Source organism: Eutrema salsugineum, unplaced genomic scaffold (genome assembly GCF_000478725.1).
Source record: "Eutrema salsugineum unplaced genomic scaffold, Eutsalg1_0 scaffold_11, whole genome shotgun sequence".
Lineage (NCBI taxonomy): Eukaryota > Viridiplantae > Streptophyta > Magnoliopsida > Brassicales > Brassicaceae > Eutrema > Eutrema salsugineum.
Window position 1 is genome coordinate 10,885,792 of NW_006256901.1, and position 72,089 is coordinate 10,957,880.

General features: G+C 41.8%; 5 non-coding genes across 5 annotated transcripts; 3 read left to right on the forward strand and 2 right to left on the reverse strand.

Moving 5' to 3' along the window:
- The first annotated feature begins 13,949 nt into the window (after positions 1 to 13,949).
- LOC112090190 lies at positions 13,950 to 14,056 on the forward strand. Its single transcript, XR_002901538.1, has one exon. It is a non-coding gene; the product is annotated as a small nucleolar RNA R71 (small nucleolar RNA).
- Positions 14,057 to 28,420: 14,364 nt separating this feature from the next.
- On the reverse strand, positions 28,421 to 28,526 carry LOC112090106. The gene has a single exon (XR_002901462.1). It is a non-coding gene; the product is annotated as a small nucleolar RNA R71 (small nucleolar RNA).
- A 1,652-nt stretch (positions 28,527 to 30,178) lies between these two features.
- LOC112090061 lies at positions 30,179 to 30,285 on the forward strand. Its single transcript, XR_002901420.1, has one exon. It is a non-coding gene; the product is annotated as a small nucleolar RNA R71 (small nucleolar RNA).
- A 14,450-nt stretch (positions 30,286 to 44,735) lies between these two features.
- LOC112090012 lies at positions 44,736 to 44,842 on the forward strand. Its single transcript, XR_002901371.1, has one exon. It is a non-coding gene; the product is annotated as a small nucleolar RNA R71 (small nucleolar RNA).
- A 6,405-nt stretch (positions 44,843 to 51,247) lies between these two features.
- Positions 51,248 to 51,354, reverse strand: LOC112090039. The gene has a single exon (XR_002901398.1). It is a non-coding gene; the product is annotated as a small nucleolar RNA R71 (small nucleolar RNA).
- Between the last annotated feature and the right edge of the window lie 20,735 nt (positions 51,355 to 72,089).

A 72,089-nucleotide genomic window follows, 5' to 3' on the forward strand; every position in this document is an offset into this window, starting at 1 on the left:
CAAGAAACGGGCCAAATGACTTAGCGGGATAAAAAGAAGGAAAATTGTCGAGCTAAACCAGCTGGAAGAGATGAAGTAGCTGAGCTACTAGCTGAGCTAGCTGGACAAGCTGACCGGCAGCTCAACCTAGCTTGGTAAGCTGATCGAGTACTGATCCAGCTGGATAGACTAACACCTAGTTGCTGAGCTAGGTGGGACTGTGGCAGCTTTAGGCCATGGGCAGCAGAGGATACGACCAAAAGGTGCGACCAAATAACCGCCTATGAATCTTAGGGGTACGATCTAGACCGTTGGACAGCTTAGATCAGGTGCGAAGGATGGACAGTTATGGACACTCATCCATATACTATATAAGGATTATATTTTCGTGGCTATAGAGATATCCACACACAAACACAAAGATCGAAAAAGGATCCATGGCAAGGGAGATTTTTCAACGAAAACGAAAACTCGCCGAAGGCATGAACCATCAGAATAGGGAAACGAAGACAGGCCGGCCATAATCTAGGGAAGGATTAGAGTGAACATTGTTTACAAGGCAGTTAATAAACGGCCAAGAAAGTAATCCACGACCAAGGGCTTGATGTGAAAAGTGAAGATCCGGCCTAGAGCGGCCATGATCGATCAAGAAGATTCAGATCAGGGGAAGAGATTCCGGTCTGGGAGGAGATTCAACGGATAAAGATAGATCCGAAGATACAGTCACGAAAATGGTGCATAAGCCGGGACTGGATCTGCACACATTAACGGACCAGGATAAACGATTCTCTATTGGGTACTTAGTCATGTGGGGATGGTTGGTTGAATAACTAAGTACCAAAGGGATTTGTTTTATCTACAGGATACGGTTCAAGGATGGAATGGGACTCGGCAAGTAACGCAATCAAGATAGACGCGGGCATTGATCAGATCAATCTAAGACACAGATCAAAGGGGTGCCGAATCATGAACGTGGCTACGGTAAGTACACTACACTAGGAACAAATAGTTAGTGACTAACATATTACTAGACGGTTAGGTCTAGGGAATGGAATGCATAGGATGTATGACTTGAACTGAGTCTAAGATTATTCTATAAACCGAACAGAAGTCAAAGAGGGCTGTCTGAAGGTAGAAGATGATCTGGCCAGCAAGTGATAGATTGGAATTAGATCAAGGGAAAAAAGGGTTTAAGTAGAAAGGAAATTTCGCTGCGTATTATTAGAAAAGTTAAACGGATCTAAGTTAAATTGCTAAGTAAAGTTATAGGGAAGATCCGAAGGAAATCGCTTGTAAGAGGTGATTAAATAAAGGGTAGAAAATGCTGAGGTTCAGCCAGGAGAAGGCTTGAACATGGAATGCATCATCCGCAGCCTTAGAACGGGCGAGACAGGGTGTTTGAGTAAGCAGGCACGTTTTTACTTCGAGTCAATAGGATGCCATTGATATATTCATATCTTTGCATGTTTAAGATGCATTTTTATTCCAAGAATTGAGTCCCATTCATACATTTTAGATAGATTCTTCATGTTTTATCTTTGTTTAAGAATTTTATGACTTTTCATTAGGTCCAAGTGAGTCTTGCATGTTTGGAGTGTCAATCAGGTACTCTGGATCTTGTTTGGAGTGAAAAAGGTGGAACCAGTGGAAGAAATGGTGAAAGAAGATGAAGAAATGGTGAAATTGGCAAAAAGGAGGTTGTCGGCCATTTTGTGTCGCAGGCAGTTTTTTTCAGCCACAAATTGTACCGTGGGTTACATATCTTGGCCAAAAACCATGCAGCGGGTTACATATCTTGGCCAAAAACTCTAAACCCTAAACCTTAAACCTTATTATGGTACGTGTCTCTCGGCCAAAAATCCCTGCTTGCCGATACAATTCCGAAATTTCCTGAGACGAAGCCTTTTCCGGCCGATTCAGTCTCTTTTGTCTTCATAAAGATTTGAAAACATTGAGTCTAGTTTCCAGAACACTTAGAATAACCTCATTTGGAGCAGTGATCTGAAAGTTATCGCAAGTGAGAGTAGAACACGTCTCGGACACTTTTATGGATTATTCTGGTGCGCCTTAAATATCAGCCGTCCGGGAAACCTTGCTCTCCCAGGATGCAATCGAGGTCTGGTACCGAGTCGTTTGGAGCACTGGTTCTAGAGTTACACTGGTTCAAATATTCAGTTGTTTTTCCCAGATCCTGAGTAGTCTTGAAGCTGTCAGTGTTCAAGTGAAATTATGCGTCGAAAACAATGCTTCGACTCAATGCAACTCGAGGCATGTCTTCTCAAATCTCTTTAGGCACGCCTTGACATGAAGGCTTCAAGCTGACCAACTTGAGGCAGCCTCGTTCAGCAACTTCATCTCCAAAACGGCTAAGTGTCAAGCTCTATACTTCATCATGAGTTTGGATCTGGAAACGACCTAAGTATCAGACTGAGCCTCAACTTCTATGCCTCGAATTACCTGATCCAAGGCACCTCTACATAACAAGCCTCGACATGAAGACCTCGGCTCATCAGGGAACCCGAGGCAAGCATCGAATGAAAAAATGCTAGACCTCGGGTTCACCCCTCGAAACGATTTTAACCCGAGGCCAAAGCCAAACAAAATGGTGCAAAACCTCAACCTCTGGCCTCGATATATTCTACCCTGAGGCCTCTTCTCTTCACCCGTCTTGAGCAAGAACAACAACGCCTCGACATATAAGCCTCAAGAAGAATAAACCCAAGGCATGCACGTGTTCTTGAGGCTTAACCCAGATTTTACTGCCTCGGCTTGGAGGCATCGGCTTGGAGATCTGGACATTGACCCGAGGCACACTTACCTTAACCCAAGAAAACCAGGTCAGTACCCAGTTTTTCCTGGGCTGATCCGGTCTGAACCTTAAGCTTAAATGATGCTAAGGGTGAAGCTGCAGCTATTATTGGTGGTGGTGGTGTCTGATGATGAGAGAACAGAAAGTGATGCTGAGGGTGAAGCTGCAGCCATTGTTGAAACGGTTCAAAGGGAAAAGCCAGCAGCCCAAAATGCCAAGAAAGTTGAGAAACCTGAGATGCCTGAACTGACCACTGATGATTTCTTGAAGCATTTTTCCAAGGCAAAGGTGGTGCAAACCAGATTTCATGATCACGAGTTGTTGGAGAAGATGGGAATACTCGATGATGTGAAGCTTCTTTCAACAACATGGGTCTTGGGGCTTTCTTTGAGATGAAAGATGTTTCTTATGATGGGGTAACTCAGCAGTTTCTTGCCTCTTTGGATGTGTACATCTATGGGAAGAGGAATCCAAGGAGAATCCAAAAAAATGGTATTGGACACATCTCTTTTGATATCAATGACAAAGAATACTAAGTGTCTTTTAGAGAGCTTGAAGAAATCTTTGGATTTGCAAGAGCAAGTGCTGATGAGGATACTGAGAAATCAGTGGTTAGTGGTCTGTGGGAAACCATAGCCTTTGGAGCTTACCCAGAGCATGAGATTAGTGGTATGTGGGAAACCATAGCCTTTGGAGCTTACAGAGGTGAAAAAAGCAAAAGCTCTTGGATCAAAAACCCAGCGATCAGATATGCACATAGAGCCTTGACATAAATGTTTTTCACCAGAGTTCTTCATTTGCCAGAGATATATCTCTTGGGAGCTGGTTTGAAACCGCTGATCAGCCATCTCAAGAACAAGAAAGAGTTTAGAGGTCCTCAGCGAACACCTTCTCTTGGTGCTTTCTTTGCAATTTGAATGCTGATCTACAAGAACAATGCTTGGTTGGATAGCAGAAAGGCCGGTCTTAGGATTCTGCATAATGGTTGGTTGGTTACCAGGATCTTAAGGGCAAGAGGGTTTGAGTTTGAGATAGAGGTGTGAAACCAGACTTGATTGATGAAGTCCATTTGTGCAAAATCGGTTTCTTTGAAGGTGTTATTGTAAAAGGGTTAGCTTACTACTTCAAACTCATCCAAGATGAAGTGGTGCAAGTGGTCTTGCCAAACCCATCTCTCAGTTCTCTTTAGGAAAAGAACAACATCTCTTTCATTGTGCTTAAGGATCAGCTTTACAATTCAGCAAGGGATCCACCAGTCCTCAAGCTCAAGAAACAAAGAGAAGAAAGAAGAGATGGTAACACCAATGAGGTTCCTGAAGCTGCTAATCATGATGATGAACTTCAGGTTCCTCTCAGCAATATGGTGGGAAGAGATACCACTTTGACCCATAAATTAGGGGGTCACCTGACTGCCAAACTCGCAGGGGTCATCATTGCCTCAACAACCTTTAGAGGTGGTGCAAGTACCAAGACAAACCATTCACAAGTTGGCAAAGTGTGTAAGGAATCTGAAGAAGAAGATCAAATCGATGGTGACACCATCTAAGGATGCCGAGCCTTCACCAGATAAAGAAGAGGTCACCATACCAGCACCAACACACCATGAAGAAGTAGGCGAGTGCTCCAACACCTGTACTGATTTGGTGCCACATGGCAAGGAGCATTGGGTGGATTCAGCCACTGTCTTCCATGAGAAGTCACTGTCTTCTGATAAGTAAGATTTTTAGGTCTTAGATGGGTTATCAATCCCTTATGTCACTTTCAGTACAAAGGGTATTGATGTCGTGTCAACTGCGTGAGGGAACAAGTTTTACCCTTCGAAAGAAAGCCGCAAGTGCACAGCTAATCAGTTGTAGTATTTAGGGATCGAATCCATAGAGATTTGTGTGCCTGGTATTCTTCTACGGTTTTTAACTTTATGTCTAGACTAGATTGGTTTTAAAGGTTGGTTGTTTGTCACGAATTAAACTAAAACAAAAGAAAGCAAATAAATATATCCTAGAAAGCAAGTAGAAAAATCGAATGGAAAGCAAGTAAAGCAAGTAAATATCGAACTAAGGCAATTGAATGCAGATCTAAATAAGCAAATAAAAATCGATTGGTTTGTAAACTATGGCTTTAAACGCTGAGCTTTTGGGAACTCTAAGGGATCATAATCGGTTTTGACACGAGGGTGGATAGATTGGGATTGACTGATATCGATATATAGGTGGTTCTAGAGCTAGAGTACGGCGGTATGACTACGTCACTGTCGTGATCATGACCAACTGTTTCTCGCAACCCTGACCAGTAGGTTTCCACTCTGGCCCTGGAAGGGAGTGAACGCAAGAGCTGCACAAGACTCGTCAATACTCACGATCTCGCCGCAGGTAGGTTTCCACTCCTATGGAAAAATCGCCTGTTTCATTCTAGGGCTGATACTTAATGAAAACTTTCGCAACACTAACTATCTAGATCAGATACTAGGTGATCAATCAAACATACATGCAATAAGAACGAGAATAAACAGAGCACAAAGTTAAAATCCCAGATCTATAAACCTAGATGTCTTAATCGATTATGAGAGCCCCTTTCGGGAACCCTAAGCCCAACTGGGGATCTACTCAGACATGGCTGAGGTCGACATCATCATTGGTTTTAATAAAAGTAATGAAAAACAGTAAAGAAAAAAGATGAAGAAAGCTTCTCTATTGAAGAACTCGGACTTGAACAATCTTCTACAAAAATCGCATAAAAAACGGCTAAAGGAAAAGGGTTTTTGTAAAGTATGAAGGGTGGTGTCTAAAAACGACCTAAATGACAAGTATTTATAGTCTTCAATACTCCATGGTCTCTAGGGTTCCGGAATTGAGGGTGAGAATGACTTTGGGCTTCAGAAATATGGGCTTTAATTCGGAGCTTGAATGCTGCGGTCGAGAGTGCTGTGACCGCGGCAATTGGCTTGTTTCCCGTGTTCGGGAAGCTTCTGACCGCGGCAAATAGCTTGTTGGCCGCGGTCGCGTGAGCTGTTGGCCGACTCTGCATGGCTTCGGGGCTAATGGAATATCTTGAGATCCAACCGTTGGAATGTCTCCAAACCAAGTGCATTTGAAAGCTGGTTGATTCTTCTATAATTTGTCCAATTTTGAGGGTGATCAGACGGTGAGAAGGTCTTCGTCTCTCCATGAGAGTTCTGACAGTCTGCATTTATCCAAAAGAGTCGTTTTGTTCCATTTTATGCCTCTTTATCCCAAATTACCTGAAAAGTCTTTTAAAATCCGAAAACATAGAAATCCTTTGAAAACCTTTGGAAATGGAGTAAAAAAACCTGTAAAAGGTATTAAAGTGATCCATAAAAATGGTCGAAATCCGGTGTTATCAACTCCCCCAGACTTAGTCTTTTGTTTGTCCTCAAACAAAACAAAGGCTAAATCTTGGCGAGAGGTTTGAAAACGCAGGAACTAAACAAAATCTCAGAGACCAAACTTCTAGACCAATATCAATCAGTATGCATCAATCGGGAATAGCATAGAAAATTCTCACTAGCAATACAAGCATAACTAGTCCGTTAATCCGTCATGCGGAAATCTATGCACTAAGATCTAACTTCCAGTCAACTTGCTCTTAACAATTCATTAAAATTCTTGATGGTTCTCGTCAAAGAAAGTCTAGGCAAGGCAATCTAGGCTAGGTGTCAAAAGGGTTATTCTAGGGGTAAGGCTTAAAGTGTTTACGGGTTACCTGAAGATCTGGAGGATGCAGGATATTATGCGAAACCACAAGAGAGAGTGAAGCTGTTGGTATCCACAGTTTTCAGTCACTTTCTTCTTGCCATAGATTCCTGGTCTTCTTCCTCAGGTTCTCTCCTAACTCCCCCAGACTTATATTTTTGTAAATCTTTCAAAACCATAGCTCCTTAAACGAATAGTGGTTGCTTATTGCTCCACAAATTTCGACAATCTAGGACTCATTAGGCTTTTTGTTTTCCTCTCTCTTTTCATTCGTTTTTTTTATTATTTTTTTTTGAAGAAAGGAGGGAACACCTTTAGATATAGAGTCTTAGAGAGCATGAAATTACCAGTTAATATCTGTCTTGTAAAGATTTATGAGGTTTCTGATACTCTTCCTTCCCAATTCCATTCAGTCTCTTTTGTGAGTGACTGAAAACTACGTCACTCCTCTTCTCTCCGACGTTTTTGCACATATCTGCTGATATAAACTAAAGAGAGAATGCGTGAGGATTGAAAACAAGGGTTTTGGGTTTATGGTATGGTACCAGATAAAGATAAACTGGTCATCTAGGACGACAAAGAGTGGTAAAAGTGAGGGTATAAGACGTCCTAGATGTGTATGTCGATGCCTGCCTAAAATCAATGATGAGAAAATTAGATGTCAATATTAAGGTCAAATAAAATGAGCTAGTATATCCTGTCAGAAAGAATCTCCATGAATAGAAGTCCTCTGGTGGGAGTTCGTAGTGCAAGTAACCTAGCTACCGCCTAGTCTAGTGCTAACCACAAATAAGCTATCATGCATAGTGTAGAAGTGTGCAGGTCTAAATCATCATAGTTTTGCGTCAAACATTCCTGAAAAATACTTAATGTCAAATAGGTTACATATTAAAATTTAAAAAGTACTTGAAATTTAAAAGCAAAAGCAAGAAAATGATTAGTACGGATAGACATCCTCCCCCAGACTTAAATCACACTGTCCCCAGTGTGAAAAAGTGGGTGAGAAGATGGTGAATAAAAGCGAAATAAAATAAGATAAAAGAAAAGAAAATGATGATAGAATCGTGATGGTAGTGAAGTGCTGATCAATCACTCATCCTCCGATGTGTCTGCTGCGAACTGGTGCTGCTCTTGTAGGAAGGTGAAAACACGCTCAAAGCGTCGTCTCTGTCTCTCAACTCTGCGCTCCAGATCAGAATGGGTGTGCGATGATGTAGATGATGGGGTGCAAGAATGAAAGAGATATGAGTGTTTAAAGCTCAAGAAATGGTGAGAAAGGACGCAAACTCGTGAGGAAGAAGAAGACTCGGTGGGACACAGCTGTATTGGCGCGTTCTTTGACCGGTCAACGTCCGTACGGTCAACATTTTTTCAAAATTTGGTCACGCCATTGTTGACCGTGGCACATGACCATGTCAAAGAACGTGTGTGTGCTCTCTTTTTGCCGCGGCCTGGGTCGTCCCGTGTTGTCCGACCGTGTCAATGTCCGAATGTCGGCTTCTTTTCCAATCTGTGCCACGGTCACTCCTCCTTCCCGTGTCATCTACTCGTGGCAATCACCGAACATCGGCCCATTTCTTCTTGCTTTGCCACGGTCACATCTTCAAACGTGTCATCTAAACCGTATCAAAACCCGAGCCTTTGTCTGTCCGTGTTTGTATTGCCACGGCCAGGTCGCGGTCCCATGTCCATTGGCCGTGTCAAATCCCGAACCCAGGTTTTTGTTATCTTTGTGTTGCCACGGTCACCTTCATATCCGTGTCTCGTGGCCGTGGCAGGAACCGAATGAATGCTCAGTCTTCTTTTCTTTGCCGTGCCTTTTACCCGTTGCAAACACCAAACAATTGAAAATTTTGCCACGGCCAGCTTCCGTTCCATGTCTCCTGGGCGTGTCAAGTCCCAAACTCAGGTCCATTCCTCATTTCTTTTTGCCACGGTCACCAGTGTCCCGTGTTTTCTCACCGTGGCAATCACCGAACTCTTGCTTCTTTTGCCACGGCCAGGTCTTGAGACCGTGATTCATTCCCCGTGGCTTAGCTAAGAAGCTTGCCACGGCCTGGTTTCTGACCGTGAACGGTGACCATGCTCAAGGCCGAGCATAAGTTTGTGCCCACTCATTCATTCCTTTTCATCTTTTGTTCACTTTCCAAGGGTCCACACTCAAACCTGTAACCTGTAGACACTAAACAAACCCATCAAAACATCCTAAAACATAAAAAGGAAAGAAATTAAAAGATCAAAAGCATATTTACAAAAGATAAGCTTGGGGTGTCTCCCAAGAGCACTTTGTTTAAAGTCTATAAGTTTGACTTTGGAAACCTGTTTAACAGGCTGGTGGTGGATCAAGAAGGGGAACTGATGTAGCTTCCTCCTTCCTTTGTGAAACCAGATAGTGCTTGATCCTTTGGCCATTTACCACAAACTCTTGACCATTCTTTTTTTCTAAGACAACAGCTCCATATGGCCTGACTTCAAGAACTTTAAAGGGACCAGACCATCTAGACTTAAGTTTTCCAGGAAACAACTTAAGCCTAGAGTTGAACAGCAACACCAGATCACCATCCTTGAACTCCCTTTTCAGAATCTTTTGATCATGCAGAGCCTAGGTCTTCTCCTTATAGATCTTTGAGCTTTCAAAAGCCCCAAGCCTGATCTCTTTAAGTTCATGGAGTTGCATGACCCTTTTCTCTTGAGCAGTCTTGATATCAAAGTTCAGCAACTTTACAGCCCACAAAGCCTTGTACTCCAGCTCAACGGGAAGGTGGCAGCTCTTCCCATATAGCAGATTGAAAGGTGATGTCCCAATTGGAGTTTTAAAGGCAGTTCTATAAGCCCACAATGCATCATCTAGCCTCTTGCTCCAATCTTTTCTGCTTGAGCTAACAGTCCTCTCAAGGATGGTTTTGATCTGTCTATTAGATACTTCAACCTGGCCACTAGTTTGAGGATGATAAGGAGTAGCTACGTTGTGTTTCACTCCATGCTTTCTCAGCAAACCCTCCAAAGTCTTGTTCACAAAATGAGATCCTCCATCAGAGATAACAACCCTTGGAACTCCAAATCTTGGGAAGATAATGCTCTTGAACAGCTTCACCACAACCTTGAAATCATTCGTAGGGGAAGCAATGGCCTCAACCCATTTGGACACATAGTTCACAGCAACAAGTATATACTGATTCCCATAGGATGAAATGAAGGGCCCCATAAAGTCAATCCCCCAGCAATCAAAGATCTCAACTTCTAGAATTGGGTTTAGGGGCATCTCACTCCTCTTTGATATGTTCCCATGCCTCTGACAGGCATCACATGCTGAAACAACTAGCTGAGAATCTTTGAACATTGTGGGCCACCAAAACCCACTCTGAAGAACCTTGGCCACAGTTTTGAATGCTCCCATGTGACCCCCAAAAGCTGAACCATGACACTCTTGCAACACAGGTTGCATCTCTTCCTCAGCAAGACACCTTCTATACAGCTGATCTTTGTTCAGGACATAGAGGTAGGGCTCATCCCAATGGTATCTTTGAACTTCTCTGAAGAACCTCTTCTTGTGGTAAGCATCTAATTCTGGTGGTTCCACCCCACAGGCAAGATAGTTCACTATGTCAGCAAACTGAACCATGACACTCTTGCAACACAGGTTGCATCTCTTCCTCAGCAAGACACCTTCTATACAGCTGATCTTTGTTCAGGACATAGAGGTAGGGCTCATCCCAATGGTATCTTTGAACTTCTCTGAAGAACCTCTTCTTGTGGTAAGCATCTAATTCTGGTGGTTCCACCCCACAGGCAAGATAGTTCACTATGTCAGCAAACCAAGGCATCCTCCTCTCTTGGATGCTATCCACTTCTTCAAACTCCAAGTAAGAATGGGGCACCATCAGTGATTCCTCAGGAAGACTGTCATTAAGAGGGACTTCAGAGTCTATTCTCAACCTAGAGAGATGGTCTGCCTCTATACCCTTTTTGTCCTGTACTTCCATATCAAACTCCTGAAGTAGAAGAACCCATCTCAATAGTCTTAGCTTGTGGGCTGCATGATCAGTATATACAATGACTTTTGATCTCCGCACGTAGCTTCTGAATTTATCAAAGGAAAAGACTATTGCCAGCCTTTTCTTCTCAGTATTAGCATACTTCTCTTGTGCAGAGTCAAGTGTTCTACTGGCATAGTAGATGACATGTAGCTTCTTGTCCTTCCTTTTCCCAAGAACTGCTCCAACAGCAAAATCAGATGCATCTGTCATGACCTCAAAAGGAAGGGACCAGTCTGGTGCCTGGACTATTGGTGCACTGACTAATGCATCCTTGATCAACTTGAAAGGCCTCTTCACATTCAGCATCAAAGATGAAATCAACTTCTTTACACAACAGCCTTGTCAAAGGTCTGGCTATTCTTGAGAAGTCTTTGATAAATCTTCTGTAAGATCCTGCATGCCCAAGGAAACTCCTTATCCCTTTGACTGAAGTGGGAGTTTGCAGATTCACCATTACTTCCACTTTTGCTCTGTCAACCTCTATGCCCTTCTCAGATATCTTGTGCCCAATAACTATTCCTTCCTGCACCATGAAGTGGTATTTCTCCCAGTTCAACACCAAGTTATGCTGCTCACATCTCTCCAAGACCTATGACAAATTAGAGAGACAATCCGAGAAGGAGAAGCCATAGACACTAAAGTCATCCATGAACACCTCCACCTTCTCTTCAATTATCTCAGAGAATATATGCATCATGCAACGTTGAAATGTGGCAGGGGCATTACAGAGACCGAAAGGCATTCGCCTGTATGCAAAGGTGCCATAAGGGCATGTGAATGTTGTTTTCTCTTGATCTCGGGGATCTATGGGAATTTGGAAGAACCCTGAGTACCCATCGAGAAAACAAAAGAAGGGATGGTTTGCAAGCCTCTCTAACATCTGATCAATGAAAGTCAAAGGAAAATGATCCTTTCTAGAGGCTGCATTGAGCTTTCTATAGTCTATACACATTCTGTGTCCTGTGACTGTCCTAGTAGCTATCAGCTCATCCTTCTCGTTTTTAACCACTGTGATACCACCCTTCTTGGGCACAACATGAACAGGAGACACCCATGTTGAGTCAGAGATTGGGTAAATTATCCCTGCCTCAAGAAGTTTTAGTATATCCTTCTTAACCACTTCCTTAAGGTTGGGGTTAAGACGTCGTTGATGCTCAATAGAGGACATAGATAGGTCCTCTAGGTGAATCCTGTGGGTGCAAATGTCAGGAGAGATCCCTCCAATATCAGCCAAAGAATATCTTATGGCTCTCCTGAACTTTCTTATCTCACTAAGCAATGCACTCTCTTGATGCTCTAATAAGCTATCATTGATGATTACTGGATATGTGGAGTTTAAGCCCAAGAAAGCATACCTGAGCCCTGTAGGTAGAGGCTTGAGCTCAACAGGGGGTGCATCAGCCTCATTCCAATCCTGGTCTAATCTGCTTTGGCTGGTGTCTGATCCTTTGACAGCAAAAACCTTAGAGCCACTTTGTTCCAGTTCCAAAAACCTTGTCTCAAGACCTAGCTCTCTAGCATTGTCCAAATACAACTTGTACCCTTCACTTGCTTCTGCTAAAGAGCCCAATGTCTCCTTGTTCTTGAGTTAGAGCAGCTTGAAGAGGATCCTCAGTGTTCAGCTCCTCAAGCAACTCATCAGCCAACTGATCCATTGTCTCCGCATAGAAACATTGACCTTCAATGGTGGGTTTCTTCATCATCTCATTCACATCAAACTTGAGCTTTTCAGACCCAAGTTGAAGCTCTATTATCCCACCTCTCACATCAATTATGGCTCCTGCAGTTGCCAAGAATGGCCTGCCCAAGATAAGAGGATCTACTGGTTCCTCATCCATTTCCAGCACAAAAAAATCTGTTGGAACCTCAAAACCACCTATCTTGACAGGTAGATCTTCCAACATACCAACAGGCAATCTAACAGATCAATCTGCAAGGATAAGAGAAATCCTTGCAGGTTTGAAGACTCTAAAGCCCAGCTTCTTTGCTATGGAGAATGGCATCAAGCTGACTGATGCTCCTAGATCACAAAGACATCCAGCGAATAGAAGAGGTCCAATGGCACAAGGGAGTGTGAAACTTCCTGGATCAATCAAATTTCTTGGAATGGACTTCTTCTGAATGATAGCGCTGCATTCATGACTTAGTACCACCATGCCTTGAACCTCTTTTGTCTTGTTCAGAATGGCATCCTTCAAAAACTTGCCCATCTTTGGCATCATTAGAAATGCATCAATCAGAGGCATTGTGAGTGGTGTCTCCTTGAGTGCCTTCTCAAATACAGCTCTTGCCTTGTCTACAAGCTGCTTCTTAAACCTCCCTGGGAATGGGAGCTTGGGTTGGCATGGAGGTGGTGGCACATATACCTTTTCTGGTTCAGGTTCCTTTGCTACCTCTTTACCCTTTTCTGTCCTTGATTTCTCGGCAACTAGATCATCTTTTAAGGCTGCCTCCCCATCAGTTTGATCATTGTCCTCAATGATCACATTGTTCTTCTCAATACCAGGTAACTCTTTTCCACTCCTCAGTGTAATGGCCTTAGCATATTCCTTGGGGTTGGGTTCAGGTTTTCCAGGTAGGTGACCTTGGTTCCTTGAGCTTGAGGCCAGGTTCTGCTTCAGTTACTTGATTTCCTGCTGCATGGCTGCATTCTGGCTTGCAAAGATCTGTTGAACCTGAAGTAGTTGTTGCAGGATACCAACCTTATCTGAACCCATCTGTGGCTGCTGTTGAACCGTTGGTGGCTGAAACTGTTGTTGAACCGGCGCCTGCTGTTGGAACTATGGAGGACAAAACCCTGGTGGTGCCTTTTGCTGCTGTGAACTGAAACTAGGACCTTGAAATGGTTGATGTTGCTGACCAAAACCCTGATTCTGAGCAAATTGATTTTTGGGTTGAAAAGACCCTTAAAAATTGTTCTTGGGAACAAGGTTCTGTGGAGCTTGAGAATTGGGATAGACTTGATCTTGTGAGTTAGCTACATTGGTGTTCCTGTAGGAAAGGTTTGGATTGGCATTACCATACTGATATCTCTGGAACCTCTGATTCCCAATGTAGTTAAGCTCCTCCTGGGTAAGGCCTTCTTCACTTATGTTCTCAAAGATTTGAGAAGGTTCCTCATATTCTCCAACAAAATGCATTGGCTTCTGAGTGGTGAATTTCAACTTGTCCAATTCACTTCTCAACTCCTTAACTTCTCTGCTGAGCCTCTGTTCTGAGCTTGAACCTTCAGATCTATTTGATCTGTCATAGTCTTCACCATAAGTGTCATTGCTCATTGCCAAATTCTCCACTAGCTCTAAAGCAGCATGAATTTCTTTACCCAGAAAGTTCCCATTGGAAGCAGTATCCAGCTGGTTTCTAATCTTGGGAAGAGCTCCTCTATAAAGTGTGCTGAGAAGAGAAGCCTCACTAAACCCATGGTGTGGGCATTGGTTTGTGTAGCTCCTGAATCTCTCATATGCTTCACCAAAACTCTCATTGCTGTGCTGAGTGAAGCTAGAGATTTGATTCCTTAGTTTAGCAGTTCTAGAGGTGGAGAAGAACTTAGGCAGAAAGGCTTGCTTGCATTGCTCCCAGGTTTGAATGGAGCCTCTTGGAAGATTCTGTTCCTGATGAACATTACCCTGATTTAACCCTTGACCAACTCCATTACCAGCTCCATTACCCTGAGCCTGTTGCTCCTGAACCGGTTGTTCTATATCCACCACGTGCTCTCTTTGTTCTTCCATATCAGCCTGATCAATCTGTCTTCCACGTCTGTCCCTTCTCCTCCTTGGTGCCAAAAGATTGATGTTGTCGTTGAGAGGGAAAGGTGGACCACAGTTTCTTGATCTAGACCTGGTGTTCATGCACCTGAAATCACAAACAAAACTTGAAAGTAATCAGTAAAAACAAGAAAATAAGCACTTGATCTCAAGAACAGATCAGAGCTTAATGCTAAACAAACCACAATTTGGCAACGGTGCCAATTGATAACTAAGAGTTTTCAAGGCTCTTTGTAGAGGTTATCAATCCCCTGTCTTGTAGTACAAGGGGTTTATCAATCCATATGTGGTGTTAGACACTAAACTATGTGATCAGGTTCTTAATTCAAGCAAACAAGAGTGGTTTTGATTAACTAATGACAACTACAAACTTAAAAACAGGATTAAAGACTAAAGAAGGACTAAACAATGACAAGTGATATGATTATGATATGATGGAGGCATGAGATTCTAGACATGATAGTTGGTTAGGGTGATTTGGTGCTAAACTAGAAATGCTAATGACAATGATCAGACATGATTCAAATGATTAAGAACTCGAATCTAGGTTAATCCTCTCATGAAAGTATTAACCCCTATACTAATCCATTTTCAAACCAAATCATCATTTGTGAAATATGAATCAATATGCATTAATAAACAGTTCTAATGATCATTCAAGCAAATAGCTATACATCATCATGCAGCAAATGCTTAAACCTCTAATACAGCTCTTTCAGGAATTTCATCAAACACTTTTGGTGCATGAAATTCCCAGAATCTAGATCTCAAGTGATATGCAAGGATCCAGCATAGAGAACAGCTGTTTAGAGAGATGAATCAATGAATCTAGCCCTTAGCACTCCTAATCTAACACTTTCGCACCCTAACCTACACATCTAGAACCTCATTAAGGTGACTACTCCCTAATCATACTAATCTCTCTTAAACCTTTGCAAGTTGAGAAGATTGGCATGATTAATGATGATAAATAGAGATGGAGATGATAGATTAAGGGGAAAACACTCTTCAAATCGATATTAAACTCAAAAGCAAGGTATTAACAAGTGGTTTTTCACCAAAAAGAAAAAGAGACTAAAAATGGGATAAAAGTTCTCTCCAAATTCGGTCTAAAATGTATTTATAGATGCCTTAGACGAACCGGGTCAACCCAGAACAAACCGGGTACTGACCCGGCCTTGGTGGGTAAAAGATGAGTTTGCCACGGTCCAGCATGTTCTTGGTCAGGCCATGGCAAGTGACCGGGTCAAAGTCTTGTTCGCGTGTTCTTGGATGAATCTTGGTGCCACGGTCTAGCAAGTCTTGGTTCAATACCCGTGGCAAGTGGTCGTGTCAAATGCCGAAAGTTTGTGCAAGGTTGCCACGGCCAAGTCCTAGACCGTGACATTCAGACCGTGTCAATCGCCGAGAGTGTGTAAAGAGTTGCCACGGTCAAGTCCTAGACCGTGGCATTCAGACCGTGTCAATCGCCGAAAGTGTGTAAAAAGTTGCCACGGTCAATTCCTAGACTGTGGCATTGAGACCGTGTCAAGTGCCGAATGCTTGTAAAATCTTTCCCGGTCAAATGTTACTTTGCCACGGTCAAGTGTAGACCGTGGCATGAAGATTGTGTCAAACGCCGAAGGATTGCAATTAAGTGCCAAGGCCAGGTGTGGACCGTGACACTCCATCGTGGCATCTTTCACTTAGCTCGCATCGTTCAGGGCTGCTTATACCACTTTGCATTCCGGAAGGCTTAACTTCCAGGATATTGGTCCGAATTGTGTGATTCTAGTTGCAGAGGACAGAAGACTCATATAACTCCAACTTTGGTGAAGTAATCTTCGGTGCTTGGGAAGTGGAAGGCTTCCTGGAGGGCTCATCTTCAAAGTGCATTTACACGATCAGAGAGAGGCGTCTAGGCATGTGTCCATTCCGGAAACGTTATCTTCCTGCTCATAGCTCTGAATTGAATGATCTCGGACGTTCTGGAAAGAAGACTCAAATATCTATGATTCTCATGAAGGCCTCGGAAACTGAATCGGCCTGGAAGTACACCGTAGGTACGTGTTTTGGCCAATAAAATCCACCCGCGGTACGTGTTTTGGCCGATAAAATCAACCCGCAGTACGCGAGAATGACCGAGAACCTCCAAAAACTCAGTTTTGCCATTTTTCAACCCTTGATCACCATTTCTCTTCCTGGATCCATCTCTTCAATTCCAAATAGCTCCAGTTGCACCTGATAAACACTCAAAACATGCAAAGACTCATTGGGACCTAATGCATCTCCTAAGTCCTAAAACAAACTCTAAGGACCTAAAATGCAAGGAATAAGATATGCTTTGGAATGAAATATACAACCTAAATGATGCAAATTATGAACATATCAATGACCATCTCGCACATATACATTCTGTAGTGTGCGACCTGGGCTTGCGAGTGGGGAAGGAGCTGAACTGAGCCGCACAAGAACATGCAAGATGAAGTGCTAGATGGATGTGCGGCTGAGAAAGGAGTTGACCATCTAGGAGTCTTGAGGCCCTTTTGGTGCGAGATGGGTGTGCGGGTCAGTCATGGACGTGACCATCTCGCACACCAGCCACCAGACCCAACTGAGCCAAGTCAGTATCCATTTTGTCCTGGACTGACCCGGTCCAAGACCCTTAGTATAAATAGTTTTTTGGTAGAAAAACCCTAGACCGGATCTTCTATCTTGTTTTCTCTTTGTTTCTCTTTCCTTTTTAGTGTAAAACAAGTTTGATCAAGAGATATCTGAGGGATTTAATCATCTTAAAGTTGTTTCTGATCATCTCATCTTCTTATCCTTGCTTCTAATCATGTTTAACACCATCTCTTGCAAAAGATTAGGTGTGTTAAGCATGATTAGTGAGTAGTCTTCTTTTAAACTTCTAGGTGTGTAGATTAGGGTTCTTGGATGTAGATTAATGATTGTTTAAGCTTAGATTCTCTTCTCCTTTCCTTAGTTATCTGATCCTAATGCTAGATCCTTGCACATCAATTGGGGCTAGAATCTGGGTCTTTCATGCACCTAAAGTGTTTGATGAAATGCCTGAATGAAAGCTAACTAAGGGTTTATACATTAATGCCATGATGAAGTTTGTTAATTGCATAAATGGGAATTTGGTTCATATTTCACAAATGGTAATTTGGTTTGAAAGTGGATTAGTGTAGAGATTAATGCCTTCATGAGAGGATTAGTTTAGTTTAGAGTTCTAAGTTAATTGGAATTGAGATCATGTGATTGCTTGCTATATCTTTATGTGTAAGATTCAGTCTATCTTAGCTCATTTTTTGATGCACAAAGAGGTTGTCTGGTCATTTTAGACTTGGAACCTTATGCTTGTTTATTCCTTATTCACTAATGGGAATTAGTCTTGATTAAGTAATTTGCAAAGAATTAATCTGCTTTAGAAATCTGTCATGGGAATGAATTAATCTGCTTTAGAAGTCTAGACTAAATAATTGCAAGTGTTGCATTGTTTTCTTAGCATCATGAATCAACATTTAAAGCACCCAGATCAATGATCACACCTAGAGGTTTAGCTTTCTCTTTATTTTGAATTTGAGTATTTTCTTGTTTGTCTTGTTTGCTTTTTTAGTTCTCAATGATTACTTGCTTCTTGTTAGTTTTATGTTTTAGATCATTTTGTTACCAAAACCTGTTTAATTAGACTTGGATTTAGAATTGATCATCATAGTCTTAGTGTCTAGAATCTCTCCATTTGGATTGACCCTCAACTGCTACAACACAAGAGGTTAATTGACCTTAGTAGGCTATAAAACCTACTATCAATTTCCATCTCGGTTAAGCTACGACTCACATAGAAAACAGGTTTCTGCTCTCCCGCTCTTCTATGACCAGTACTCCACTTACTGCAGTTTCTGACATGGCGATTTACAGGAACAGTGGTTCTCCTTCCACTGGCTTCGTAAGGACCGGAGGATTCGCTAAGTATAATTTCAGATCTTGGAATGCCTTATCGCACCGGTCATCCCATTCAAATTTCTTATGGCCCCTAAGGGTATCATAGAAAGGTAGACATTTGTCGGTCGACCTGGAAACAAACCGGTTGAGAGCTGCTACGCGTTCCGTCAATCTTTGGACTTCTTGTTTCGTTCTCGGTGATAACTAAGAGTTTTCAGGCTCTTAGAAGGGTTATCAATCCCCTTGTCAAAGTAGTATAAGGGGTGTCAAACCAAGCTTGTAAACGAGACACTAGCCTATGTCATTTGTTCACTTAAGTCAAGACAAGATGATAAAAGTTTGGTGACCATGATTAACAGGTACATGAGCAATAAAGTTAAATAAAAGCAGAGATTTAAACTAATCAAGATGCAAATAACAAACAGGTGATTCAGATGATGGTAATGAATGATAAAGGCAGAAGCTTTAGACAGGATATTTGACTCGGGTGCTTCCAAGTTAGACTAAGGGGCTAATGAATCATTTTATCAAGCGATTTCATTTGACTTTGAACTCAAGGCACGTTAATCTTCTCATGAAAGTATTAAACGTCTAAACTGATCCTCTTTCATACCAAAATCCCTTTTGAGAAGCACGAATTAGTCAGCAATAAGAATCGGTTCAAAAACGTCATTTAAGAGAACAAACTATCACTCTCGCGATGAAAGACTCTTAAACCCTTAACGGAGTGGTTCAGACATTTCTACAAACACTTCTGATGCGAGATATGTCTCAGATCTGAACCTCAAGTGATGTGCTTGGATCCAGCTTAGAGATCTCGTCGGTTAAGGAATGAAACATGGAAGACTAGACACCTAAACCCATTAATCCACCTTGAAAGCACCCTAATCTACCTATCTAAAGCCGCTTAAACGACTACTCACTGATCATAACGAGCTCACTAAGTCCTTTGCAAGACGTGTAGCTAGTCATGATAAGGAGTTTGATGTTGGATGATAAAAGAAATAAAGAAAGAACAAGATTCTGATGCAAAAACGAGATATCGGATTAGATTAATCAAGTTTCACAAAAGAGGCAAGTTCTTAGAGCTAAAAACAGATAAGATATCTCATAACTAGGTTTTTAGTCTCAAAATGTATTTATAGCAAAGGGAAAGTGTCGCGGGTCAGCCCGGAACAAACCAGGTACTGAACCGCCTTCTTGGGTTGATGGGTGAGTGCCATGGTGTGTCGGAAAGTGAAGCCGAGGTCTTCATGCCAAGGCGTGCACGTGAGTCAGGATCCAGATAAAGATCTCATGAAGAACACGTCAAGAACATGCATGAACCCTAGTCTTTGATCTATCCTCACGTGTATGTTCTTGAGCCATTCTGTTCTTGATTCTGGGTTCGTGACAAGGGACCTCAGGATAAAATGTCGAGGGGTCATGATGTCGAGGTGTTTGGGAGAACACAGTCCGGCATGCACGCCGAGGTCATTACACCGAGGTGTACTTTCAACACTTAGTCGTTTCCAGCTTCAATTCTTACGTATGCATGCCTCGATCTAACCATGCCAAGGCTTTGGCACGAGGTCTAGTCCAGAATACATCCAAGATATGAGCCTCGACTTGAGTGACGCCAAGGTAAAGATACCGAGGCTTGTGAAAATACTTAGCGCGTATCGCAACTCTTTTAGGCTTGTATCGACCATGTCACCTTCCGGAAGCAATAACTTTCAGCACACGACTCCAATTGCTCTGGGACCAGTTCCACAGTCAAGATGACTCAATAAGCTCGAACTTTGGTGAAGAAACCATCGGAGATTGGGGAGTGGAAGGCTTCCTGGATTTAACATCTTTGCGCCGCATTGAAATCACCGGAAAATAGACTTTTAGACCGATGTGAACTCCAGAGACCCTATCTTCCAAACCTTTGCTCCGAATTGAGCGATTCCAAATGCTCTGAGAAGATCTTCCATGGATCTCGAACTTTGGTGAAGACCGGGTAAGCTGGTTCGGTCTGGAGGGGCTCCGTCCGCCATGATCTTTGAAGTTCGTGCAATGCTGGTGAATGCTCCGGAAGCCATATCTTTCTCTCCACTGGTCCGAATTGGATGATTCCAAATGTTCTGGAATCTTTGCTTGATTATCTCCAACTTTGGTGAAGACCTCGCCAACTGATTCGGACCGGAAGGTTCCCCGGATTGCTGATCTCTGAATTGCGCGGGCAAGGACAACTTTTGGTCGTAAAAACCTTCCCGCGGTAAGAAAAATGGCCGAGGGCTGTGTACCGCGGTAAGCTTTTTGGTCGTAAAATCTTGCCTCGGTCAAAAACTTGTCCCGTGGTATTTTTGCACTCGATACTCGATTCTGGCCGATCGGTAAGGTTTTTGGCCGGTAATGAGCGTCCGGTAAACATTTTGGCCGAGGTTTCCGACCAGCCGATACGAGATTTGGCCGAGAAATTCCTCCAAGCGGTTTTCACCATTTTTGACCCTTTTTTTCACCGTTTTCTTTTCTGTTCCTCTTCTTAGGATCCAATTGGTCTCCAAAGCTCCTGATAAAGACTTCAAAACATGCAAAACTCTTTGGGACCTAATGCAAGCCCTAAGTCCTATTTTAACGCCTAAAGACTCAATTTACATGAAAAAACACATGATGAGGACTCTATAATGCAATCTAAATGATGTAAACTATAGACATATCACTCGGAGACGCCATTTCTATCAACGTGTTGAGTTGCTTTGGATTTGCTTCGATTCCTCGATGGGTTACGAGGTACCCAAGGAATTCTCGAGACATCACCGCGAAGTAACACTTCGCTGGGTTCAGCTTCATGTTATGCAGGTTCAACTGCTCGAAACAGTCTTGCGGATGCTTCACGTGATCCTTCTCCTCGAGCGACTTAACCAGCATGTCATCTATATAAACTTCCATCGTCTTGCCGAGCTGTTTTGCAACCATTTTGTTGACGAGCCTCTGGTAACTTGCGTCCGCGTTCTTGAGTCGAAAAGGCATCACCTTGTAGCAGTAAATTCTCCGATCTGTTATGAACGCCATTTTTTCCCTATCATCGGGGTTTATGCATATCTGGTTGTACCCCGAAAAAGCGTCCATGAATGTGAGCAGTTTATTCCCCGATGTAGCTTCGACTAGTCGATCAATATGAGGTAGCGGAAAACTGTCCTTCAGGCACGCCTTATTGAGGTTGGTAAAATCTACGCACACACGCCATTTACCATTTTTTTTCTTCACCACTAGGGGATTGGCTAGCCAATCTGGGTTTTAGCCTCGGCAATTGAACCCACCTTTAAGAGTCGTTCTACTTCGTCATTCACTGTCTTGGCTCGGTCGGGACCTAGCTATCTTCTCTTTTGCTTCACCGGTTGGAATGTCGAGTCTACGTTGAGCTAATGGCACGCCACGTCGATGCTAATTCCTGGCATGTCTTCCGGAGTCCATGCGAATGTTCCAACGTTCTGATTTAAGAAAGCAATGATCTCCGCCTTAATTGCCTCGTCAAGTGTCGCTCCGATCTCTACGCACCGCTCCGGATGTAATTTGTTTATGCATACCGAGATCACCGGATCACAGCTCAGCGCGCTTTTCTCCTCACGCGCCTCGCTGATTTGTAATTGCTATAAGAGCTTGGCGAGCTTGTTCGCGGGTTCTCTGTTCGGCTTTAGTTTTTTCCTGTTATCGTCTGCGACCGAGTCTACCATGGGCTTCCTCATCTTATGCTCGGCAAAAAAACACATACGCGACTCTTTTTGGTTTCCACATATCGTCTTGATTCCGCCAGGAGTCGGGAACTTGACGCATAAATGATATGTTGATGGAACGGCTCGCATCGAGTTCAACCACGGCGTTCACATGATTAAGTTGTAAATTGCCAGATGATCAGCTACGGAAAACTCCACAACTTTCGTTACTCCTCCTGCTTGCACGGGAAGCCTGATCATCCCGATTGTCATTGTTGTTTCCCTTGAGAATCCCGTTAATGGCTTCAGGACAGCAGTTACTTCGGACCAATCGATTTAATCCTCCTAAGGGTTTCGCGGAAGATAACGTCTACCGAGCTTACTGTATCAATTAATATTCTGGCGACATCGTGATCCCTAATAGTAAGCTCGATCACGAGGGGATCACTATGTGGTGTGTCGATTCCCACTGTTTCGTCTTCCGAAAAGAAGATTGTTGTAGCGGGATGGTTTGGAGGCTCCGCCCTGTTAATACTTGCATCGAGTCTCCGCTGGAAACCTTTAATCGACGATATGGTGTCAAGCATATTTAATCCAAATTCTCAAAGTGATGTACTCTCAAGGAAAAAACCTATCATTACTCCCTGCAAGATGCAACCTATATGATGCAACTAGACTCAATCTAAAAATGTGAAATGCAATTAGAATGAACATTTTTTTGTGAAAATTTTTCTGATTTTTTGATTTTTTTTTTGGTTTTTATATGCACTTAGATGCAGACTCAAGATGCAAATCAAAATAAGAACAAGAGAAAACATGATTAGTAAACACAAAACCCCTCCTCCACACTTAAATAACACAGTCCCTTGTGTTATAAAAGCATGAGAAAGAAGAAAAATCAAATTCAAAATGCAAATGACAAATGAAAAATGCTGAATGCTTATTTACAAGTGTTTAGAGTGATACATGGTGAGGTTTTTATGCAAAGGTGGAGTGAGTAGCTGCACCAAGTGAGGCTAGAGATCACCGGAGATGGGTTTGGCTTGGCCTGTACTCCCGTGTGCATCATGGACTTCCCTTGGACCGACTCGCACTGCTAAGTCGCACATAGACCTTGCTGAACTCTTGAGCGAGATGGGACCTTATCTTTCTGTATCGCACACCCAAGTCGCACAAGAGATGATCCTTAAAGCCCTGGCGTCCTCCTTTATGTACTACATAGACTCTTCTTTGATCTCACTCGCATGACCAACTCGGTTCTTTTGGCGAATATTTGTGCGACTTAGGATTCTTCTTGTCCACCCCGCATGCCTATCTTGCACAGACCATTCCCTTAAGAGCATTGTCTTCTTCCTGGTCTGCGACATGGTACGGTCCTTGAATTGACTCGCACACCTAAGTCGGTGCAAACAGCTAATGTTTGTGCGGCCTGGATTCTTTTCACGCTGAACCACACGCCTGACTCGCACACATCAACACTTGAACACCTCGGCCTCTCCTTTGTGGTGTGCGACCTGGGAGGATATTGAGCCAACCCACATAACCAACTCAGTGTAAACAACGAGTATGTGTGCGGCTCGGTCTCCTCTTTGTCTAACTCGCAAGCCCATCTTGCTGTGACGAACTCCTGAAATCTTTGCCTTCTACTTCTGGTGTGCGGCCTCGGCTGTGAGGAGCCAGCTCGCAGGACCAAGTAGATCTGTTCAGCGAACGTTTGTGCGGCTTGGTCTCACATGGATCCAACTCGCAGAACCAAATCGCAGATCAGCAATACTTAGAGATTTTTCTTGCGCAAACCTTTTTCTGCTAGGTGAATGACTCGCACAACCAAGTTGGTGTCTTCTGCGAGTTCATGTGCGAGTTGGTGCCTAGCTTGACTGAGCCATACACCCAAGTAGCACACAGGCGTCCATCAAGTTTCCATGCCTTAACCTCTTTCTCACCCTTCTCACAAGCTCCATTTCATTTTGTTCTTGAGCCACAGCCTCCAAAAGTTACCTGGGACCTGAGAACACCTCACAAAACCCATCAAAAGATCCTAAAACATAAAAAGAAAGAAAAGAAAAGATTAAAAGAACTATGTACAAGGATAAGCTTGGGGTATCTCCCAGGAGCACTTTGTTTGAAGTCAATGAGTTTGACTTTGCAAAACCATTTCTTAGTTGGGGTGAGGAGGATCACTGATGCTCTTTGGCATCTCAATGGTCTTCAGCATGAAAGCTGAGGTTGGCTGTCTTTGATAACCATTAGATCCCTGTCCTTGATGTCCCATCTTGAGGCCTTTGTGCACCATCTCCTGAATACCAATTGATATACAAGGGTTTTTAGGCTCTTGAGGGCTATCAATCCCTTTAATCAATGTAGTATAAAGGGTGTCAAACCAAGCATGTGGAAGCTAGACACTAGACTATATGAACTGTTTCTTAATTCAAGTAAACAAGTGAGGTTTTGATTAACCGAATGGATACTAAAGACTTAAACAAGATTAATGACTAAGTAAATGATCAAAAAAAGTAGCAAATGAAAAATGATATGGATATGGAATGATGGAAGCAAGAGATGCTAGACATGATAGCTGGTTAGGGTGCTTTGGTGCTAAACTAGAAATGCTAATGACAATAATGAAAAATGATTCAAATGATTTAGAACTCTAATCAAGCCTTAATCTTTCCCAAGCATCAAGACACAAATCAAGTTATTTCACATACCCAATCATCATTGGAGATCAAACAACAAGACAGCATTAAGAATCAGTTCTAAGTGATCATTTATGCAAATAACAAAACATCATCATGTGGTTAATGCATAAACCTCTAATATAGCTCTTTCAGGAATTTCATCAAACACTTGTGGTGCATAAAAAACTCAGATTCTAGATCACAAGTGATATGCAGGGATCTAGCTTAGAGATCAGCTATTTGGAGAGATGAAAGCATGGATCTAGCCCTAAGCACTCCTAATCTGGCACTTTAGCACCCTAAACTACACATCTAGAACCTCATTAGGTGACTACTCACTAATCATACTTAACACAATCAATCTTTTGCAAGATGTGTTGTTAAGCATGATTAATGATGGGGAATGAAGATAGAGATGATAGATAAGAAAGATTGCAGCTTTAAACACACAAAGATCTCTGATTTCTCTTGATTAAAACTCTCAAAAAGGGATATTTCTCTTCAAAGGAGTCTTTTTCACAAAAGAGGCAAAGAAATTAGAGAGAATAAAGCTTGTCCATGGGAAAAAAACCCAAAAAACTTATATAGTGTCTCTTGCGGACCGGGTCAGCCCAGGACCAACTGGGTACTAACCCGGCTTCAAATGGGTCATGTCTCGAGTGTGCGACATGGTCAGGTACTTCCCATCCTGCAGCCCTGAGTCGCACAGCCACAGAAACAGCCTTGTGCGCCTTAAATCCTTCAGCCTCAGCCGCATGCCTATCTAGGTGTAAACCGCGAGTATTTGTGCTGTTCAGCCTTGTGCGAGTTGGTCATCTATAGTCCTAAGTCCCAGGCCCAAGTCGGTGTAAACCGCAAGTCTTTCTGCGGTTCAGTTCTTTGCTCGGCCAACTCGCATGCCTAAGTCGCACAGCTTGTGGACTTAGCATTTTGCTCGGAGGTCTTTGGTCTCAATAAGGGTTGCCTTACCCGCACATCTCCACACGCAGCTCATTTCCAGAATTTAATCTTTAGGCACTGCAAGTTAACCAAGACGCAGAACCATCTCGCACAATCCAAGTCTCCTCAGACCACTTCGCATTCGGGGGAGCGTTACTTCCAGGATATTGATCCAAATGCCATGATTCAAACTTCAGTGGAAAGAGAACTCAAATATATCAAACTTTGGTGAAGAAAACTTCAGCGCTTGGGGATTGGAAGGTTCCCCGGACGGCTCATCTCTGAAGTGCATTGAAACGATCGAAAAGGGGCTCTTGGACCAGTGTCTACTCCGGAGACGCTATCGTTCAGCACATAGCTCCAAACTAGATGATCATAGATGTTATGGAAATAGCACTCAAATACCTTGAATCTTGATGAAGGCCCCGGCAACTCAATCGGACTGGAAAAGACATCGTCCCACGCAATCTTTGTGAGTCATTGGATCGGTCTTGAAACTGTAGCGAGACAGGTGTGTCTTCCGGTGAGCTTAACTATCAGATAACGACTCCAAATTCAATGATTCCACCTGATAACTATCAGATAATGATTTTCACTCAGTTTTAAAGGTTTTTAAGTGTTTTCCATGGTTTGGAGTTTTAAAAGGCTTTTCAGGAAACTTGGGACTTTGGAGTGCATTTTGGAACAAAAGTACATTTTTGAATAAAATCAAGCCGTCAGAAGTTTGGCTACCAATGAAGACTTTCTCACCGTGTGATCACTCCCAAATTTGGAGACATTTTCAGAGGAGACAACCAGATTTCCAACACACATGGAATCAAAGCAATACAACGGTTAGATCTCCAGATATCATCAATGCACTGAAGACCGATCAACAAAAGCCCAGTCAAGCACAAGTGCTTTCACCCGCGGCCAGCCTTCTTCCCACCGCGGCTCTGGAGGTTTCACCCCCGGTGGACCTATGTCCAAACCTCAAGAGCCCAACTAAGGCCCAAGTCACATCCTGCACTCATTTTACAAGCCCTAGACGCCCAAGACTTAAAGAAACACTATAAATACTCATTTTTAGGTCTTTTGTAAGAGAGCCTCTTTCTTCTCTTTGAGAGAGAACTCATTTGTAGTTTTAGGTTTTATTTTTATGCATTTGTAGAAGCTCTCCATCGCCACTCTGTCTTCAATAAGATAAGTTTTTCTGCACTTTGTTTCTTTTACTTTTCTTCTTCTTAGTTCTAAATCGATGATGATGTCTACCTCAGCCATGTCCGAGTAGTCACCTAGTTGGGTGAAAGGGTAATCCAAAGGGACCCCATGTTCGAATGACATCTAGGTTTTTAGGAAAAAAGATTTTGATTTTTATCATGATTCACCCATTCATACAAATCTCAAAGCGGTAATTCTGGATTGATCACCCAGAATCCGTTCCTAGGTTAAATCCGAGCCACGAGAGTGTTGTATCTGGGTTGCCTGAACTGGATCTTATGGACGTCACCGTCCTACGAGACGAAAGCTACCTAGGGAGGATACGTAAGCAGAGATGGATTCCGATCTACATAGCATGATCTTGTTCTGGCATGAGAGCGAGAATTAATTGCCATGAACAAGTGATTAGATTATTAGGGTGACGAGAGTTGGCTAATCTTACATGTGTCTATCCTATTTTCAGTAATAGAAAATCCTTGCCTAAATTCCTTGTGTTTTAGCATATGAATCCTAAAGATGAACCTTGAACCCAACTCCGTTTTTCATATAGTTTTCAACCGATTTTATTTCCAGCTATTTAATTCTCTGCATAATTAGATTTAGTGACAAACCAAAACCCCTTTTATTAGATTAGGTTTACGATTGTTTTTAGCATCAGTTAGGAGTCCTCAACACACAGATCTCTGTGGATTCGATCCCTAAGTACTACTGCGTTTTCTGTGCACTTGCAGCTTGTCTAGGGTAAAACTTGTGTTGCCCACTGCACTCACATCAAGTTTTTGGCGCCGTTGCCGGGGATCTGTCGCTGTTGAATTGACTTCTTAATTTAATTTCAATCATAAACCTCAAGATTTTCGAGTTCTGCTAGAGATTTTCTAACTCCTTTTTTATCTTTGCTTTCTTTATTCACAGGTGCATGAAAACTAGGAGAAATCCTGACGACATCGTATTGCCCTTAGAAGAGATTGACAAACACGAAAGAGTACTTAGAAAACTCAGACGAAGAACGCTCAAGATGGCCAATCCTAATGCCCATCGGGAAGATCTTTTAAACCGTGATCAGCAGGATCACATTGGAGATAATGACCGTGATTCAGTTCATGGTGATGACCTAGATGCTTCCCATGAAGAAGATGGACAGCCACAACTCGATGAAGAGGGGAAGCGAGTCCCTCTAAAGCTGCTGATAATCAAAGGAGACAAGACTATGCCGATGCTGAAGGAAGAAGGAATGATGAAAACATTGTTCCACCAGTTGTTAGAGAAGCCAGTCGACCTATACAACTTGCCAATCCTGCAAGAAGACAGCCTCAAAATAGACTCATTGCCGATTTCAATGCACCTCACCAACACTTTCAAAATCGATCAGCTATTCAAATTCCTGTACCAAGAGAAAATCATGAGATAAAACCTCAGATTGTGTATAATGGAATCTCTACTGAATTCCATGGAATCAATTCCATGGAATCTCTACTGAACATCCAATGGACCACATTGATCTTTTTGAAGAAATTTCTGGAATGGTGAGAACAACTCCAGAAATTGTGGACTATGTGAAGTGTAAGCTTTTTCCTTTCTCTGTAAGTGATAAAGCTTTTAGATGGTTAAATCTATGCCATCTGGTTCTATTGCTTCATGGGAAGAATGCAAGTCCGCTTTCCTGAACCACTTCTACACCAATTCAAGATCGAACCAGCTGAGGAACAAGATACAAAGTTTCCAACAAGGCCCAATAGAATCCTTCTATGAAGCCTGGGAGCGATTCAAGCAGTATGAGAGAGACTGCCCACATCATGGTTTCTCTGGAGAAAACCTGCCTTAGCACCTTCTACAGAGGACTACAGCAGAAGTATCAAATTTCTCTTGACACTGCCAGCGATGGAGATTTTCAGTTCGAAAACCATACCACAAGGGAGAGCACTCATCGAAAACCTAGCTGTAGCCAACAGCAACAACAACCCTGAGTATGACAGATCAAAGATGACTATTACTAGTCATGAATCAAGGGAGATTGCTGAGCTAAAAAGCATGGTAAGTCAACTTCTTAAGTCTCAAAATAATAATATACATGCTTTTGATACTGCTGTAGGAAGTGAAGAAGATGGAAGATATGAAGAAGATGGCATGTACCAAGAGGAAGAAATCAATTTTATGGGAGCTCAGGCATACCATAACCAATTTAGTCCAGCTTTCAACAACAACTTCAGGAACTCTGGTGCCAACTTCAACAATCTCTCATACAGAAATCAAGGAGCCGAGAATCAACCTTATCTGCAGCAGCAAAGGAGTTTTCAAAACAAGTTCCAGAATGGGAACTATGGAGGAGGAAACTTCCAACAAAGACCAGCTTTCAATCCACAAAAAGCACAGACCAGCTTATTAGAAGCAACCCTTTCCCAGCTAAGCACCCATGTAAAATCGCTTGAACAAACTATGATGCAGACTACTCAAGGCAATGAAAAGTCAAATCAGTAAGGGAAATGGGGGTGAAGATCGATTGTATTTGCAATGACTTCAATGGGAAGTTCAAATCTCTTGCGACCCATGTCAAGAAATTGGAACATCAGATAGGTCAGACTGCAGATTCAATGAAGAGACAGCCAAGAGTCTTACCAGGCAGAGTGGAAGATAACCCAAAGAAGTTTTGCAATGCTATGACATCAGTTTTGGAAGAAGAACTTTTCGCAGACTCTAAAGAAAAATTGACACCTGAACCTCTCATGATGGACTCTGAAACCGAGCATGAGAGAAGCCAAGTCATTCTGGTTAAGGTACCCAAATGCTTGCCTGACCAAAGACTCAAAAAGTCTAAGGATACAGGGCGTTTTCCTTCAAATGTTAAATTTTCAGATTGTTTATGTGATTCTGATGCTAACGTGAATGTCATGTCAAAATCTGTTGCTGAAAAACTTGGTATAGGTACATTTGTCCCATCTCCAGTGAGGATAATATTTGGTGACTCATCTCAAAAGAGAATAGAAGGAATGATCCAGGATTTGCCACTGATCATTGGAAACAAAATAATCCCAGCCTATTTTCATGTTTTGGAGATGGACAAAGACAAAGATAGGCCTTTGATATTTGGTCGCCTATTCTTAGCTACAGTAGGTGTTGTTATTGACAATGCGAATCGCTGTTTAGTTTTCTTAAATGTGGACAGGAAAAAGTTCTATAAGACGACGCCAGACCCAACTCCAAATCGAAATGACAAGAACAAGGAGAAGGTGTTGGATGACAAAAAGGAACTAAAAGCACTTGCATCCAGGCATTTTGAGAAGATCAAGATAGTGGTGCCACCAGATATCAGCAAGGAGAAGGAGAAAAATCTTGAAGGAATTGTTGAGAAGACAAAACATGTCCTCAAGGATGCAAAAATCTTTAAGAAAGGAAAAGAGATTGTGATTCAAGATGAAGGAAATCCCAAGTTCAGGCTAAGAAGAGAAGCTTCACTAAACCCATGATGTGGGCATTGGTTGGTGTAGCTCCTGAATCTCTCATATGCTTCACCAAAACTCTCATTGCTGTGCTGAGTGAAGCTAGAGATTTGGTTTCTCAGTTTTGCAGTTCTGGAGGTGGAGAAGAACTTAGATAGAAAGGCCTGCTTGCATTGCTCCCAGGTTTGAATGGAGCCTCTTGGAAGATTCTTCTCCCATTGGTGAGCTTTGTCACCAAGACTGAAGGGGAATAATCTTAGCTTGAAACTGTCTTCAGAAACTCCATTTATCTTTGTCAGGTCAAACACTTTATCAAATTGATCCAAGTGTTCCAAGGGATCTTCCATTTCTAATCCATGGAACTTTGAGTTCTGGACCATATTCAACAAGGATGCCTTCACTTCAAAGTTGTTGTTTTTCACAGGTGGTGCCTGAATTCCAGCTCCATACTGATGAGCATTTGCCCTGTCATTCTCTCCAACATAGACTTGTGGCTGCTCATATCTCCTTTGCTGGTGTTGGAAGGGCTGATGCTGGTGGTGCACCTGTTGTCTTTGCTGTACATTGGCCTGATGCCTCTGTTGATGAGCTGGAGCTTGTCCCTGGTGGACATAGGCTTGCTGTTGATGCACTTGTTCCTGATGAACATTACCCTGATGTAACCCTTGACCAATTCCATTACTAGCTCCATTACCCTGAGCCTGTTGCTCCTGAACCGGTTGTTCTATGTCCACCACATGCTCTCTTTGGTCTTCAATATCAGCCTGATCAATCTGTCTGCCACGCCTGTCTCTTCTCCTCCTTGGTACCAAAAGATTAATGTTGACGTTTAAGGGGAAAGGTGGACCACAGCTTCTTGATCTGGACCTGGTGTTCATGCACCTGAAATTCACAACCAGAACTTGAAAGAAATTAGAAAACACAAAAGAAAATGCTTGATCTCAAGAAATGACACAATCTCAATGCTATCACACTTTGGCAACGGCGCCAATTGATAATTTAGAGTTTTCAAAGCTCTAAATGAGGGGTTATCTATCCCTTTTGTAACTTTGCAGTACAAAGGGTATCCATCCATCATGTGTAGACACTTAGATACAGTATCAGTTCTTAATTCAAGCCAAATGAGTGAAGTTTTGATGATTAATGACAACTAAGAATGGAAAAAACAAGGATTAAAGCTAATGATCAACTTAAACAAGCAAGTAAATGAGCTAAATGAGATGAGAATGTATATATGATGATGAGAAAGGTCTTAGACATGATATGCCTTCAGTGATAAACTAGTGAGCTAATGAACCATATGATCAAGTAAACCATTCAACCTAAACATCATTAATTAAGTTAATCCTCTCATGAATGTATCAACTCCTATGCAAAGCAGTTTCTAACCTAATCATCATTAGTGAAACATGAATCAACAAGCATTAAGAATCAGTTTAATCTGTCATTTAAGCATATAGACAATCATTTCCATGATGAATAACACTTAAACCTCTAATAACCTTGGTTCAGACATTTCATCAAACAGTTTTGGTGCATGAAATATCCAGAATCTAGACCACATATGATTTGTATGGATCTAGCATTAAGAACAGGTTGTAGAGAATGGAATATGCATGATCTAACCCCTAAGCTCACTAATCTACCACTTAAGCACCCTAATCTACATATCTAAGACCTTAATATGGAGATTACTCACTAATCATGATCAACACACTAGATCCTTTACAAGATGTGTTGTTAATCATGATTAGAAGTGTGATTTGATGATGAGAAATGATAGAACAAGATGGAAAACACTCTTCAAATCGATATTAAACTCAAAACAAGGTATTATCAAGTGGTTCTTTCACCAAAAAGGAAAAGGAGACTAAAGATAAGCTAAAAGTTCTCTCCAAATTAGGTCTAAAAAGTATTTATAGTAGCCTTGGACGAACCGGGTCAGCCCGGAACAAACCGGGTACTGACCCGGCTTTGGTGGATAAAGAAGAAGTTTGCCACGATCTAGCAGGTTTTGGTCAAGCCGTGGCAAGTGACCGTGTCAAGTCCTGTGTCTCTTGTTCTTGGATGAATCATAGTGCCACGGGCTCTCTCTGGCCATGAGGCATGACCGTGTCAAATGATGAAGGATTGCATAAAGTTTCCACGGTCAGGTTCAAGGTCGTGATGCGTGGCCGTGTCAAACGCCAAAGGAATGCATAAAGTTGCCACGGCCAAGTCTCAAGCCATGGCGTGTGGCCGTGTCCAATCCCGAACGTTTGAAGGATCACAAGTGTTGTCTTGCCACGGTCAAGTGTAGACCGTGGCATTACCTCGTGGCAATTCCCGAATGCAAGTAAGATCATGCCGCGGCTAAGTCTATCTTGACACGGACAAGTGTAGACCGTGATGTGGAGACCGTGTCAAACCCCGAAGAAATGCAATCAAATGCCACGGTCAGATGTGGACCGTGGCCTTCCACCGTGCAATATTTCCCTTAGCTTAATTTCAAGGCCTTAATGAGGGTTATCAATCTCGCAACATTCAGGGCTCCTCGGACCACTTCTTATTCATGAGAGGGTAGCTTCCAGGGTACTGGTCCGAATGGTGTGATTCCAGTTTCAGTGGATAGAAGACTCAGATATCTTCAACTTTGGTGAAGGAATCTTTGGTGCTTGGGAAGTGGAAGGTTTCCTGGAGGGCTCATCTTCGCAGTGCATTGACACGATAAGAAAGAGGCTTCTAGACATGTGTCCATTCCGGAAACGTTATCGTCTTGCTCATAGCTCCGAATTGAATGATCTCTGACGTTCTGGAAAGAGTACTCAAATATCTTGGATTCTGATGAAGGCCCTGTAAACTGAATCGGTCTGGAAGTGCACCGTCCTTCGCATTCCTCTTCCTGGATCCACCTTTTTAACTCCAAATAGCTCCAAATGCACCTGACAAACACTCCAAACATGCAAAGACTCATTGGGACCTAATGCAACTCCTAAGTCCTAAAACAACCCCTAAAGACCTAAAATGCATGAAATAAGATATGATTTGGAATGAAATATACAACCTAAATGATGCAAATTATGAACATATCATCTTCTTGGATCTCTGGAAACTGATGGGTTATCGAGTTTATGACAAAGGAAGGTCCAAGGCATCATTACTCTCTCATCCTACTGTCCGCTATGTGCATAAGCTACTAGAAAACACTGTGTTTTCGCGAGCCAACCAAGCAAATGTCCTTAAGCCAGAGTTGGTGACACTACAGTTACCATTCGCAGATCACCCCAGGTTTCCTTGCTTTGCTTGTATCATTGCAAGGAACCTAGTGAAGGTTAAGCATGAGATACTTACATCTGATTGTCAGGACTACTCACCAGCTTTTTGGAGCATCATTACTTCGTTTATGATAGCAGCATGAGTTGATTTTTCAGCTGAGACACCTCTTAGAGAGGATTGGTTTGATCTTTCTCAGTTCTCTAGAGAAAGGACTATCATTAGGGCCAAGTTCTCCACCAGTTCCACCGAGTACAAGGTCCTTCTACCATCGGATTCAATGCCCCGTCTCCGAGATGGTTCAGACCCAGGATGGAAACTAGAGACTTGCGATTTCCTACCATCTTTGCAACTCTTACCTCTAACCATGAAGCAATTTCTGGCTGCAAAAGCCAAGAGAGGGGTAGCTACAAACAGTGAGAGACTTCAACTTGCACCATCTTCATCCAGAGCCAGTTCTTCTCAGATTAGAGCATCCACTAGGAGTGATGCAGACTTTGCAGCTTTGAATAAGAAGCTTGACCAGCAAGAGAAGATCAACAGGCGCATGAAGAGGCTACTATAGAACCGCCGGTCTGATGATGACTCCTTTACCACAGAGACAGGTGACAACCATGAGACATAGGCGCCTATCCATCACCACATCATACCCACGGTTCTATCACCATTTCTCACCAACTTTTTCACACTGGGGACAGTGTGATTTAAGTTTGGGGGAGGATGTTTATCCGTACTAATCTATTTTTCTTTGCTTCTTATCTTTTTCTGTAATTTTTAAATTTTCCTATGCTTATTAAAAGACCATGAGTATTTTTCAGGAATGTTTGACACAAAACTATGATGAGTAAGATCCATGTGCTTCTAGACTTTACATGCTAGTTTCTTTTGTGGTAAGTACTAGACTAGGCGGTAGCTAGAGTACTTGCATGATAACACCGTATTTTGACCACTTTTATGGATCGTTTTGAAATACTTTCTCTATGTTTTTAATTGCTTTTAAGTACTTTTATTACGTTTTTCTAGTATTTGTAGTTCCAAGACTCTTTTCAGGTAACTTTGGGAAAAGCTTAACAAAATGGATAGAAAACCAGATTTCAGCTCAGAGTCAAACCGTCAGAAATTCACCTCCGATTGAAGGCCTTCTCACCGTCTGATCCAGCTCAAATTTGGAGATCTTAAAGATGGAAGTATCAGCTTTCCAGCACGCTTTACAGCTTGGCAATCCAACGGTTCAATCAAAAGATACGCGAAGAGCAAGATGTCCCGTAAACCAGCCGGCAAGCGTTTCCACCCGCGGCCAACAGACCAATCCCCGTGGTCACGCACGTCCCGACCGTGGCCAGCCAACCATTTCCCGCAGTCACGCACATCTCGACCGCGGCGAGCTAATTCCGACTCCGAAGGCCCATTTCTGAAGCCCATATCATTTTCCCAGCCTTGATTCCGGAACCCTAGACCCTAGAGATGTCTTGAGCACTATAAATACATGTTTTAGGAACCCTTATTCGTATAAACTCATATGTTCTTATTGTTTTATAATACTTTTTAAGTTTTAGGTTTTAGGGAGAGAGAGATTTGTCTCTTGAACCCTTGTTCTTTCTTTCTCAATTTCGGTTTCTATTCTACTTTTTGATATTATGTTTTTGATTTCGTTCATCATGTCTGAGTAGTTTTATTGTTGGGACTAAGGGATTTTCGATGGGGATTTATATGTTCGGTGAGGATTCCATGAGCTTTTGAGCCGAATCTTAGAACTTTTTCTTCTGAAATCGTTTTTATTGCATGAGAGTAGCGTCATGAACTACAATCTGATCCAGATGCTTGGTGACACGAAAGTGTTCATCCGGTGTTACATCTAGTTTGGGAGAGCAAAACAAACATAGGAGTGGAAACTTATCTATGGGTGATTTGTGAATGCTGACGAGTCTTAAACATAATGCATCTCTTCTTTTCCAGGGCCAGAGTGGAAACCTAATGGTTAGGGTTGAGAGAGATAGTTGTCTATGATCACGACAGTGGCGTATTCATACGTCCGTGAATCCAGTTTGAAAAGTTTAAGCTAAGATCTTATCAAATTTACTCTCTAGCAATGTTTTGAATCGTTCATACCCCTGAGAAAACTTCCCTGAACCCCAGCGCCTCTTTTCTTATACATTTACACCGATTTTCATTCAAGCTTTAGTCTAGTATCTTTACTCTTTCAATCGATTTTCATTTAAGCAATTAGGTTAGCCGTTTTTCTCATTTTTACCCGTTTTCGTTAAGTTTAGTTATTAGGTCATTTTAATTCCCGTATTTTATCTTTAAGATTCGTTTTTACGTTTTAAACACACCACCAAAACCCTCACAAAACTCGCCTAGTTCTAGACTTCCTTACTTTATATTTCTTTCGAAGGCTTTTGCAGGAAAGATCCTCCTTCCCTGTGGATTTGATCCCTAAGTACTACAATCGATCAGCTGTGCACTTGCGGCTATTGATTTCATTTAGGGTAAAACTTGACACCCTCACACACGACCACATCAAGTTTTTGGCTCCGTTGCCGGGGAAGGCACGCGTTTTCTTTCCCGCAAAACCCTAAGAAAGGTTGGTAAATCGACTCTAGAACCCTTTTTTCTGCATATTTCCATTTTTCGGTTATTTTGTTTCCATTTCAGAAGATATGGATCCTTTAAATTGAAATCCACACTATGAGGAAGGTTTCTATAACACTCCTCAAGCCACCAGACGCAGAGAGAAGCAGTACTTACGCGATCCCTACGAAGAAATTCGAACCAAAGACTACAGAACGTTCCAGAACGAGCCATACATACCTCCAATGGAAAACCCTAGATATCCTATGTATCGCCTACCTCACCAGGTTCTTCACCGAGATGAGAACGTCCAGCTCAGCAACCGATTGAGTCAGCTCGAAGGCGTGATCAAGCAATTCATAGAAGATCGAGCAACCGCTACAGCCACTCTAACCGAAAGGATTGACGGGATATCGAAACTTTTCAATGAGAAGATCGATAACCTAGCCTCACAAGTCAATTCAATAGAAGAACGAGCAACCAAGGACGCAGCTATGATCGCTAACCGGTTCGACAGCATGGAGGAAGAGCAAGCGAAGCACACCTATGAGCTTCGCAACACCAAAAACAAAGTCATGGACCTGGATTTCAAACTGGATAATGGGGAAAAAGCCCTAAACGAAGCTAAGAACGAGTCTTATGACTTCAGAGTCGAAGTTTCTGAGAAGGTTTACAGAGTCATTGACAAAACCGAAGAGCTTGACTCAACCATGGACAAAGTAGTCTATGGTCTAGATGAAGTTGAACAAAAGGTTGAGGAGATCATACAAGGACTTGGAGAGCAGATTCCAGCAACCAAAACTAAAGACTCAGGTCCATAAAGGAAATACATCAAGCCAGAAGACCCACGAGATCATCCAGGAAGCAAAGGAGCAAGCAACAGCAGCAAATCAACTCGGAGACACTTCCCCGCGGTCGCGTCGCTTCTGACCGCGGCCGAGAAGCCTTCTCCCGCGGTCGTGTTAGGTCTACCCGCGGCCCATGGACGTTTTCCCGCGGTCGTGTCACCTGCAGTCAAGGCCAACCGGAAAAATGTTCCAAAACAGTCCTGTTCAGCTCATACAAGCATCTGTGCGACTGATACACATCTTGGGATGACTAAACCACTCCATCAACAACTGTTTTGCTCCATCAGAACCCAAAGATCTGAAGACGAAGACAATTCATGGCCCTGCAACATGGCTTTATCTTGTGAAGATGAGTATGGAGAACAATACTCTGAAGATGAAGATTATGGGTTGTTTGTAGAAGATCCAAACGCAGGATATTCCTCAGAGGAAAGTTCAAGAGAAATTTAATGGATCACCAATAACATCAGTAAAGATAAGCTCATGGAGTTCAACAACGTGGTCAGGTCATTCCCTGCTCACCTAAGCTTTGATGAAATCTGGAAGCTTGGTCGTTTGCAAGTGTTTTTCAGGTACTGCAAGGAGTCTAAAGAGGATATCCATAGATACTTTATGCAAGCTCGATACATGACAACACCAGAAGCAGCTGTCTATGCGATTCACCTCAAAAAGCCTGAAGACTGCAGCCACTACACAAACAAAATCAGCAAAGAAAAGCTCGACAAATTCAATGACGTAGTCCGAATTTTACCTGAAGGAATCACATTTGCCAGAGCTTGCAAGGACTTCATGATAGGCCATTACTTCTGTGAGAGCAAGGAATCAATCCCTGAGATAGAAGACTTGTTCAATCATGCCAGAAGAGGTAAACCTGTTCGAACACTTCACAAAATCGAAGGTGTAGGTCAGTTTCTTATCTCTTGTTCTATTAGAGGAGAAATGTTTAATAACGTGCTTTGTGATTCTGGAGCTTGTCTTAACATGATGTCCAAGGCAATTGCTTTGAGACTTGGTATTAAACACCTGCGCAGGACTAGAGCAAAGATTAGTCTAGCTGATGATTCCAATGCAACACCTCAAGGAATAGCTCATGAAATTCCTTTGAGAATAGGAGATTGCATAGTGCCTGTCGACTTCTACATTTTCAAGACGAGAGACGCAACATATCCAGTGATTCTCGGATGGTCTTTTCTAGCAACTTCTGGAGCTATAATGGACTGGCCAAACCGGAGGATTTCATTTGCTAATATCGACAAAGACGTCTTAGCAAAGCAGGAAAATGTTCAGCATTGGAGCGACGAAGAACCTGCTAGGCAAAGCAAGAAGATGTCGAAAAAGACTTGACTCAGGACAAGGTCTTCTTCATTGGACTAAGCCACGTCCAACACCAAAAGTCGAGCTAAACGACTTAAAACAGAAGCGCTTAATGGGAGGTGATGCAGTGTTGTGCTGAGTGTCAACTACGTGAGGGAACAAGTTTTACCCTTAACAAAACAAAAGAAAGCCGCAAGTGCACAGCTAATCAGTTGCAGTATTTAGGGATCGAATCCACAGAGATTTGTGTGCCTGGTATTCTTCTACGGTTTTTAACTTTATGTCTAGACTAAATTGGTTTTAAAGGTTGGTTGTTTTTCTTGAATTAAACTAAAGCAAAATAAAGCAAATAAATCTATCCTAAAAGGCAAGTAAACAAATCGAATGAAAGGCAGTAGAACAAGTAAAATATCGAACTAAACAAAGATAAGGCAAGTAAAATATCGCATGAAAGGTAAATAAAGCAAGTAAATAACGAACTAAGGAAATTGAAATGCAGGTCTAAGAAAAGCAAGTAAAAATCGATGGAATTGTAAACTATGGCTAAAAAAGCTGAGCTTTTGGGAACTCTAAGGGATCATAATCGGTTTTAACAATAAGGTAGATAGATTGGGATTGACGGATAACAATATATGGGTTCTAGTGCTAGAGTACGGCGGTATGACTACGTCACTGTCGTGATCATAACCAACTGTTTCTCGCAACCCTGACCAGTAGGTTTCCACTCTGGCCCTGGAAGGGAGAGAACACAAGAGCTGCATAAGACTCGTCAATACTCACGATCTCGCCGCAGGTAGGTTTCCACTCCTACGAAAAAATCGCCTGTTTCATTCTAGGGCTGATACTTAATGATAACTTTCGCAACACTAACTATCTAGGTCAGATACTAGGTGATCAATCAAGCATACATGCAATAAGAACAAGAATAAACAGAGAACAGGTTGAAATCCCAGATCTATAAACCTAGATGTCTTAATCGATTATGAGAGCCCCTTTCGGGAACCCTAAGCCCAACTCGGGATCTACTCAGACATGACTGAGTTCGACATCATCAAACAGTAAAGAAAAGAGATAAAGAAAGCTTCTCTATTGAAGAACTCGGACTTGAACAATCTTCTACAAAAATCTCATAAAAAAGGCTAAAGGAAAAGGGTTTCTGTAAAGTATCAAAAGCTCTCCTAAAAAAGACCTAAATGACATGTATTTATAGTCTCCAATACTCCATGGTCTCTAGGGTTCCGAAATTGAGGCTGGGAATGACTTTGGGCTTCAGATAAGTGGGCTTTAAGTCGGAGCTTGAATGCCGCGGTCGGGAGTGCTGTGACCGCGGCAATTGGCTTGTTTCCCGCGGTCGGGAAGCTTCTGACCGCGGCAAATAGCTTGTTGGCCGCGGTCGCGTGAGCTGCTGGCCGACTCCGCGTGGCTTCGGGGCTAATGGAATATCTTGAGATCCAACCGTTGTAATGTCTCCAAACTAAGTGCATTTGAAAGCTGGTTGATTCTTCTATAAGTTATCCAATTTTGAGGGTGATCAGACGGTGACCTTTAGATATAGAGTCTTAGAGAGCACGAATTTACCAGTTAATATCTGTCTTGTAAAGCTTTATTATGTTTCTGATACTCTTCCTTCCCAATTCCATTCAGTCTCTTTTGCGAGTGACTGAAAACTGCGTCGCTCCTCTTCTCTCCGACGTTTTTGCACATATCTTCTGATATAAACTAAAGAGAGAATGCATGAGGATTGAAAACAAAGGTAACAGATAAAGATAAACTGGTCATCTAGGACGACAAAGAGTGGTAAAAGTGATGGTAAAAGACGTCCTAGATGTGTATGTCGATGCCTGCCTAAAATCAATGATGAGAAAATTAGATATCAATATTAAGTCCAAATATAGTGAGCTAGTATATCCTGTCAGAAAGAATCTCCATGAATAGAAGTCCTCTGGTGGGAGTTCGTAGTGCAAGTACTCTAGCTACCGCCTAGTCTAGTGCTAACCACAAATGAGCTATCATGCATAGTGTTGAAGTGTGCAGGTCTAAATCATCATAGTTTTGCGTCAAACATTCCTGAAAAATACTTAATGTCGAATAGGTTACATATTAAAATTTAAAAAGTACTTGAAATTTAAAAGCAAAAGTAGGAAAATAATTAGTACGGATAGACATCCTCCCCCAGACTTAAATCACACTGTCCCCAGTGTGAAAAAGTTGGTGAGAAGATGGTGAATAAAAGCAAAATAAGATAAAATAAGATAAAAGAAAAGAAAATGATGATAGAACCGTGATGGTAGTGAAGTGCTGGTCAATCACTCATCCTCTGAAGTGTCGTCTGTGAACTGGTGTTGCTCATGTAAGAAGGTGACAACACGCTCAAAGCGTCGTCCCTGTCTCTCAACTCTGCGTTCCGGATCGGAATGAGTGTGTGATGATGTAGATGATGAGGCGTGGCCGGTCGGAATGGATGGCTGAAAATGAGCACGGGCCGCAGCTGCATCATGCCTCGCCTTGGCCACTATGTACTGGCCAATGGTGAATGGTAATCGAGGTACGGATGGTAGAAAATCATCGGATTCCGGAGTCTATCGAGGGCGTCCTCCGTTGCACAATCTCGGGATAGATGATGAAGGTAAGCGGACTCGGTGCTCCTCAGTGCCAGTGCAATATTTGTAACCAAACCTGTCTGGATCGAAATTGGCGCGAGAGATAGTGTGATCGCGAGAGAGATAAAGGAGATCATACCAGACATCGGGAAGTGGATCATCAGATGAGAAATCGAATCCTACAGTCTGTAGTATCGCTGTAATAGCACTCTCGAAGGCTGGAGTAGCGTCGTCGCAACCATGTAAATCATGCTTCACCTTTACCATATTCTACGATATGATCCAGGCATAGCAGGCAAGTCGTGGGTCATCCATAAACGGAATCTGAAGTGTAATGAGCTCAGTCTTCAAGAAACCTCCCATGTTGGCTCTAGAGAAAATCGTGTGTGCTAAGAGTTTGTGCACAACTCTCACTGCTGGGTGGCTAAGAAGGGCTGACTTAGATCTCCCACTATCATAGGTTCCATGACCCATCTCCCTCCACAGGTTAAGATCAGGTTCATCTTCAAGATAAATGCCATCAGTGTATGGAAGCTTAAGAGCTTCACAAACCTCGGAAATGGTGAGAGAATAAGGCTGTCCGCGGAGAGAGAATGACAAGATGCCATCTGATGCTCTGGGGTTCCTCCTCTTCGTGTGGTGGAGTGTAACGGTTGCTAAAAACTCACGGACTAGCTCAGGATAAGTCGGAAGGTTCAGCTCCAAGTAGGGTCTCAGCTTAAGTGCATCGATGTACCAGATCACATCCTCTCTGATTCCAAGCATCTCGAGTGTATGATAATCAATGCAAGGCGTGGGTTTGATGTTCAGCTTCTTGAAACGCCTTGCATAGTCCACTCTCGGGTTTGTCTCCCTCCCAATGTATCGAATCTGTGGTGGTTCGGGAGGTGCTCGTGTTTCCCTCGAGTGCTGGAGCAATCTCATCACATAGCTTCTTCTTCTCGGTCTGGCTTGGTTCAGCATGTACTCTCCTAGAGTAGCATCGTCGGGAATGTCATCGGAGCTGCCACCAGTTTGACGGCTCCTTCGGGATATGGTTTCATCCATTTTCTGCAAAATGAAATGATTCTTGGAAAAAGAGTGAATTTGGGTGCTAATTTTAACAAATTAAGATCTGTTATACTAATACTAGTATAAAGAGATTAATTAAAATTATTAGCAAACAAAATTGATATTAAATCAGAGAAATCAAGTAGTTCATGACTAAATTCGCATTTTTGATGTCCTCAACATAGAAATCTTCTAAAAATTGGTTTTTATGAGCAATTTCCATGTGAATTCTAAAGATTACCCAATACTAATCACTAATCACACAAGACTAAATCAAATTCATCAATTTTGCTGTTCCAAATTCGATTTTTATGAAGCATGAAGAATCCAAATTTCAAAAATCTCAATTCCTCTTAAGCTAGGTGCTAAAATCGATTTTTAGATAACCTAAATGGATAATCTATCATCCTTAAACTATTTCCACCATCAATAGACCAAGATTCTGGGTTTTTAAAGAAAACCCTAAGTTCAAAATCGAGTAAGAATGGTGAGTTTGAGGTCCATACCTTGCTGGGAAGAGAGAATTGATGGCAGAATTGAAATCAGCTTCGAAAAAGAGTGAGGTTTGAGCCAAAAATCTCTTAAAAAGCTTAAAAATTGAAAAATGTGTTCTTTCTCCTAAATCTCTAAGTCTTTTGGAGAAGAAGAGAAGAAAGAGTTTTGATCCAAAAAGTTTGTTTCTTTTCTTTAAAAAGCGTTTTTGAAGCAAACACGGAAAATTTTTGGAAATTTTTAAGTTTACGGGAACTTACATTTTCTTGTTTGCACATTAGGAAAGTTTAAAACTTACGGAGGATCTTTTCGGGTTTTACCGGGAACATTTCGGGAAACACCGGGAATCACCGAAAAACGTCACAAATCCGCGACATCACCTCAATGACCAACGGCCGCGGTCAGGAGACGCGCGACCGCGGTGGATGAGGGCTCGGCCGTGGTCGCTTTCACGGTGCCGCGGTCGATGCACCTTTTGCCGCGGTCACGTTAGTTGCGACCGCGGGTCTTCCTCCTGCGGCCTATTGTCCAATCTTCTCGTCTTTGCCGGGCCGAGCAGCTAAAGACCTACCTTTTTCTCCTTGGTTTTTCTAATTTTCTGATTTTTTTGTGTTTTTGTTTTATAGAATACCTAAAACTTAAAAAGAAAAAGAAAGCATAAATTCTATAAAGGAAAAGAAAACTAAAAGAAAGAGTACCCAAATGGGTTCCCTCCCATTAAGCGCTTTTGTTTTAAGTCGTTTAGCTCGACGTAAGCATGAGGAATCAGGCTGATTTGAATGGCACTCCACTTGATGTGCCTTTATCACTTCCGGTTGGTGGAGGTTTTATTTCTTCCCCTTGAAGAGAAGTCTTCTTACCTTTAATCTTCTTTCGGACCTTAATGTTGTTCAGAACCCTTTTTGTGTTTTTGATCAGCTCCTGGATTTGGTCTTCACTAGTTTCTGATGCATCTGGAGGAATGATGATTTTGATCTTTGCAAAAGCTTTCGGCTTCTCCTTTTCTTTCTCTTTTGGCCTGTTTCCTTTGCTTGGAAATTCATCTAAGATAGTAGGATAGTACCTTTTTCTGTCCACATTGAGGAAACAGCACGCCGGTTTGCGTGATCGATTATTGCTCCTACCGTAGCTAGGAATGGCCTCCCGAAAATGAGTGGCCTCTCCTTGTCTTTATACATCTCCAGGACTTGGAAATCTGCTGGAACAATCTTATCTCCCACTAGAACTTGTAGGTCATGAATCGCCCCTTCAGTATCTTTTTGAGATGAATCTCCAAAGATAACCTTAACCGTCCTTAAGGTTTTTATGCCCAATTTCTCGGCAAATGTCTTAGACATGATGTTGACATTGGCTCCAGAATCGCACAAGCAGTCTGTAAACTTGATTCCTGAAATAAAACACTGGAAAACAAAACGTCCCGGATCATCGGCTTTGGTAAGCCTTTGAAACGGTGATCGTTCGGGTACCTTAAACGGTGGCTGCTTGGGATCGATATCCTTGTACAGTGGTACAAAGATCGGGATTTCTTCTTCCTTTCCATCGATTCCAGACTCTTCTTCGGGCAATGTGGTTATGGCGTTGCAAAACTTCTTAGGGTTATCTTCAACTCTTCCTGGAAGAACTCCACTTTGCCTCTTCATAGAGTCGGCTGTTTGGGCAACCTGCACATCTAACTTTTTTACGTGCGAAGATAAAGATTCAAACTTACCATTCAGATCATTGTACATGCAGTCCACTTTCACATTCATGTCTTTAGATGCTTTTTCGTTCGTCATAACGAGTTGTTGGATTGACTGTTCAAGTCTACCGATTTGTGAAGCTAGCTGGTTCGTCGTGACTCCCTGCTGTTGTACGAATTGATTGTTAAAATTCGTACCTTGGTAGTTATATGGCTGTCGCGGTTGGTATGGTACTATTCCTCCAAAGTTTCTGCCTTGAAACTTGTTTTGGAATGATTTTTGCTGAGGTGGATAGTACAGATCTTGAGGATTCTCCACATTTGGATTGCGGTAAGAGAGATTGTTGTAATTTGCATTCCGGAAGTTGTTGTTGAAGTTGTTGGAGCGATTTTGGTATGGCACTAGTGCTCCTACGTAGTTCACATCTTCTTCTTGAAATGCTTGATTAATGTTATCGATATCAGTAGGTCCTTCATCTTCTGCGCCATTGTTGGTTTCACAAGCATGGATCGGGCGATTGTTGCTCCTCAGAAGCTGGCTCACCATGTTCTTCAACTCGGTTATCTCCTTGTTGTCTGTTCCGGCTTGCTTCATTTATCGATCATATTCAGGACAATCATTGCTATTGGCTTGAGCCAAATTCTCGATGAGGGCTCTTCCTTGAGTTATCGTCTTTTGCCCAAAATCTCCATTGCTAGCTGTATCAAGTGAAAGTTTGTATTTTGGTTGCAAACCTCGATAAAATGTGCTCCGCAAGCTTGATCCATGAAATCCATGATGAGGGCAATCACGTTCATACTCCTTAAAACGTTCCCAAGCTTCATAGAAAGATTCAGTTGGCCCTTGTTGAAAGGTTGAGATCTTCGTTCTCAAATTGTTCGACCTTGACTTAGTGTAGAAGTGGTTCAAGAAAGCAGTTCTACATTCTTCCCAATTAGTAATCGATCCTGCAGGGAAAGACTTCAACCAACGGTGAGCTTTATCTGCTAATGAAAAACGAAACAACTTACACTTTAGATAGTCAGGTGGAATTTGGTTTGTTCTCATCATGCTGCAAATTTCTTCAAAAAGCTTGATATGGTCCATTGGGTGCTCAGAAGGAACTCCATGGAACTGGTTTTGCTTCACCAATGAGATGATTTGAGGCTTGACTTCAAACTCATTCCGGTTTGGAAATGGTACTTGAATCGCAGATCGATTCTGAAAATTTTGAGTAGGTGCATCAAAATCAGCTATGCGATGGTTCCTGGCTTGTCTTCGGTGTTGATTTGCTGGCGAAATGGGGCGGTGAACGCGTTCATTCGGCTGCATTGCTGGGTGGTCACCATCGGCTACATTGATGGGTGGATCAAGGTCTTCACGTCCTTCTCTCTCTCGGTTCTGGTGGTTTCTTGGAAGAACCTCATCCTCCTCTCCATCTTGTTGAGCATGATCACCTTCTATGTGATCATTCTCTTCGTTTTCTCCATGTTCGGACCCATCTTGGTCCATATTTAAATTTCGATTAATAGGATCTCCAGGCTGGTCGTCGTTGGCCATTCCTTGCGTTCGTCTAAGTCTTCGAAGTTCTCTTTCGTGTCTGTCTATCTTGTGTAGAATTGGAATGTCTCCTGCAGGTCTACGCCTGGTATTCATGCAATTCAGAGAAAGACAAAAGAAGGGAAAGATAGTTCAGAAAAACTTTAAGAAAGAACTAGAGATCAGGTGTCTAGAACAGAAGTTAAAACAAGAAAAATAGCAAAAGGTAGCGAAACAAATCCCCGGCAACGGCGCCAAAAACTTGATGCGGTGGTGTGCTGAGTGTCAACTACGTGAGGGAACAAGTTTTACCCATAACAAAACAAAAGAAAGCCGCAAGTGCACAGCTAATCAGTTGCAGTATTTAGGGATCGAATCCACAGAGATTTGTGTGCCTGGTATTCTTCTACGGTTTTTAACTTTATGTCTAGACTAAATTGGTTTTAAAGGTTGGTTGTTTTTCTTGAATTAAACTAAAGCAATATAAAGCAAATAAATCTATCCTAAAAGGCAAGTAAAGAAATACAATGAAAGGCAGTAGAACAAGTAAAATATCGAACTAAACAAAGATAAGGCAAGTAAAATATCGCATGAAAGGTAAATAAAGCAAGTAAATAACGAACTAAGGAAATTGAAATGCAGGTCTAAGAAAAGCAAGTAAAAATCGATGGAATTGTAAACTATGGCTAAAAACGCTGAGCTTTTGGGAACTCTAAGGGATCATAATCGGTTTTAACAATAAGGTAGATAGATTGGGATTGACGGATAACAATATATGGGTTCTAGTGCTAGAGTACGGCGGTATGACTACATCACTGTCGTGATCATAACCAACTGTTTCTCGCAACCCTGACCAGTAGGTTTCCACTCTGGCCCTGGAAGGGAGAGAACACAAGAGCTGCATAAGACTCGTCAATACTCACGATCTCGCCGCAGGTAGGTTTCCACTCCTACGGAAAAATCGCCTGTTTCATTCTAGGGCTGATACTTAATGAAAACTTTCGCAACACTAACTATCTAGGTCAGATACTAGGTGATCAATCAAGCATACATGCAATAAGAACAAGAATAAACAGAGAACAGGTCGAAATCCCAGATCTATAAACCTAGATGTCTTAATCGATTATGAGAGCCCCTTTCGGGAACCCTAAGCCCAACTCGGGATCTACTCAGACATGGCTGAGTTCGACATCATCAAACAGTAAAGAAAAGAGATAAAGAAAGCTTCTCTATTGAAGAACTCGAACTTGAACAATCTTCTACAAAAATCTCATAAAAACGGCTAAAGGAAAAGGGTTTCTGTAAAGTATCAAAAGCTCTCCTAAAAACGACCTAAATGACATGTATTTATAGTCTCCAATACTCCATGGTCTCTAGGGTTCCGGAATTGAGGCTGGGAATGACTTTGGGCTTCAGATAAGTGGGCTTTAAGTCGGAGCTTGAATGCCGCGGTCGAGAGTGCTGTGACCGCGGCAATTGGCTTGTTTCCCGTGGTCGGGAAGCTTCTGACCGCGGCAAATAGCTTGTTGGCCGCGGTCGCGTGAGCTGCTGGCCGACTCTGCATGGCTTCGGGGCTAATGGAATATCTTGAGATCCAACCGTTGGAATGTCTCCAAACCAAGTGCATTTGAAAGCTGGTTGATTCTTCTATAAGTTGTCCAATTTTGAGGGTGATCAGACGGTGAGAAGGTCTTCGTCTCTCCATGAGAGTTCTGACAGTCTGCATTTATCCAAAAGAGTCGTTTTGTTCCATTTTATGCCTCTTTATCCCAAATTACCTGAAAAGTCTTTTAAAATCCGGAAACATAGAAATCCTTTAAAACCTTTGAAAATGAAGTAAAAAAACCTGTAAAAGATATTAAAATGATCCATAAAAATGGTCAAAATCCGGTGTTATCAGGAGGCAACCCATTTAGGTATTGTTTTCTTTGGGATTTTTCTTTCTTTTTCTATTGATCTTTTTCTTTTTCTTAGTTTCAGGTGTTTCTTATAAAACAAAAAAGCCAAAAAACAAAATCAAAAAACCAAAAAAAACCAAAAAGAAGGATGGTCCCTGACTGCTCGGCCCAGCAGGAACCAAGGAGAAGTAGGAACAGGCCGCGACATAAGCCCCCGCGGTCGCAGATGGTCTGACCGCGGGAAACACCTCTTCGACCGCGGCTGCGTCTTTCTGACTGCGGCCGAGCAACGGTTTGTTGCGGTCGCGTGGCTCCTGACCGCGGCAAATGGTCGTTGAGATCAAACCCGACCCCAAACCACCCACTTCACCTCATTCCACCTCACCAATCCCCACTCCAACTCATTCATCACCCTCCACCACCTTCATCACCACCTATCACCTTCCCAAACCTCTTCGAATTAATCCGTTTCATCTCCACCAGCATCCCGGATCCAGGTAAGTTCTCTTTGGCCTTACCAATTCGATTACCTATGCATTTTTCTCATCCAATCTCGACTTGTTTCACACTGAGGACAGTGTGATTTATGTCTGGGGGAGGATTTCATCCCTTTCTAACCACTTTTCTTTCATGAGTCTTGCATTATCTACACTTTTTGCATTTTTTCCTTAAAGTTTTTCAAAATCGGTTTTCAAAACTAAATACGTTTTAAAAGGGAATGATAAACATGAATCAATGATAGTTGAGTGTGTGCTTTTAGACTGTTCCTAGTGACATGCTCATTCATGATTGAGGACTAGACTAGGCGGTAGCTAAGCACATTTGAAACGAAGTACCCCAGAGGAATTTGAATGATTTCGATTTAGATGAAGGGATACACTAGCTCTGTTTTATTTGCACTTAATTTGGACTTAACTTTCTCATTGAAGCATTAGACCAGGGAAACGAATCATACATTCAGGACTCCTTATCCTTTTACCACTCTCTGTTGATCCTGAATGTCTAGTTCATCTTTAGCTAGTTCCCCACCTTAACCAATCCTCTTTCAAACCACATGCACTCTGGTTTTCTATTGTCTTATATGCAGATAAGTGCAAAAACGTTAGAGAGAAAGATGAACGACACAGTTTTCAGTCACCAAGGACAGAGATCTGCGATTTGCCGAAAAAGTTCTCGGAAGGATTCAACACAAGTGGAAGCTCAGTTTGCATTAGAAAAATCTCAAATTTTTGTACAATCTCGTCCTCTAGTCTCTCTCTTTTTAAAAGGCATTTCCTTTTCAAAAAAAAAAAAAAATCCGAAAATAAGAAAAGAAATGAAATAAAAGCCCTAGAGGGTCTAGAGAGGTCGAATTTTAAGTCCCAAGGCAACTGGAGTTCGATTTTATGGAGTTTTAGAGATCATTTTCTGATTCCCGAAAAGAATCTAAGTCTGGGGGAATAGCTATTTACAACAAAGGAGGAAGGATTATGCAACAACATTTGGCAAGAAGAAGTGACTGAAAATTACGGTCATCAACAGGTCCTTATCTCTCTTGTGGTTTTGCATATTATCTTGCATCCTCCAGATCTTCAGGTAACCCGAAACACTTTAACTCCACCATTTAAACAGCCCTTTAATGCCAAACGCCGTCTACCCTGGATGATGTCTTTAATGAGAACTCACTATTGAACTTAATGAATGTAGAGAGCTAGTTGACTGGAATCAAGATTTAGATTGTTTAAATTTTGCATGACGAAAAAAGTGGACTAGTATCTTTTGTGTATTGGTGAGAATTTTCTAGACTAAGTTGTGGATTGATGCACTATCTTTGGTCATAGTTTAGGAGTTCATGTCTCTGAGATTTGTGCATTCCCTATTTTTGTTTTCACTTAACCAGTTTAGGCTTTTGCTTTGTTTGAGGACAAACAAAGGTTTAAGTCTGGGGGAGTTGATAATACCGTATTTTGACCACTTTTATGGATCGTTTTGAAATACTTTCTCTATGTTTTTAATTGCTTTTAAGTACTTTTATTACATTTTTTTAGTATTTGTAGTTCCAAGACTCTTTTCAGGTAACTTTGGGAAAAAGTTAACAAAATGGATAGAAAACTAGATTTCAGCGCAGAGTCAAACCGTCAGAAGTTCACCTCCGATTGAAGGCCTTCTCACCGTCTGATCTAGCTCAAATTTGGAGATCTTAAAGATGGAAGTATCAGCTTTCCAGCACACTTTACAGCTTGGCAATCCAACGGTCAGCTAATTCCGACTCCGAAGGCCCATTTCTGAAGCCCATATCATTTTCCCAGCCTTGATTCCGGAACCCTAGACCTTAGAGATGTCTTGAGCACTATAAATACATGTTTTAGGAACCCTTATTCGTATGACCTCATATGTTCTTATTGTTTTATAATACTTTTTAAGTTTTAGGTTTTAGGGAGAGAGAGATTTTTCTCTTGAACCCTTGTTCTTTCTTTTTCAATTTCGGTTTCTATTCTACTTTTTAAAATTATGTTTTTGATTTCGTTCATCATGTCTGAGTTGTTTTATTGTTGGGATTAAGGGATTTTCGATGGGGATTTATATGGTCGGTGATGATTCCATGAGCTTATGAGCCGAATCTTAGAACTTTTTCTTCTGAATTCGTTTTTACTGCATGAGAGTAGCGTCCTGAACTACAATCTGATCCAGATGCTTGGTGACACGAAAGTGTTCATCCGGTGTCACATCTAGTTTGGGAGAGCAAAACAAACATAGGAGTGGAAACCTACCTATGGGCGATTTGTGAATGCTGACGAGTCTTAAACATAATGCATCTCTTCTTTTCCAGGGCCAGAGTGGAAACCTACTGGTCAAGGTTGAGAGAGATGGTTGTCTATGATCACGACAGTGGCGTATTCATACGTCCGTGACTCCAGTTCGAAAAGTTTAAGCTAAGATCTTATCAAATTTACTCTCTAGCAATGTTTTGAATCGTTCATACCCCTGAGAAAACTTCCCTGAACCCCAGCGCCTCTTTTCTTATAGATTTACACCGACTTTCATTCAAGCTTTAGTCTAGTATCTTTACTCTTTCAATCAATTTTCATTTATGCAATTAGGTTAGCCGTTTTTCTCGTTTTTACCCGTTTTCGTTAAATTTAGTTATTAGGTCATTTTAATTCCCGTATTTTCTCTTTAAGATTATTTTTTACGTTTTAAACACACCACCAAAACCCTCACAAAACTCGCCTCGTTCTAAACTTCCTTACTTTATATTATCAATTTGGCGCTGTTGCCAATTGGAGATTCATTCTACCATTAGGACTTTGGATCTTCTTGAGATCAAGTCATTTTATTTTGTTTTACTGATTACCTTTCAAGTGCTGTCTTTGGTTTCAGGTGTATGAACACCAGAAGTCAAGCAAGAAGACAAAGAGAAAGAGCTGAGCACATTGAGAGGTTGGGTATGGATCAAGGGCAACAGGCTCATGGTGGTAATGGAAACCACCAGGTTCAGCAACAGGGTCCACCACCACGTCCAAGACAAGTTGTAGGAGTTGGTGATGAGGCCAATGCATAGGGTCAGAGACATGGGATTCAGGCTCCAACACCTGAAAACGATTTTGAGATCAAGTCTGGCCTGATCAACATGGTGCAATCAAACAAGTTCCATGGCTTGGCATTAGAAGACCCATTAGATCATATTGACAACTTTGACAGAGTTAGTGATCTAACTAAGATGAATGGAGTGAGTGAGGACAGTGTCAAGTTAAGGTTATTTCCTTTTTCTCTAGGAGACAAAGCTCATCAATGGGAAAAGTCTCTACCTCAAGGATCAGTCACAACATGGGAGCAATGCAAAAGAGCATTTCTAACCAAGTTATTCTCTTCATCAAGAACAGCAAGGTTAAGAAATGAAATCTCAAGTTTTATTCAGAAGAACCATGAATCCTTTTGTGAGGCTTGGGAAAGATTTAGAGGGTATACCATGCAATGCCCTCACCATGGATTCTCAGATTCTCAGCTGTTAAGTACCTTCTACAGAGGTGCTTTACCAAAGGTCAGACTCCTCTTGGACACTGCTTTAAATGGTAATTTCATGACCAAGGAAGTCAATGATGCCATGACCCTTGTGGAGAATGTAGATCAGAGTAAGAAGCTTTATGGATCAGACTTTGACAGGAATTTTAGGGGTGCTGTGAGTGCTGAAGAGGAAAGGACAAGGAAAGACATCTGGTCGGTCTCTCAATGAGAAGCTAGATAAACTTCTCCTAGCTTCTCATAAGTCAGTCAACTTGGTTAGAGATGTGAATCATGTGTTTCAAGACACATTTCAAGGGGAAGACATCACAGCTAAGGTAAACTTTGTAGGTGGACAACAAGGTTACCAAAAAGGGTTTATCTACTACAAGAATCACCCCACCCAGAACTTTCACCCTCACATCAAAAACCAACATGGTTTTGTCCCTCCCCAACAACAAAGCCTCCAACAGAACTCAGGCAATAAGGATCAAGAAGTACATAACCTTCTCCAGCAAATTGTCCAAGGTCAAGCAAGTGGTGCCATGGACGTCAACAAGAAAAATGGCACAGATTAACAACAAGGTGGATTGCACTTATTCTGATCTTCTAACTCAACTTTCATCCCCGGCTTCCAAAGTCAAGACTATAGAGTACAACAAGGGCCACTACAGTTTTCAAGCTGAAAGATCTTTACCAGGGACATCAGTTGCACATCAAACAGAATACTGCAATGCAATCCTCTCAAATGATGAGAATCATGCTGCTGTCCAAGAAATTGAGGATCTTCTCCATGGCAATGTCTCAAGTGCACCAAGCCTGACAAAAGATGATGAAGACACCCTCATAGAGTAGTTTGAGTTCCTTTTCTGTGATCTCAATGAGGACATTGAGAAAGAAGGTGGGGAGGCAGCTTGTTTTGATATCAAAAAGAATGATTCTGAGATTGCTGAAGGAAATGATCATAGAATAGTTCAAGGAAGGACATCTAATGGAGTCTCTAGCACTAGTTCAACAAGGGTGAAACCCAAATCTATTCTCAAGCTAGGTAATCCAGGAAAGTTCTCCATCTCATGCTCTCTTGGAAGTTTGAAAGTGGACAATGCTTTTTGTGATTCTGGATCAAGCATCAGTGTAATGTCTTTAGACATGGTTGAGAGACTAGGGATCAAGAGTCTTAAGCATCACCCCATGTCAATCACCTTTGGAGATTCATCATCAAAGAAACCATATGGAATCTTTGAAGACTACCCATTGAACATTGGTGAATGCACAGTTCCAACTGATTTTGTAGTCATGAAGATGAAGAAGACCAAAGAGCTAACTCTTTTGCTTGGAACTCCATTTCTGAACACCACAGGAGAAAGGATGGACTTTGATACTCAAAGAGTGGTGCTTGCTAAGGTAGATGATGAAGTATCTTATCCTCTTAAGCCTCCTCTTGCTGGGTTTTGTGGAGTTATATCTGATGATTCTGATGAGTTGAAACGCTATGGGATGATGTATGTGGGGAGTATTGGAACTATAGAAGAAGCTCAACCCCTTGCATCTGTTGAGAAAAAGAAAGAATCCCTGATAAGACCTGATCTTGAGCTTGAAGGGGATTTCTTTAGTGATGATGAAGCTTGCTTGAAATCTCTATCTCCTACACCAAGTGAGAAAGAGACCAGCAGCAACAAAGACAATGGCTCAAGGTCTCAAGACAAGAACCCACCAAGCACCAGACCATTCACTCTTGAGTCATCTTCTCAAGTCTTAACTCTCACTCCATGGAAGTTTGATGGTGGAGCTGTGGACTACAAGGTTAAAGGTAGTGGAAGATCAAAACCCTTTGCTAAGGTCAGGGCAATCCTCACACAAGAGCTCATAGACAAAGGATCAACTGGTGTTCAAGAGCTGATGAACAAGGCTATCACACTTGAGTTCATGGACAATACAAGGAGCATCAATGCTTCTCCTCACCCTCACTAAGAAAAGAGTGTAAGAAGTCAAACTTAGTGACTTTAAACAAAGTGCTCTTGGGAGACACCCCAAGCTTATCCTTTGTAAATACTCTTTTTCATGCTTTCTTTTGCTGTTTTTAGGATGTTTTGATGTCTTGCTTAAGTGTAGACAAGTTTCTGAGGTGTTTGGGAGCTGCCATAAGGAGAATGGACCAAAGAAAAACTGATAAATCGTGTGAGGATTGCATTCATATCGAGCAGATGTCACTCGGTGTATTCACTCGGTGTAACGAGTTCAAAATGCCGAGTGAAATTCAGTCGGTGTGGAGCAAGAAGGGCCGGACATGGCCAGCACCGAGGAGATTTCTGTCGGTGCTTCTTGTCGATATAATGCTTTCAAAATGCCGACTGGATATCGACCACATACACCGAATGAAATTCACTCGATGCGACCTTGAGAAATTTCTTGGTTCAGCGGTCTTTGGTGAGCCAAGGTCAAAGTCAAAGCCCCAGCTGCATCCACGTGTCTCAAACTAACCACAAAGGGGCTTTAGCTTCAACCAAATGGGCCTAAAGTCTCCAAACACATCTCTAAGCCCTTGATCAGGTAACACTCCAACCTTGTACATATGCATATAGTATAGCTTATTTTCTCTTTGCATTTTGTGATTTTGCTTTGCACTTCTCCTTCATGCTTTTATAACACAAGGGACTGTGTTAGCTAAGTGTGGGGGAGGGGTTTTATGTCTACTAATAATGTTTTCTTTGATCTTATTTTCCATTTTGAGTCTTGAGTCTCATTCTTGCATGCATTCATATAGTTTCATCTAAGTGCATATAAAAACCAAAAAAAAATTGAAAAATCTAAAAACATTTACACAAAAAAAATGCTCATGTAGTTGCATTCTCATTTTTAGGATTGAGTCTAGTTGCATCATATCGATTGCATTATGCAATGGAGCAATGATAGGTTTTCCTTGAGAGTAAATCACTTTGAGAATTTGGATAAATATGCTTGTGAATTGACTTCTATGCTTGCAAGGTTTGAAATGATCTAAATCTGAGAAGCAAGTTTGAATTGAACTCAACTATAATAAGTGAAAACACTGAACTTGACTTGAAATTCTCATTTGATGCATTGTTTGAATAATCTTGTGGATACCAACATACATATTTGAGCTAGAATCCTGTTTTTACCATCCTCTTCCTTAGCTCAAATAGCTGAATCTGCATAATAGATCAGTTTTCCTCACCCTGAACCCATCCTTCTTTCAAGCCAATTGTTTGTGTGTGATTGAGGGGCCACCTTCGACCAAACTTAGCAGAAAGTGTTAGGTTTAGGGCGACAAGGGCAAGTCTCATTGTGTGTTAAGTTCCATCATCACGGAGCTGAGAGATTTGGCAAGAATTAAGTGTGGGGGAATAATTGTTGGTGAGTGGAAAAAGGAGAGATGAGTGGAAATAAAAAGAGAATGGTGAGAACTAGGGGATAGAAAAAGAAAAGAAATCAGTCTTGGAGTTTTAAGTCAAAGAAAGTGAGCTCTAGTGTTTTGAAAAGAAAGAGTCTAGCCTCTAAGTGAAAGGAAAAGAAAAGAAGCCAAAGAGCTCAAATATTTTAAAAAGAAAGAAAAAAGAGGCTAGAAGTTACAAAAGAAAGTGAAAAAGAGCTATGGAAAGTTTGAACTCCAAGACTTGTGTATGAAAAGGAAAGTGAATCCCCTAGTGAGAGAGGAAGGAGTGTCAAAAGTAAGCAAGTGAGAAAACTTTGAGTAGAGTGTGGGGTGGGATGAGTTCTTGCCCTTGTATGCATAGGTAGCCTTTTACCTTTAGCATTCTGCCAAAGTTTGGTCATTCATAGAGAGATCCCTTGCTGCATTGAACCCACTCAGGCACTGATGAGATCATTTTAGTCTCATAACCTCACCCTAGCCAAACTAGCTTGTTTAGACATTGCATCATTTGATCCACTTGGTTAAAAGCTTAATGAATGTCAAAGAGTTGAGGAATAAGAGAACTTGTGGAGGTTTCTTGTTGTGTTGTTATATCTGAGTATGGTCTTGCATTGCATATTGAGCATGAACTTGAATTCTCTTAGTGGTCACTTCTCTCAAAGGAAATATGAACTCCCAATGCATTCAACCTCTCTCTCTCATTTGTTCTTTTTGCTTGAGGAAAAGCAAAGGGAAAGTGTGGGAGAGTTGATATATTCATAATTTGCATACTTAGGATTGCATTTTTGGTCCAAATATTGAGTCTCATGCATACATTTAGGTAGTTTTCAATGCTTTTGTCCTTATAGTTGGTTTAGGATAGGAAATGCATTAGGTCCTAGAGAGTCTTTCACTTTTGGAGTGTTTACAGGTGTTTTAGAGTCAATTTCGAGCATTTGGAGCAGAAACTGTGGAGATACCCTCGTTTGGATGCATCAAACCCGGACAAGTGTAAAGGAGCCGACAATCCCTCTACTTCATCGCCTTATAAGGAGGACGTTTATTGCGATTCAGCCTCCTGTTTCTTCTTCAAGATTCAAGAGGGCTGAGTCTAGTTTCCATAACACATGAGATCACTCAATTTGGAGGTCGGAGCTGAAAGTTACGCAAATCACAAGGAACACATCTCTTGCAGGAGCTAAAGGACCAAAACGACGCGCCTCAAAGAACCGGTGATACGGACTGATGGACTCGGACCCTTCATCAAAGTTGTAGCGGACGGATACATCTGGCTCCTGGAGTTGACAGAGCGAGGTTCGGACCACTGAGCTGAGAGTTATGAATGTTTTGGTGCAGGCGGTTCGTATTCATATCGACCACTGGCACCGACTGAAAGTCAGTCGGTATGAATGCAAAAAAAACCTGATTTTTGCTGACCCTTGGAGTCTAAATTGCCGAATAAATCCATAGGAGCCATACCGAGTGAAAGTCAGTCGGTGTTCATCCCCTGAAGCCCTTCTTTAAGCCACACCGAGCAAGCACACCGAGTGAATTCCAGTCGATATTCTCATTAAGAGATTCTTAACACCACACCGACCAAATGCACCAAGTGAAATTCTGTTGATACTACCTTGATCCAGGACGTTATTTTGGACCTTTCTGGGCCAATATCCAGCTTGTAAAGGGTTGGCCCATTAAGAAAACTCTTCCTATATAAAGCTATGAGACATTATTGATTAGAATAGGGGTTATTCTCTCTTTTCTCTGGGCCTCTTTTGTGAAAATCCAGATTTTGTTAAGAGATATCTCAAGGATTTAATCAATCTAAAGTTGTTTCTTATCATCTTCTCTTCTTATCTTTGCTTCTAATCATGTTTAACATCACCTCTTGCAAAAGATTAGGTGTGTTAAGCATGATTAGTGAGTAGTCTTCTATTAAGCTTCTAAGTGTGTAGATTTAGGGTGCTTAGATGTAGATTAATGATTATTTAAGCTTAGATTCTCTTCTCCTTTCCTTAGTTAGCTGATCCTAATGCTAGGTCCTTGCACATCACTTGGGTCTAGAATCTGGGTTTTTCATGCACAAAAGATGTTTGATGAAATGCCTGAATGAAAGCTAACTAAGGGTTTCTGCATTAATGCCATGATGATGTTTGTTAATTGCATAAATGACATATTAGAGTTGATTCTTAATGCGTACTAGTTCATATTTCACAAATGAGAATTAGGTTTGAAAATGGATTAGTATAGAGATTATTACCTTCATGAGAGGATTAATCTAGCTTTAAACTCTAAGTTGATTGGATTAGAGATCATGTGATTGCTTGCTATGTCTTTCTGTTAAAGATTCAGTCTTTCTTTGTTAGAGATTGTTTGGTCATTAGGCTTGGAACATTATGCTTGTTGATTGCTTGGTTATCTCTAATGGTTGTTAGACTTGATTAAGTGATTTGCAAAGGAAATTCTGTCATGGGAATGAATTAATCTATTTTGGAAGTCTAGACTAAATAATTGCAAGTGATGCATTGTTTGCTTAGCATCATGAATTAAGCATTGAAAGCACCCTGATCAATGATCACATATAGAGATTTAGCTTTCTCTTTATTTTGAGTTTGAGTCTTCGTTTTGTTTGTCTTGTTTGTCTGTTCTTTAATTAGTGCTTGTTCTTGTTTGCTTTATGTTTTTAGATCACCTTGTTACCAACTCATTTGCTTATTAGACTTGAATTAAGATAGATCCTCATAATTCTAGTGTCTAGAATCTCTCCATATGGATTGATACCTCAAGTGCTACAATGATATGAGTAGTTGAGGAATTGATCAAGGATTGAAAAATTCCTATTATCAGCTCTCCATCGTCACTCTGTCTTCAATAAGAGAAGTTTTTCTGCAACTTTGTTTCTTTTACGTTTATTCTTCTTAGTTCTAAACGATGATAATGTATACCTCAGCCATGTCTGAGTAGTCGAATGACATCTAGGTTTTTAGGAAAAGGGATTTTGATTTTTATCATGATTCTCCCATTCATCCAAATCTCAAAGCGGTAATTCTGGATTGATCACCCAGAATCCGATTCTAGGTTCAATCCGAGCCACGAGAGTGTTGTATCTGGGTTGCCTGAACTGGATCTTATGGACGTCACCGTCGTAAGAGACGAAAGCTACCTACGGAGGATACATAAGCACAGATGGATTCCGATCTATAAAATATGATCTTATTCTGGCAGTTAATTGCCATGAACAAGTGATTAGATGATTAGGGTGACGAGAGTTGGCTACTCTTAAATGTGTCTATCCTAGTTTCAGAGTCATAGAAAATCCTTGCCTAAATTCCTGGTGTTTTAGAACATGAACCCTAAAGATGAACGTTGAACCAAGTGCCGTTTTTCATATAGTTTTCAACCGATTTTTATTTCCAGCTTTTTAATTCTTTACATAATTAGATTTAGTGACAAACCAAAACCCCGTTTTATTAGATTAGGTTTACGAATGTTTTTAGAATCAGTTAGGATTCCTCAACACACAGATCTCTGTGGATTCGATCCCTAAGTACTACTGCGTTTGCTGTGCACCCAGCTTGTCTAGGGTAAAACTTGTGTTGCCCACTGCACTCACATCAGTTTCTCGAGAAGGCTCGTCCCATTCCGATCCAAAAAGCTGTGATGTGCGCCTTTGGGTCAGTTGTCTCTTTGTAGAAAGGTATTCTTATCCTTCCCGGTTCAGGATACTAGCTTCGGTGATTCGCGCCGTAAATGGCGTTCGCTGCGTGTCTTCCAACATACGATCTATCTCCGGTGCCGAACTTGGGATCGGACTGCCTTCATCTTGGCGGCTGTCCGAGCTATAGTAGCTCGGAGCTCGTTCATCTCCTTCATGTGGTTGTTCTTTCGTGACTCGTCGACTTTGTCTTTGGTACTACCACCGTTTAGAGCAGCTCAGCGTGCATTGCTGCGTTGATTTCCTTTTCATGCCAACCTATCATGTTTCATCTACTCGACCCAGAGCAGATTTTCCTCCTCCTCTGTCAGGCTTTGATTTCGAAGCAAGGTGTCATCCTCTTCGTTCGTCCTTGTTCCTTCCAACGCTTCTTCAAAATTTGGCTCGGGTAATACGTCCTAAAGTGCGGCTCGGCTGAAGGGCGAGCTCCTCTTCCTGGTCGTCTTCATCATCGATAGTGATCGTCTCCTTACCGATATTTCCTGCGGTATCACCATCATTCTGTGGTCATGCTTGTCGCCGTTCGCTCTTCCTCTCCGAGCTAGCAGAGGTGGTTCGGTCGGTGTGGACTTCTTTGCCGCGGGTGTCACCAAGCTGGATGGATTTTGCTGCGCCCCTCCGAGCCCGTTTTCGGGAGTCGCAAACTCGAGAGTGGTTGGTCACAACCGAACCTTTGCAGAATGTCTCTGGAAGTTTCCGTCACTCTAAGGCGTCGATTCTTGACTCGGTTACCCGTTGTCAGCGCTTCGAGTCTCTCCGCAAAAGAGGTGTTTTGTTTTTCCTGCATGTTAAACTTTTCATCATTGCCGCGAGCATCTTCTTCACCTCGTCCAAGGGTTTGGCTGTCACGCCTGCATCTATCGGAGGAGGATTCTCCTTGCTTTGGGTAGGATCTCTGCCGTTCTTCTGGTCATCTCTCTGTTCGTCTCAGGACATCTTTTCGGATCACATTCAAGAAAGTTTTCGATATAAGAAAGCTTTATTTCCCCACAGACGAAACTGTGTGAGTCGAAACTCGCACAATCAAAATTTGTTAAGTAAAAAGAGGGATCTAAAGCTTCTAAGTGAAAATCTCAAGAACAAATATCGAAAAGTAGTTTTATTGCTTAGGGTTTCTGCGATTGCATAAAAGTTACATAATGAAAGAATTACATCGACTATTTATACTGTCTCTACAAACCGCCTAGCCGAGATTCTCTCTCGAGATTCTCAGAAATTTTCCTTTTTTTTGTGCGGCTGACGACTCCAATCTCTCTTAGGGTAAAATCTCCTGGACTCGTCCATCGGGCCTTTGCGATCCTCCAGCTCGGTCCATCGATATTTTTGGCCCTCCGGCTCGGCCCAGTCTTTTACTCCTTTGGCCCAATGTACTTTTCGTTCATGGGATTACTCTTTGGCTCGGGTATACAGGGAATCTCTCGAACCGGTGTGGTTCGGCTCGATTTCATGGTTCTTCGTATGGTTTAGCTCGGTCCAACCGAGAGCTTTCTCAATTTAGCTCGGTTTTCCGAACCAAATCTTGGTTCGCCTCAGTCCAATATGGTTCGGTCCGGCTTAATAGAACTGATCGTTCGGTCTATCGATTCATTTTGTTTTTCCCCCTTGATGGGCTTGCGGGCCTACGATTGTTTTTTACCAAGCCCGTTGGTCCTCCAAAAGTTTTAAATTTATAAAACCCTAGTGTCTGCAAGTGCACAGATGTACGTTGTAGGACTTAGGGTGTCGATCCACAGGGAGGATGTCTAATCTGCGAGAAACAAAAAAGCAAAGTCATAAACCAATAAAAGTTTTGGGGTTTTTGGTTAAGATCCTAAACTAAACCTAATCTAATATTCACAAGAAATGCAATGCATGATGAATTGTTAAAAAAATATCTCAAGCATATCGACTCAAACTAAAGACTCTTAAACTCATAGGTGGCAATTTAGACTTCTCCGGTTTACTCTAATCGATGTATGATGGCATTTCCAATTAGCTTCCAGGCGATTTACCTTTATCTGTTTCTGGGAATCTGCATGGAACTAGAATAGACATATGTATGATTAACCAACTTTCATCACCTTAATCAACTAATCTCTTAGATCTGGCAATTAACTCTCGCTCTTATGCTAAACTTAAGATCATGCATTAGACATTCAATTCGTCTGCTCACATCTTCTCTTTAGGTAGTTTTCGACTCCTATAGCGATTATGTTCTTCTGAAGCTAGGTATGGATGATCTGATACAGCACTCTCGTGGCTCTGATCGATCCTAGGCTTAGAGAATAGGTCATGAATCTACTCTCATGCTTTATGAACAACTTAAAAGAGATGAGATCAAGGATATGGTCTAGAAAAATAGAAATCCTAATTGATATATATGCTTGTCGATATCTTCAAACGACTTGACTCTCTTGGACTAATCTACATGATGCAATGAATGATAAAAGACATAGAAAAATGCAAAAGAATGAAACAGAAAAGTTAATAAGATAAAAAGGAGAAAGAACAATGCATCTAGGGAATAGTCCCCATCTCCATCACCTAACCCTAGAAAAACAGAGTATGGTGGCTCAAAATCTCATTACAGGAGCACACACCCGTTTAGGAATGCTAAACAATGTATTTATAGGTCCTAAGGTCTTCCAGGTCTCATTTAGGGCTTTTCTGAAGAGAAATGGCGTAGTGGGCTTTGATTTTGGGCCTTGTGGCTCGTCCTAAGGTCCACCGGGGGTGAGAGTCTTCCAAGACAGGTAAAACATGTGTTCCCCGCGGGTGAGAGTCTTCCAGGACTGGTGAACTAGGTCAACTTGTTCTCCATGTATCTTTTGATTGCACCGTTGGATCTTTGTGATGTAAAGTGATATGGAAATCTGGTTGTCTCCTCTTGATTGTCTCCAAATCTGAGCTGGATCAGAAAGTGAGAAAGTCTTCATTTGAGGCTGAACCTCTGACGGTCTGACTCGGAGCTGAAAAAGTGGATTTCTTCCATTTTGCCATCATATTCCCTAAGTTTCCTGAAAATAGCCTTGAAACTACAAATACATGTAAATCATAACAAAAGTTCATAAAACTAAGTAAAACCTTTGAAATAGCATTTGAAATCAATGGTGAAAAGTGGTCAAAATCGGGTGTTATCACCCCTTTGCCAGTAAATCGTAGAATTGGGTTTTCTGAAGACCGATTTCCACACTTAATTTTTTTTAGGCAGTTAAACTCGTGGGAGTGAAAACCGACCCCAACAATGAATGCAGCACATTTGATGAAAACAACTTTTACTGAGGGATCTGTGGAAGGAGGCTTGTTTGCTTATAATCTCACTTTCTATGAGAGAGATGTGAGGATCTTGCTGCCCTATCCCTCCATCACCTCACTTTCTGACCAGAGGAACATTTGGTTTTCACATTACCAAGGACCTCCACTACAACCCAGCTATTCATCATCCCATCATCAGCATCAAGAGGACAGTAAATAGGGGAAAGAGAGCATTAAGCGATGATGAGGAAGCTCAATAGGATGAACAAGTAATCCCTGATCCTAAGTATGGTAGTGAGAGGTATTTCTTCACTCCATATAATGGAAGAATGCCTGAACCCATTGCCCAAGCTCATCAGCACACTAATCAGCTTCAAGGGTGGAACAAGTGCCAAGACAAGACAATCAGGAAGCTGGTGAAATCGGTTAAGAGCTTGAAAAGGACTGTTAAGGGGATGAAGCTCAAGATAAAGGAGCTTAGCAGCAAGGGAGATGATGCTGCTAGGGTTGACTTCGCGGCTTCATGTTTTAAATTTATAACCCTAGATATCTGCAAGTGCACAACAATGCATTGTAGTACTTAGGGTGTCAATCCAAAGAGAATCCACGCTTTACCTGCAGAACCTTAGAACGAGAATTAATAAACGAAGTCTAAGACGAAAAACGGGTTTTGGATAGGTTGTGCGATTTCTATATATGTATTTTTAAAAGGGATTTGAAAAGGTTTTGAAAAGAGTTTTAAAAAGGGTTTTAAAAAAGGTTTTAAAAAGGGTTTTGAAAACTATAAGCGAATAAATCGATAATAATTCTAAAAGATGAACAAAGCTCTTAATATTGATCCTAGTAAATTCTTAGTACTCGAGTCACAAACGTATGAATACGCCACTGTCGTGATCATAGACAACTATCTCTCTCAACCCTGACTAGTAGGTTTCCACTCTGGCCCTGGAAGAGAAAAGATGCATTATGTTTAAGACTCGTCAGCAGCATTCACAAATAGCCCATAGGTAGGTTTCCACTCCTATGTTTGTTTTGCTCTCCCAAACTAGATCTGGCCCCAGATGAATACTTTCGCATCACCAAGGACCTGGATCAGTTTCTAGTTCGCGATGCTAGATCCATGCTTTAAGTGTAAATGCAAAAGAAAGATTTCTAGAATTCGGCTTTGGTTTATCTCGCAAAGATCCCTACCGAACATAGTTGATTCCCTTCGATCGAGCCTTTAAACTCATACCTCATCATTCCAAAACGTGCATAAAGTAAATAGAAGAGACATGCATAGATTAAGAAGAAGAACGACGTAGAGAAAAAGAGAAGGAGAAAAAGAAGAAGCATCTCGATTTTAAGAGCTGGGCTCGGAGAAGAACTTCTCTTCAAATCCTTTAAACAACTAATCTAATATGAAGAAGATAAAAACGAAATTGAAAGATGCATAAGAGTAAAAACCGAATTAAAATAAAGGGAGAACATAAAGAGGGTTCAAGAGAAATCTCTATCTCCCTAAACTAAGAACAAAAGCATAAAAACCCTAGAAAACTAAATTTGGTGGCTCCCAAAAGGGATTCTTCTGACGCACACGAAAATAGGTCTGCTTAGACACATATTTATAGGTCTTCAACTCTCTCTAGTCGTCCTTAGGGTTTTCTATGAAGAGAATACGAATTGGGCTTGAAACGGGGTCATAGGCCTGCCTTTTAGTCGGCCCTGGTCGCGAGGCTTCTACCTGTGGTGAATTGGGGTTTGGCCGCAGCCAGAGACTCATAACCGCGGTCGAGAGTGTGTTCCCCGCGGTCGTGGCTCTTGGATCCGCGGAGATTGGTCTGTGAGGTTGAATCTTCATTCTGCGCTTGCTTCCTTTGCGAGACTGCAGAACATGTCTTCATTGCATCAAGGATATCCGGAGATCTAACCATTGGATTGCCTGCAAACCAATTGCACTTGAAAGCTAGTTGTCTCCTTTATATTAGGTCCAATTTTGGGGATGATAGGACTGTAAAAAGGTCTCAATCGGATGTGAAACTTCTGACTGCCCAAATTTATCCAAAATTATCTTTTGCTCCAAAATGCACACATTTTGCCTTAATTACCTGAAAAGAGTCTTGAAACTACAAATATTAGAAAATAATAGTAAAAATACTTATAAAAATAAAAAAGCATTTGAAAAGCATTTAAAATCGATACATAAAAGTGGTCAAAATACAGTGTTATTAGGAGATAAAGGAGAAAGCTCCCAGCCCATCAATGTTGAACCGCTGCAAGCTAAAGAGGCTGTAGGAGAGAGTTCTGAGCAAGGAGGATAACTGGTGGTGTACAGAAATCATGAGTCACCTGATTAGGAGCTGAGGGCAAGGAGAGCAGCAAGGAGATCACCTGATTTGTGTGAGGCCTTGTTCTAGTAGACTCGGTAAATGGTGTTGGGTTTAGAGCAACAGAGAAAGAGCCGCATGTAGATACTAGTCCAACATCAAGGACTAGTCCAGGTTTAGGCGAGTGTGTGAGGGCTTGTTTTAGCTTGCGTGATGGAAGAGAGATCTTGAGAGGTAAAAATGGAAAAGAAAAGGGGAATTTGCTCTAAAAAAAGAAAAGTGAGTAAGAAAAGAAATGAGAGCTCTAAGTTTAGATGCTAAGTCTCTGAAAAAAAAAAGAATCCAAAGAAAAGAAAAGAGAGACTTGAATAAAGAAAAGAGCAGAGTGTTTGAATGAGAAAAAATCTCACTAAGTGTTTGAAAAGAAAAGAGAAAGCATTCCCCTTGAGTTGAAATGAAAGGAGTGATGAGAGCTGGTGAAGAGAAGAGAGGCTTGATGGGTTTAGACTAAGGAGTGAAAGCATCTTGTGGGTATGGGTAGATGTGGTTCTGACTCTGTATGCGCCCATTGCTTTTTACCCTTAGCCTTTTATTGAGTCTGCTATTCATTGAGATATCGTTTTGCTTGGTGTAACCAATGACTTGTTGAGATCATTTTATTCTAACCCAGTTCCAAGACAAATGAGTTCACATGATTGGCATGAGCATGATTCACATTGCACTTTAATGAATGTCAAAAGGTTGGAACTAGAGTTACTTGTAAAAGCTGTTGCTGAGGCTTGATTTACTTTATGATGAGTATGACAAAGGTTTTATGAGTAATCTTGTTTGCACTGCATCTTAGAATTAACAACTAGAACAATGAACTTTGGATTCTTTTAGTGATCCACTCTCTCATTAAGGAATATGAACTCCCAAACATTCAACCTCTCTCTCTCATTTGTTCTTTTTACTTGAGGACAAGCAAAGGACAAGTGTGGAGGATTGATATGTTCATAAAATGCATCATTTAGTTTGCATGTTTTAGTCCAAATCATGTCTTATTTCATGCATTTTAGGTCTTTAGGTATTGTTATAGTACTTAGGGGTTTGCATTAGGTCAAAGTGAGTCTTTGCATGGTTTGGAGTCTTAAACAGGTACTTTGAAGGCTTTTGGAGTAGAAATGGTCAGACCAAGTGATGCAATGGACTTTGGAGGATCAGAAATGGTAGAAATGATATTTTGGATCTATCGGCAAAAGCCATGTACAACAGGCTACAATTTCTCGCCTAAAATGCTTCCTGGGTGAAGTTTTCATCGAGCAAAAGCTGTACCGGCTGGAGGTTACATCGGCTGAATTTTATGCCGATACAGGTTGTATTTTACCGGCTAAAAAGCTTACCGCGAGATCAGTTTATCGGCCAAAACCCGCGCATCAGTACATGAGCCCTCGGATAAAACCTATTCTGCTGATCCGCCCCAAAGATCACTCGTTCGGGGAGCCTTTCCGTCCGATTCAGCTTCTGGGGTCTTCATGAGAGTTGGAGAGAATTGAGACATGGATCCATAACAGTTAGATCGGACCAGTGAGGTGAGAGTTATAGCCATCAGGAGACATGCTGATCTCGCTTGCATTCAAGACCAATCTGATGTGCTCAAAAGATTACGAAGGACGAAGCCCTACTTCTCCGATTCAGTTTCCGGGGCCTTCATCAATATTCATGAGCTTCGAGTCTTATTTTCAAGACGCTTGAGATCACACGATTTGGAGCTCAGAGCTGGGCGATAGCGTTTCCAGAGTGAACTCGGATTTGAGGCCATTTTCCGCAGCATTCCGGTACACTTCAAAGATTGACCGTCCGAGAGACCTTCCTTTCCCCGGATTGATATAATATCGAGAGTGGAGGTGTGAATGATTCTAAGTGATTGGCCGAGAGTCTCTCTTCTCTTAGAAATGATAAGGTCGAGTGTGGAGAGATGGAGCCGAAGCAACTAGCCGAGAGGCTCTCTTTACTTAGGTTAGTGTATTAACGGTGAACAAGGAACCAAGGGGGATCGATGTAACGCCACACAGCTGATGGAGAGGCTGTGATAAGTTGTTGAAGTCAAGAACACAAGGGAAATCCACACGAATGCTCAAGAACTCGATGAAGAGGCTGCTACTTTAAGAAAATACGCTCTTTATTGATTTAGGGTAGAAAGTTGTGTCTACAATGCCGCATATGGGACTTTATCAATAGTCCTTCGGCCTTGACCTTCTAGGGTCGACTCTAGACTCAAAGAAGGAAAGAACTTGCGACAGACTCTCTTAAAATGTAAATAAAATAAAAAGGAAACTACAGTATGTGACTTGATTTGATAGACAACAATAACTAAAGGACTTAAAACAAAGAAGAGGGAAACTCATGAGTTTTAAAAATAAATGAAACACTCACCTTGGTGCCGTTTTGACACTTAGTCGTTTTGCAGCTTCAATGATGAAGATCATGCGAGTCCCTTGAATCCTTAGTAATGACCATTCCAATGTTGGTGTTGGCCTGATGCTTGTGTCGTCTTGATCCTCATGCCTTAGTTCTTCCTCAAGCTGTTCCTCTTCTCGAATAAATAGCATCTTGTCCTCAGTTAAGTTCATTGCTACTTTATTGAGGTGTGGCTGATCGATGCTGAGTTAATCAATGCCTTTGGTGATGTCTTCCAAGCTACTTTGATTGATCAAGATGTCCATAGCATTGTTGAATTCTTCTCTCAGCTTCCTTAGTCCTGATATTGTCCTTGGAGGGTTCTTCATGGTTGGAAAAGGGTCTTTAGGGGCCATGTCCTCATCATTCCCTCCCTCTAGAGAAAGTTCTGGCCTCAGAACTGTTTCACCTGTATGAAAAGGAGAAAGATCAGCAACATTGAAACTCGGTGAAATGTGTAACTCACCTGGCAGGTCTAGCTTGTAGGCATTGTTGTTGATACGCTCTAAGACTTTGAATGGTCCATTGCCACGAGGTGTGAGCTTTGATCTCCTTTTATTTGGGAACCTCTCCGGCCTCATATGAATCCAGACCCAATTCCCTGGCTCGAAAATGAGCTCCTTTCGGTTCTTGTCAGCTTGCTACTTGTATTGGGCTGTCTTCTTTTCCAAGTTATCTTTCGTCTTTTGATGGAGCTTTTTGATGACCTCGGCTTTGTTTTCTCCATCTTGGTTTGTGAACTCTAGTGGTGGCAATGGCTTTAGACCAAGAGGCGTCTCTGGCTTAAATCCATACACAATCTCAAAATGTGAAAGCTTAGTTCCCGAATGGGTAGCATGATTATAAGCAAACTCAACATAAGGAATGTAATCTAGCCAATTCTTTAAATTGTTACCGACTGTGGCCCTTACGAGGGTGGAAAAGTGGTAGAGAAAAGCAATTTGGTACCAAGCTTCCTCCACAAGGTTCTCCAGAAATGACTTAACAACTTTGTATCTCTGTCTGATACGATGGTACGAGGTAAACCATGTATGCGTACCACTTCCTTGAAGAATAGTTCAGCAGTTTGTGAGGCATCATTTGTCTTGGTACACAACCACAAAGATTGAATCCTTGTTTCTTATCTTTGGAAATCCTAGAACAAAGTCCATAGATATATCCACCCAAGGTTTGTTAGGAATTAGCAAAGGCATATAGAGTCCATAAGGATATGACCTGGATTTTGTTTTAAGGCATATGATTCATCTCGAGCAAAACCGTTCCACGTCTCTCTTAAGGTGTGGCCAGAAGAAATTCTCAACTAGAACACTTAGAGTCTTATCCACTCCAAAATGCCCCATCAAGCCTCCTCCATGAGATTCTTTCATTAGAAGTTCTCTCATTGAACCTTGCAGGATACACAAAGGTTTATCTCTAAACAGAAAGCCATCATGTAAGTAAAATACACCAAATATTCCCTTTTGGCATTCTCTGAAGATATCATCGAAGTCTGGGTCATCTTCATAATTCTCCTTGATGTGCTCAAACCCCATTACTTTTGCCTCCATAGTGCTGATGAGCATGTATCTTCTAGATAAAGCATCGGCGACTATGTTCTCATTTCCTTTCTTGTATTTGATTATGTAGGGAAAGGCTTCTACAAAATCTAGCCATCTTGCGTGCCTTCTCCTAAGTGTTGTTTGGCTTCTCAGATGCTTGAGTGTCTCGTGATCAGTGTGTATGACGAATTCCTTGGCCAACAAGTAATGTTGCCAAGTCTCCAATGATCGCACCAATGCATATAACTCCTTGTCGTAGGTGGGATAGTTCAGTGCAGCTCCACTTAGTTTCTCACTGAAGTAAGCCACTGGTCTACCTCCTTGTGTGAGTACAGCTCCAATGGCTAAACCTTAGGCATCACATTCAATCTCAAATGTTTGATCAAAATCAGATAAATTTAGAACTGGTGCATTGGTTAAACGGTCTTTGAGAATTTCAAATGCTTTTCCTTGCGCTGGTTCCCATGAAAACGCCACATCCTTCTTAATAACAGCTGTGAGAGGAGCGGCCAAGGTACTAAAATCCTTGACAGAACGCTGGTAAAAGCTTGCTAGTCCATGGAAACTCCGAACATGTCTAATGCTTATTGGGGTTGGCCACTCTTGTATTGCTCTCACTTTCTCCAGATCCACCTGTAGTCCCTGTGAACTCACCACAAATCCTAAAAACACAAGCTCATTAGTGCAAAAGGTGCGCTTCTTGAGGTTCGCATAAAGACCCTCTTTACGAAGAGTCTCTAGAACTTGCTCAAGGTGCTGAATATGGTCACTAAGACACTTGCTGTAAATAAGTATATCATCAAAATATACTACTACAAACTTACTGATGTATACCATTAAAACATGATTTATAAGCCGCATGAATGTGCTCGGGGCATTGGTGAGGCCGAATGGCATAACAAGCGATTCATATAGACCTTGCTTGGTCTTGAAGGTTGTTTTCCACTCATCTCATTCTTTCATTCTCACATGATGGTAACCACTTCGGAGGTCCACCTTAGAAAAGATTGTTGAGCCATGTAACTTGTCCAACATGTCAACTAGTCTCGGTATTGGATGGTGATACTTGATGGTGATATTGTTTATGGCCCTGCAATCTACACACATTCTCCATGTGCCATCTTTCTTGGGAACTAATAGAACAGGTACTGCACATGGGCTAAGGCTCTCCCTGATGTAACCTTTGGACATAAGATCTTGAATCTGCTTCTCTAGCTCTTTGGACTCAGTGCGGTTCATGTGATAAACTCCACGGTTTGGGAGGGCAGCTCCTGGTACCAGATCGATTTGATGCTCTATTCCTCTTATGGGTGGTAATCCAGCTGTTATCTCCTCTGGAAACACATCTTTGCACCTGTCTAACAAAGAAAGTAACTCGGGTGGAAGCTCTAGTTCATTAGAACCCGAAAGCAATCCCTCTTTAAAGATCATTAGTAGCACAAGTGTATCATGTTGTAAAGCTTTAGAGACAGTAGTAGGGGTAACAAACAAGTTAGTCCTACTTACCTTAGAGTCCTTAGCAAATTTCATTTGCATTTCATGAACTTTTATAGGAGTGAGTGGTGCAAGTTCGAACTTCCTCTTATCATGCGTGAACAAGTAGTGTTTTGTTCGTCCATTGTGTATCATCTCTTTATCAAATTGCCAGGGTCTTCTCAACAGAAAATGACCCACTTGCATTGGCACCACATCACAAACAACTCGATCATTGTATTTTCCCATACTGAAAGGGATGGTGACTTGCTCGGAGCTCCTCAGCTTGGTGTCGTCATTAAGCTATCTTAGTCCATATTTCTTTGGGTGTTTGGTCGTCTCGAGACCTAACTTTTCAACCATGAACTTACTAGCAACGTTAGTACAAGAGCCCCCATCTATAATGAGACTACATACCTTGCCATTCACGGTACATCTTGTATGAAAGATGTTTTCTGTTTGAACCGTCTCTGGATCTACTAGAGCACTCAAAGCTCTTCTGATGACTTGCATTTCTCCTGTATCCGGGTATTTCATCTCGGATTCTTGATCAGCTGGCTCCTCATCATCGGGCTCATCTTGAGACTCGTAGTCTCCGGTTGGTGTTAAAATCATAACCCTTTGGTTTGGGCACTCTCTCGCCATATGGCCTCGCCCCTGACACTTAAAACAAATGACATCTCTAGCTCGTGAAGTGCTAGGAAGCTTACCTGCGTCTGGCCGAGACAACTTAGAGTTGTCTTTGGAATTGTCATATGTTGTTTTCTTGAACCGTGAGTCATTCTCCATGGCTTTTCCTTTGTCAAAAACCTTTGGTAGCTGTGGAGTCCAAGTGTTGTTGTTCCTTGCTCGGTTAGTGGTAGTAGTTTTTCGCTTGATGTGTTGCTCCGTTTGAATAGATAAATGCAAGAGATCACACATGTCGTGATATGGCTGTCGCTCCACCTTTCTAGCTATTTGGTCTTGTAATCCATCAAGGAACTGAGCCATAAGGGTCTCCTCCGTGTCAGCTAGCTCAAGTCGGTTTCTGAGTTATCAAACTCTTCAAAATATTCCTCAACGGATTTATTTCCCTGCACCAACTTTCGAAATTTTTTTTGTAAGTCCCTATGAAAATATGGAGGAACATACCTCTTTCTCAAGTAGAATTTCATGGCATCCCAACTAGTGATCTTTTCATAACTGTGCCTCCTTCTTTCGGACACGTCACGATCCCACCAGGAGACTGCATGGTCAGTTAGTTGAGCCGCGGCCAAGGACACCTTCTTCTGATCATTGTAAGAGTAATAATCAAAGATATGCTCCATCCTTTGCTCCCACTCCAAGTAAGCTTTCGGGTTTACTCTGCCAGCAAAAGTAGGTGTGGTCAGTTTAATATCATTGTGATTTTGTCTATTACCTTCATCATCCCGGTTTCGGCCTCGGGTGAAGATCTCTTCTCCTCTAACTCAGCCTCGGTTGATGGTGTCCCTCATCCTGTGGTTTTGTTGTAAATCATGAGGGTCTCCTTGTCTCCCAGGGTTTGGTGCATCATCTTCTAGTTCAGGCATCTCTTCATTGTCTTGCTGGATATTCTGCCGTTGCTGAACGGGTATAGGTCGTGCTGCCTCTCTTCTTGGCACTTGTAATCGGCCAACTCTTTCCTCCATACGGCCAAGTTGTGTGGCCACATCTTGCCTCATTGTGGCAATAACTTGCAAGATGGTGTCTCAGTGGTGCTATAGGAGGGATTTCCATTACTGAAACATACAAAAACAATAGGAATCAAACGCAACTGTGTTTTAATGAACCCAAGAACCTAATCTAGATGCAACTACTTATGAGAATAAACTTTTTTTTTTAGGGTTTTTGTTTTCTTGAGACTTGACTAACGATATGATGCAGAACTAATAGAGGCAGAATGAAATTTTTGTTGTTTTTTTTAATGATATGAATGAACAAACTAATTTAAACTTAAACGAGATAGATTTAAACAAAGCAACAATAACAAGGATGAGAACTAATCAACAAGGAATCAAAAAAGGAGAAATATCACCTGATGTTAGAACCTTTCAGCTCTGATACCAAACTGATATAAGATCGAGGATGGAGGTGTGAATGATTCTAAGTGATTGGTCGAGAGGCTCTCTCCTCTTAGAAAGGATAAGGTCGAGTGTGGAGAAATGGAACCAAAGCAACTGGCCGAGAGGCTCTCTTTACTTAGGTTGGTGTATGAACGGTGAACAAGGAACCAAGGAGGATTGATGTGATGCCACACAGTTAATGGAGAGGCTGTGATAAGTCGGTGAACTCAAGAACACAAGGGGAATCCACACGAATGCTCAAGAACTCGTAGTAGAGGTGGCTGCTCTAATAAAATACGGTCTTTATTGATTTAGGATAAAAAGTTGTGTCTACAATGCCGCATATGGGACTTTATAAATTGTCCTTCGGCCTTGACCTTCTAGGGTCAACTCTACACTCAAAAAAAGGAAATAACTTGCGACAGACTCTCTTAAAAAGTAAATAAAAGAAAAAGGAAACTAAAGTCTCTGACTCGATTTAAAAGACAAAATAACTGAAGGACCCAAACAAAAAAGCCTGCAAAACAAAGAAGAGGGAAACTCGTCAGTTTTAAAAATAAATGCAACACTCACCTTGGTGTCGTT